At 36.1% G+C, this 72,089-nt stretch overlaps 1 non-coding gene and 1 pseudogene across 1 annotated transcript; one reads left to right on the forward strand and one right to left on the reverse strand.

Annotated features, from left to right (window-relative positions):
• Window positions 1–5,029: 5,029 nt before the first annotated feature.
• LOC114391344 lies at window positions 5,030–5,136 on the reverse strand. The gene has a single exon (XR_003662135.1). It is a non-coding gene; the product is annotated as a small nucleolar RNA R71 (small nucleolar RNA).
• A 2,044-nt stretch (window positions 5,137–7,180) lies between these two features.
• LOC114389790 lies at window positions 7,181–32,907 on the forward strand (annotated as a pseudogene).
• The last annotated feature ends 39,182 nt before the right edge of the window (window positions 32,908–72,089 follow it).

The raw sequence follows: 72,089 nt of genomic DNA on the forward strand, positions 1-72,089 counted from the left end.
AGAATAGAAGGCGGATAATCTCGATCAGTATGTCATCATGCATGTAGTAATATTACCATGTGCAACTTCTATGCTCCCTTGTCCTAAAAGCCGACCCTCTAAAAGGAATCATTCATCTTCGGTTTTTAACAGAATTAATCATGCAAAGTTGGAAAAATTAATTTATTTCAAAGGGATAAATCAGCTCCACTGGTTAGTATGGTAGCCTCTGCTAATAGAATTGCAAATGACATGCAGCCCAATATAACAACCAATGATTTCTCAAGCTGTCTCCATAATATACATCACCATAGAAACTCTGATAAATTAACATTTCAGTAAGATATAATTTTTTTATATAGTGGAACTGCTTGCTTACAATAAAGCCCATTTGGGTAATCCATTTATGAAAATAAGCATGACATATGATCCATTTCTATAACCAAATGGGCAAAAAAATTATTTATTTTTAAAAAACTAAAAGCAAATGTTTCCCTATTTACAAAAATTAAAAACATGCTTAACTTTAAATAGTTTAATATGGTGTTACGAAAAATAATTTAGTGAAAGGTTTAATTTTATTTTTTAGTAAAAGTTAAAATTTTAATATGAATAAAAAAGTTGATAAAAATTATTTATTTTCATCTACTCTTCTACACATCAATCTAAACAATAAGTGGAGAGAACTTTTTCCACTTCTTTTAATCCATCCAAAAATAACACGTATTTTCTAACCTTATTTATCTCTTAATGCTATTGGTTATTGTTTTTACTGCTGCTTTCCTTTACTTGTATTGTTTTCTACTTGTGAACACGCTTCAAACTGTTGGTATAACATTGAAAGGAATTATTAATGCAAGTGTTTTACTAATAGCATTCTCTCCATCATATTGCTAATTTGCTACTCACTTTCGATAGGTGCAGAATTATTAGTCAAAGATTTGTAGAAGTTAGTCGTTGTGATTATCATTAAGCGATCGCAAATTAATCCGAGAGAGAATATACAACAGACCTATATAAAAAAAAATCTACAACATTATAGGGACTGAAACTATAAGGTGAAGGACTAAAAAAAAATAATAGGGACATGAACAGGAAAAAAAATTAAGCGAAGCAAAATGAAAAAAACGCATGTTATGAATTTCTTGTACATATAATATCCTACACATGTCACATAGCACATCCAATATATTTTAAGAATAACCGCATCACCGTATCATATACATATCCAATACACATACCACATATGTGCATCATATAAAACCAATGATAGAGTCAATAATTACTACAAGTTTTCTATTCAGTGTAGTGTGATTTACAAGAGTGAAGTGTGCCTATTTTACTTGTTGAATATTATGGCCATTATGACCAAATAATAAAATCATAAAATTTAATCAACTATTGCCACAAAGGAAAAAGAAAATGATAAAATCATAAAGAAAATATTTCTATATAAACACAAGAAATATTTTATTCTATAGCAAAATGAAGAATAAAAAGATGAAGGAAGGTGCCAAAACTACAATATTTCAGACCATGCAATGCATAACAGATAACTTCATACTTGATCAAAAGCAGGTTGTGGTTTCCCTCTACAGAAATTTGATAGTGTCCAGGTAGCATTTCTTAGCATAGAAAGTTTGGCATGCTCATATAATTGTGCCAATAGAGGAAGCAAAGCTCCATGACCGAGAACAAGATCATGGCATCACTGGGTGAACAGTTGGGGATTTCTAAGGAACAGTTGATGTAATTATCTTTAATATCTAATTAATTGTGTTTTGTGTGTTCAATGCTTTTTTCAATGCTTAATTATTGCATGCTTTTGGTTTGATCACCCATTTGTGTGTACTGTTAGGTGACTTTAGCATTGGGAAATGTACTGTTGCCTTAGAACTTGATAGAAGCAGGACTAAATAACTACATTACCAGGGATGGATTATGGGGTTGCCAACTTTTACTTACTTGCATTTACTATTTTTACCATAGAATTAGTTTATTTCTGTTTTTAACCATCAATTATCAATGTTTGTTCCAACAATACCTTACTTCTGAATAACACTCTGTCTAATAAGCAAGTTCCCTGAGTTCGATACTCGGATCACTCTGTTTTAATTCATCTCCCTTGAATTATTTGTTAAAAAATGGAGAAAAAGGAACCATATGGGAAAGTGAACAAGTATTTATAGCACCGTTGCTGGGGAACTTAATTCATTAGAAGAATTCAATTCAGTTTTACGACATTGCTTTATATTTTTCTCTTTGATTCATTGATTCTTTTTGTTCATATTTTAGTTACTGTACAAATTCATTGCTTTTTTGAACTGGATAATTGTTGTTTATGTTTCTCTTGTATGCAAAGAAGATCTACTGCAAGTGATTTGATCCCCATCGATTTGGAGATTAACGCTTGATGTGCCATCATTTTCTTCTATTTTCAAAACCCTTTTTGCACCATTTTAATTAGTGATTGGTCTGAATTGTCAAATAATTAGGCAGTTTTATTATTTGGGCTCATTTAGCTAATTTGATGTTTTTAATCTAATTTCAAGAATTAATGAAACATTGGGCTTAATCCGGATTTTGGTTGAGGACTTGAAGAGGGCAAATAAAGCAGCGCTTACCTTAGTTAATTTCTAATTAGGAAATTTCGCAATTTTATTTTATGTTGTTCAGTGTTTATTTCGTTTTGGGCCAGAGTATTGCAATAGGGCCCAGTGACTTTGAGTGACTCTTTTTAAATAGCTGCCTTGGGATTCGTGTAGGGCATTCTATTCTGTTATGCTATTCATTATTCAGAGCTTTGTTTTAGGGTTTTGGTTTTTCTGTTTTGACGTTTCTGAGTTCGTAATGCAATTTTACGTTTTCTGCTTCTAATTACAATTTCGTTCTTGCTTCTTCTTCTACTCTCATTTACGTTTCTGTTCCATTTTACATTTCTGTTCGTTTACGTTTCTGTTCATTTACGTTTCCGTTCATTTACGTTTCTGCTTCATGTTTCAATTGCGTTTTCTGTTTGAATCCATGGAAGGCTAGATTTTCTGGTGTTGTTTCCTTTTGAGGACGAAGCCCAACTCTCTTTGAGGTTTCGCTTGTAATGTGGTTTCCTGGCAGTTCTCCCTTCACCAGTATCCCAAATTCGTGAATATTAATCAGTGCACGCTTCGTGTTCGATTAATTGCCTCTGAGCCTAACTTGCGTTCATGCTTAATGGACGAAGGGCTAACTGGTGTATGTGGTGCCTAATCACGTATTGAAAACCCTAAGTTGATTTTCGCTTAGTAAATTGAATTAGGGTTGGATTAAGTGGTTGACTGTTAGGGACGAATTCTCCAACCCAGGATAAGAGAATGGCTTCTGAATCAAAGGAAACAACCCGTTTTTAATATTAGTAGTTTCGTATTTCAGTTTACTTGTTCTGCTCTTTAATCACAAAACAAACAACCCCCCCCCCCCAATCGTTACTGTTACTGCAAGTATATTATGAACATTTGGCTTGTCACTGCTCGTTGGGAAACGACCTAGGATCACTTCCTAGTTACTGCATTTTCATGTTTATTTGATTCGGGTACGGCCTCGATCAAATTTGGCGCCGTTGCCGGGGAGCAGTGTCCAAAGGTTCATAATAGCTAGCTAGTGTTGTGTGTTTAATCCTTTCGTGTTTTATGTTTAATTGTTAGTATTGTGTTAGTATGTGTGTTAGTGTTGTTTAGTGTCCTGGTATTTTGTTTAATGTGTGTTCTGTTTCAGTTTTTCCATTAAGTGTTTCCCCTGTTTCAATCTTGGGTGTTTTGCTGTGAAGATTGTGCTTGAAACAGAGTAGTAGTAGAAATCAGCTTGCGGAAAAACAGAGTAGTAGTAGAAATCAATTAGAGACGGATTTTAGCGACCACCCATGCTGAATTATTTGAGATTTTTTGTTTTAGTAGCTAGGGTTGTTATTTTTGGCTGAATTTTTTTGTGGTAACTTCTTTTAATCCATATTGTGTGGGAAAAATAGCTAGAGCCTTTAGTTTGGTCAGATTTGAAAGTTCCAAAAAACTAGCAAATTTTGTGTTTGTCAAAACTTCAAACGGCCATAACTTTTGCTCCGGTTATCAGAATCGCAATTATTATATATGCATTTGGGGTAGAAAAAAATTTCCTATGCCATGGCAGCCTGTCGTAGGCCGGCTGAGGTCTCCATCGTCCAAAAAAAGCGATTCTGTCAAAAGTTTTTTATTTTTCAAGTTTTATTCACTTATTTTTCTTAACCTACCATTTTTAGCTTTCATAGTTAGACTTTGAATTTTTGTCTGAAATTTTTTGTGCTATCTTCTCATCATTTTATAAGGTTTCTCACAAAATTTCAAGTCATTTGGATATCATTTGAGGGTAGCTGTAGTTCAAACCTACACCTTTATTTACATGACAAGGCAACTAGTTGTGTGCATGCTGAATGTAGTGTATGACTAGAGGCAATCCATCTGACTTACAACCCTTTGATCCTGAGATAGATAGGACATTTCATAGATTAGTTAGGCATCATTTTATACCTTTTGATCATTCTGAGCATTCCATAACTGGTGAATCTGTGCATTCTGATATTGGTGATTTTGAACATCCTGATCTTGAGCATTATAATTTTGAGCATTCTGATTCTGAGCATTCTGATTTTGCACATTCTGAGAACATGGCACAACCTCCACCTCGTGAGAGGACTCTAAGGGAAATGGCTGCACCTGATTTCACCTATGAAAGCTTGTGCATCCAATACCCTGATGAGGATGTCCCATATGTTCTTAAGACTGGACTGATTCATTTGCTTCCAAAGTTTCATGGCCTTGCAGGTGAAGACCCGCACAAACATTTGAAAGAATTTCACATTGTCTGCTCCACCATGAAACCCCCAGATGTCCAAGAGGATCACATATTTCTGAAGGCTTTTCCTCATTCATTAGAGGGAGTGGCAAAGGACTGGTTGTATTACCTTGCTCCAAGGTCCATCACGAGCTGGGATGACCTTAAGAGAGTATTCTTAGAAAAAATTTTCCCTGCTTCCAGGACCACAGCCATTAGGAAGGATATCTCAGGTATTAGACAACTCAGTGGAGAGAGCCTGTATGAGTACTGGGAGAGATTTAAGAAACTATGTGCCAGTTGCCCCCACCATCAGATTTCAGAACAGCTTTTTCTCCAATATTTTTATGAAGGACTCAGTAATATGGAGAGAAGTATGATAGATGCTGCCAGTGGTGGAGCCCTTGGAGACATGACTCCTGCTGAAGCCAGAAATTTAATTGAGAAGATGGCCTCCAACTCCCAGCAGTTTAGCGCCAGAAATGATGCCATAGTCATTAGAGGAGTGCATGAGGTAGCTACAAACCCATCTGCATCATCTGAAACTAAGAAGCTTGAAGGCAAACTGGATGCATTGGTTAACTTGGTAACCCAGCTGGCCTTGAATCAGAAATTTGTACCTGTCGCAAGGGTTTGTGGTTTGTGCTCCTCTGTTGACCACCATACAAACCTTTGCCCTTCCATGCAGCAACCTGGAGCAATTAAGCAGCCTGAAGCTTATGCTGCAAATATTTACAATAGACCTCCTCAACCTCAGCAGCAAAATCAACCACAGCAGAACAATTATGACCTTTCCAGCAACAGATACAACCCTGGATGGAGGAATCACCCTAACCTCAGATGGTCCAGCCCTCAGCAACAACAACAGCAACCTGCTCCTTCCTTCCAAAATGCTGCTGGCCCAAGCAGACCATACATTCCTCCACCAATCCAACAACAGCAACAACCCCAGAAACAACCAACAATTGAGGCCCCTCCACAACCTTCCCTCGAAGAACTTGTGAGGCAAATGACTATGCAGAACATGCAGTTTCAGCAAGAGACCAGATCCTCCATTCAGAGCTTAACCAATCAGATGGGACAATTGGCTACCCAATTGAATCAACAACAGTCCCAGAATTCTGACAAGCTGCCTTCTCAAGCTGTCCAAAATCCCAAAAATGTCAGTGCCATTTCATTGAGGTCGGGAAAGCAATGTCAAGGACCTCAACCCGTAGCACCTTCCTCATCTGCAAATGAACCTGCCAAACTTCACTCAATTCCAGAAAAAGGTGATGACAAAAATTTACCTAACAATTTCTGTGCAGGTGAATCTTCTTCCACAGGTAATTCTAATTTGCAGAAGCAGCACATTCCCCCTCTTCCATTCCCTCCAAGAGCAGTTTCCAACAAAAAAATGGAAGAGGCAGAGAAAGAGATCTTGGAAACATTTAGAAAGGTAGAGGTAAACCTACCTCTGTTGGATGCGATAAAGAAAATTCCAAGATATGCCAAATTCTTGAAGGAGCTGTGCACTAATAAGCGGAAGCTTAAAGGAAGTGAACGGATTAGCATGGGCAGAAATGTCTCCGCATTGATTGGTAAATCTGTTCCTTAAATTCCTGAAAAATGAAAAGATCCAGGTACATTCAGCATACCTTGTATCATAGGGAATAGTAAGTTTGACAATGCCATGCTAGATTTAGGAGCTTCTGTTAGTGTTATGCCTCTGTCTATTTTTAATTCTCTATCTCTAGGTCCCTTGCAGTCAACTGATGTGGTAATTCATTTAGCTAACAGAAGTGTTGCCTATCCTGTTGGTTTCATAGAAGATGTCTTAGTTAGAGTTGGTGAACTGATTTTCCCTGTTGATTTTTATATCTTGAATATGGAAGATGGATTTTCTCAAGGATCAGTTCCCATCATTCTAGGCAGACCCTTTATGAAAACTGCTAGAACTAAGATAGATGTTTATGCAGGCACACTGTCCATGGAGTTTGGTGATATAACTGTTCATTTTAATATTCTGGATGCTATGAAATACCCATCTGAAGATCTTTCTGTATTTCGTGCTGAAATAATTGACCATGTTGTTGATGAATACATGACTGATCTTTATTCTAATCTGCATGCCTCTCACTCTTCATGCATTGAGTCTGAAATTGTACTTGATCATATGTCTGAATTTGATGCTGAGAGTGAATCTGAGAGTGATATTGATTGCATGCCTGGTGGTGGTGTTTTACCTCTTGAGATTGATTTTATAGAGTCAGATAGGACTAACCATGTTTCAGGAAGTACACATACCTCTGACTTTCTTTATGAGGTAAAGGCTGAGAAACCATCTCCTTCTACCACTGTCCAGCCGACCACACCAGAATTGAAGCCTCTGCCATCAAATTTAAAATACGCTTACTTGGATGATAGCAAGAGTTTTCCAGTGATTATATCTGCCTCCCTTGCTGATGAGCAAGAGGAGAAGTTATTGTCAGTTCTCAAGAAGCATAAGAAGGCTATAGGCTGGACCCTGGCGGACATTCCTGGTATTAGCCCATCCACATGTATGCATCGAATAAATTTAGAAGATGGAGCTAAACCAGTAAGACAGCCACAGAGAAGACTCAACCCGGTGATTCTTGATGTAGTGAAGAAGGAGATAACCAAGCTTTTGCAAGCTGGAATCATTTATCCTATCTCCGACAGCCAATGGGTGAGTCCCGTCCAGGTAGTCCCGAAAAAGACTGGCCTCACAGTGATCAGAAATGAGAAGGAGGAGCTGATTCCTACTCGGGTGCAGAACAGTTGGAGAGTCTGCATTGACTATAGGAGGCTGAACCAGGTTACCAAAAAGGACCATTTTCCCCTGCCATTCATTGACCAGATGCTTGAACGCCTGGCAGGTAAATCCCACTACTGTTTCCTTGATGGTTTTTCTGGTTATATGCAAATTACTATTGCTCCTGAGGATCAGGAAAAGACCACATTCACCTGCCCCTTCGGCACTTTTGCTTATAGGAGGATGCCTTTCGGCCTGTGCAATGCCCCTGGTACCTTCCAGCGGTGCATGATTAGTATTTTCAGTGATTTTTTAGAAAATTGCATAGAGGTGTTTATGGATGATTTCACTGTATATGGATCCTCTTTTGATGGTTGTTTGAATAGTTTGGAAAAAGTTTTGAATAGATGCATTGAAACTAACCTTGTTCTAAATTTTGAAAAATGTCATTTTATGGTTGAGCAAGGTATAGTTTTAGGCCACATTATTTCCAATAAGGGTATTGAAGTAGATCCTGCAAAAATTTCTGTTATTTCACAATTGCCTTACCCCTCTTGTGTGCGAGAGGTGCGATCTTTTCTTGGTCATGCAGGATTCTACAGGCGCTTTATAAGGGATTTTAGCAAAGTAGCCCTTCCACTGTCCAACTTGCTGCAAAAGGAGGTGGAGTTTGACTTTAATGACAGATGCAAAGAGGCTTTTGATTGCCTCAAAAGAGCGTTGACTACCACCCCCATCATCCAGGCACCCGATTGGACAGCCCCTTTTGAGCTTATGTGTGATGCATCAAATTATGCATTGGGGGCTGTCCTTGCTCAGAAAATTGATAAATTGCCCAGGGTGATATATTATGCTTCTAGGACTTTAGATGTTGCCCAAGCAAATTATACTACTACTGAGAAAGAGCTTCTAGCTATAGTTTTTGCTCTTGAAAAATTTCGATCTTATTTGCTTGGTACTCGCATTATTGTTTATACTGACCATGCAGCTCTAAAGTACTTGTTGAAGAAGGCTGATTCTAAGCCTAGGTTGATCCGATGGATGCTCTGGCTCCAAGAGTTTGACTTGGAGATCCGTGATAGGAGCGGAGCACAAAATCTAGTTGCTGATCATTTGAGTCGGATCGAACGTGTCTCTGATGCAGATTCACCTATTCGGGATGATTTCCCGGATGATCATTTGTATATATTGTATAGTATTTCTGACTCTCTTTCTACTCCCTGGTTTGCTAACATTGTCAATTATTTAGTTGCCTCTGTTTTTCCTCCCTTAGCATCTAAGGCCCAAAAAGATAAGATTAAAAGTGATGCTAAGCATTTTATTTGGGATGACCCCTACTTGTGGAAATTGTGCAGTGATCAGGTCATTAGACGGTGCATTCCAGATCATGAGACTGACTCAGTCCTGCAGTTCTGTCATTCTTCCGCACCGGGAGATCATCTGGGTGTTCAAAGGACAGCTCGCAAAGTGCTTGATTGTGGTTTTTATTGGCCCACCATCTTTAAAGATGCGTGGAAGATCTGCAGCACTTGTGAGTAGTGTCAGAGAGCAGGAAATACACTTACATGGCGACAACAAATGCCTCAGCAACCAATGCTATTCTGTGAGGTGTTTGATGTCTGGGGTATAGATTTCATGGGTCCTTTTCCTGTCTCTTTTGGTTATGTTTATATTCTCCTTGCAGTTGATTATGTTTCAAAATGGGTGGAAGCCAAGCCCACTAGAACTAATGATGCTAAAGTTGTCGCAGACTTTGTCAGGTCTAATCTGTTTTGCAGGTTTGGAGTACCTAAAGCAATTGTTAGTGATCAAGGAACCCATTTTTGCAACAGGACAATGCATGCCCTGCTTAAAAAGTACGGGGTGGTACACAGGGTATCCACACCATACCACCCCCAGACTAATGGACAGGCAGAAATTTCTAACAGGGAAATCAAGAGAATTCTAGAGAAGATTGTGCAGCTAAGCAGGAAAGATTGGAGTACCAGGCTTGATGATGCTCTCTGGGCACATTGGACTGCCTACAAAGCACCCATAGGAATGTCTCCTTATCGGGTTGTCTTTGGAAAGGCATGTCATCTTCCAGTGGAAATTGAGCACAAAGCATACTGGGCAGTGAAGACTTGCAACTTCTCTATGGATCAAGCTGGCGAGGAAAGGAAGTTGCAACTGAGTGAGTTAGATGAAATCCGCCTAGACGCCTACGAGAATGCCAAGTTCTACAAAGAAAAGACCAAGAAGTTCCATGATAGCATGATAGTTAAAAAAGACTTTGTGGTTGGGCAAAAAGTGTTATTGTATAATTCTAGGCTTGGACTCATGAGTGGTAAGTTGAGGTCTAAGTGGATTGGTCCTTTTGTTGTTACTAATGTTTTTCCTTATGGTACAGTTGAGATCAAAAGCGACTCCACAAACAAGAGCTTCAAGGTCAACGGACATCGACTTAAGCCATTCCTCACGAACCCTTCTTTAGTAGACGTAGTGGTGGAAGAGACTTCCTTACTCCACCCTACTCTTCCTCCACCATGACTTAGGGAGTTTTTCTTTTCCTATCTCCTTCTTTGCTTTTATTACACTTGTCCGATTCTCTTTGATGATTTAATTGTTTTTAATCTTTTAATTGTGCTACATTGAGGACAATGTGTTGTTTAAGTATGGGGGGGGGGGGGAGTGTTCTTTGGTTTTGCTAGTTTTGTTGGTTTTGTTAATTTGTTAGTTGGGTTAATTTGTTAATGTTGTTAGTTTCGTCGGATTTTCAGTTTAATATTTTGGGTCAATTTCGTGTGCACGTACGACTTTGCATGTTTTTCTTTGAATTATAGGATATGTTCAAGAAATGGGTAATTGTTTTGAAAATAAAAGTTCTTGACATTTTGTGACTTGAAATCCTTGATTCTTCTCTACATGTCATGATAGTTTTGAAAGCTCAATTTGGAAGTGATGATTTTACCTTTGTGAGAATTTGAGCCATCCATCATTATAATCATTTGGTGTGTTTTGCCCCATTGATTGCTTGCACAATAGCCTTGGCTTGATTCTTGTTGATGCGTCCTAATTCACATGCATATTTGGAAATAATTAAGGCAATTTTGTTCTTATAAGCTTCTAGCCAAATGGACTTACCTTGAATTAATTCCTTTGATAGCCCTTTTGAGCCTTGTTTCCCTTTCCTTGTTTTGAAGCTCACTACAAGCCTTATGTGAAAAACCATGATATTACCATATCCTTAAGGAATTTTGGAGCTTTGGAATTGTTTTGGGAATAAGTGTGGGGGGGTTTTGTTTCATTGGACAACTTGTTTTGTTGGCTATGCTTCATGATGTATTTTGGGCCATACTTGATGTACATTGTATATTGGTTAAATGTTGGACATGCTGAATGAAATGTTGTTTCTCAAAGGCTAAAAAAAAAAAAAAAAAAAAAAAAATTCGAAAAAAAAAAATCGAAAAAAAAAAGCAATAAAGTTGAGTGAATAAGATCTTAAATGGCACAAGAATGATGAAACTCTTGGTTCTACTCTTCATGTTTAATTTTTATCTTTACTTCTTTTTATATTTTTCTTAATATGCACTTATTCCCCTTTGCTCCTCTATTCCTTTGGGATTTAGCCACTTATTCCATATTTCTCCATACCTTGTCCTTGGCCCCATTACAACCTTAAAAGACCTTTTGATCCTCATGTGCTTGTGTTTATAGGTTGATTGTCAATTTTAGAATCTTGCCAAGTATATGTGGTGTTTGCTTTCATGGCTGCTTTGAGGGTAAATAGTAGCCTAAACACTTGAGAGATAGAGTGTATATCTTGTGAGGCTTTATCACTTTTCATTCTTGAGCTGATTAACTATTTTGCCATGATTGGGTTGCTTGGATGATTTTCATGAATGTCTTGATTTTTTGGATCTCCTTATGTTAGATGTTACCCATTCCTTTCATTCCTTGATGTTCATTGAGAAATATGTGAATGTTTTCGTTTGTCTCCCTTTCATATCCTTGGATTTTGTTCTTTGTTTCATTTTGCCCAGGAGTGCAAAAGGCTAAGTATGGGGGGTTTTGATGTGCCATCATTTTCTTCTATTTTCAAAACCCTTTTTGCACCATTTTAATTAGTGATTGGTCTGAATTGTCAAATAATTAGGCAGTTTTATTATTTGGGCTCATTTAGCTAATTTGATGTTTTTAATCTAATTTCAGGAATTAATGAAACATTGGGCTTAATCCGGATTTTGGTTGAGGACTTGAAGAGGGCAAATAAAGCAGCGCTTACCTTAGTTAATTTCTAATTAGGAAATTTCGCAATTTTATTTTATGTTGTTCAGTGTTTATTTCGTTTTGGGCCAGAGTATTGTAATAGGGCCCAGTGACTTTGAGTGACTCTTTTTAAATAGCTGCCTTGGGATTCGTGCAGGGCATTCTATTCTGTTATGCTATTCATTATTCAGAGCTTTGTTTTAGGGTTTTGGTTTTTCTGTTTTGACGTTTCTGAGTTCGTAATGCAATTTTACGTTTTCTGCTTCTAATTACAATTTCGTTCTTGCTTCTTCTTCTACTCTCATTTACGTTTCTGTTCCATTTTACATTTCTGTTCGTTTACGTTTCTGTTCATTTACGTTTCCGTTCATTTACGTTTCTGCTTCATGTTTCAATTGCGTTTTCTGTTTGAATCCATGGAAGGCTAGATTTTCTGGTGTTGTTTCCTTTTGAGGACGAAGCCCAACTCTCTTTGAGGTTTCGCTTGTAATGTGGTTTCCTGGCAGTTCTCCCTTCACCAGTATCCCAAATTCGTGAATATTAATCAGTGCACGCTTCGTGTTCGATTAATTGCCTCTGAGCCTAACTTGCGTTCATGCTTAATGGACGAAGGGCTAACTGGTGTATGTGGTGCCTAATCACGTATTGAAAACCCTAAGTTGATTTTTGCTTAGTAAATTGAATTAGGGTTGGATTAAGTGGTTGACTGTTAGGGACGAATTCTCCAACCCAGGATAAGAGAATGGCTTCTGAATCAAAGGAAACAACCCGTTTTTAATATTAGTAGTTTCGTATTTCAGTTTACTTGTTCTGCTCTTTAATCACAAAACAAACAAACCCCCCCCCCAATCGTTACTGTTACTGCAAGTATATTATGAACATTTGGCTTGTCACTGCTCGTTGGGAAACGACCTAGGATCACTTCCTAGTTACTGCATTTTCATGTTTATTTGATTCGGGTACGGCCTCGATCAACGCTACTTGCAAGAGGCGCAACGCAGAGAGAATAAGAAAATTTTTGCAGGACTTGGAAGCAGCGGCAACTCCAAAAGAAGAACCTCGATCTTTCGAGGCCTCTTCTAGCTTTCCAATTGCAGGGCAATCACATACTGATTTTGTTGAAGAAGTTATTATGGCTGAAGAGCCAAGAAAAGTGACCCTAGAAGATTACTCAAGTTCCACTGTGCCGCAATTCTTTTCCATTATAGCGCGACCAGAGGTTCAGGCACAAACAATCACATATCCTCTTTCTTTGATACAACTAATTCAAAATAATTTGTTTCATGGTCTACCAAATGAAGACCCATACGCACACCTGGCAACTTACATTGAAATATGCAATACCATTCGGTTGGCTGGTGTGCCAGAAGATGCAATCAGATTGAGTTTGTTTTCATTTTCACTATTTGGAGAAGCTAAGAGGTGGCTTCATTCTTTTAAAGGGAATAGTCTGAAGACCTAGGATGAAGTTCTAGAGAAGTTTTTAAAGAAATATTTCCCTAAGTCGACGAAGACTGCAGAAGGCAAAGTCGCCATCTCTTCCTTCCACCAGTTTCCAGATGAATCATTGAGTGAGGCCCTAGAAAGATTCAGAGGCTTGTTAAGAAAAACTCCTACTCACAATTTTTCAGAACCGATACAGCTCAATATCTTTATAGATGGGTTAAGACCACAGTCTAAGCAACTTCTTGATGCTTCAGCCAGGGGTAAAATCAAGATGAAGACTCCTGAAGAAGCAATGAACCTTATTGAAAACATGGCTGCTAGTGATATTGCTATCTTAAGAGACAGAGCCTACATCCTAACCAAGAAAAGCTTATTGGAGCTTACATCACAGGATGCGTTGTTGGTGCAGAACAAGTTGCTATCTAAGCAACCGGAGGCATTAACTTAGACACTAAGTAAGTTGCCAACTTAGCTTCATTCTGCACAAACTTCACAATCTTCTGTTTTGTAGGTTGCAGGATGTACAATCTGTCGTGGAGCTCATGACTGTGGATGTTGTATCCCTAGTGAAGAACCAATTGTTCATGAAGTCAACTACATAGGGAATCAGCCTAGAAATACTTTTAATGCAGGAGGATTTACCGGATTCGAAAATGGCCAACAATATCAACAACAAAGACAATGGCAGAACCACCCTGGCAATCAATTCAACAGAGACCAGGGTGGACCGCCCAATAGGCCTTAACAACAAGTGCCTAGTCTCTATGAGCGTACCACGAAGCTGGAAGAGACTCTAGCTCAATTTATGCAGGTTTCAATGTCTAACCAGAAGAGCACGGAGTCCACCATTAAGAATCTAGAGGTCTAAGTGGGCCAGCTCGCAAAGCAATTGGCGGATAGGCCGTCAAGCAGCTTTACTGCAAATACTGAGAAGAATCCGAAGGAAGAATGCAAAGCTGTAATGACAAGGAGCAAAATGAAAATTCAGGCTGATGAAGGTAGAGCAGAAGAGAAGGTGGAGGGATATAAACAACAGTTGGCAGTTGAGCCGACACTGGAACAAGTTTTAGACTTTGTTGAACTTGAGGAGATTTTGGAAGATGAAGATGACCAGGAGAGAGAGACCTAAATACAAGATAGTCAAGAAGGAATAAAGATGAAGGAAGAACAAGAAAAAGAAAAAAAAGAAAAAGAAAAAAATCAGAAAAAGGAAAAAGAAAAAGAGAAGGTTGATGAGGAGAAAAAAAAGAGCAAGAGTGAGGCTGTACGAGAGAAGAAGAAAGAGACTACTCCTACTGAAGGCAAAGAAAGTACCATACCCTTTGGTACCTTCCCGGAAAGACAAGGAAAGACACTTGGCCAGATTTCTTGACATCTTCAAGAAACTGGAAATTACTTTGCCTTTAGGAGAAGCTCTCCAACAAATGCCCTTTTATGCCAAATTTTTAAAAGACATGCTGACCAAGAAGAACCGGTACATACATAGTGATACTATTGTAGTGGAAGGTAACTATAGTGTGGTTATTCAACGCATCCTTCCCCCGAAGCATAAAGATCCTGCAAGTGTCACTATACTGTGTTCCATTGGTGAGGTTTCTGTGGGTAAAGCTCTCATAGACTTGGGAGCTAGTATCAATTTAATGCCTCTCTCCATGTGTCGGTGACTTGGAGAGATAGAGATAATGCCCACACGCATGACCCTCCAGTTGGCAGATCGCTCCATTGCTAGACCATATGGAGTGATTAAGGATGTGTTGATTCAGGTCAAGCAACTTGTATTCCCTACAGATTTTGTGGTTATGGATATAGAGGAGGATCCTGACATTCCTACAATCTTGGGACGTCCTTTCATGTCCATGACCAGCTGTATAGTAGATATGGGGAAAGGCAAGTTAGAATTGGGTGTGGAGGATAAGAAAGTCTCATTCAACTTATTTGAAGCAATGAAGCATGCAAATGATAATAAAGCTTGCTTTGATCTGGATAAGGTAGAACTGAAAATAGAATTAGCTGCTACAGCCATGGTACTGCACTCTCCTTTGGAAAAAACATTGATTAATCATGTAGAATGTCTGACTAAAGAGGAGGAACATGAAGTGCAGACTTGTATTAAAGAGTTGGATGGTGTAGGAGAAAATTTTGAGGGACATACTACATTTGAAGAATTGAAGAACGGTGGCCAAATAGAAAAACCAAAAGTAGAATTGAAGACCTTGCCTGCACATTTGAAGTATGTATTCTTGGAAGACAATGACTCCAAACCAGTGATTATTAGCAGCTCGTTGAAGAAAACAGAAGAAGATCAACTAGTGCAGATTTTGAAGAGACACAAAGCTGCAATTGGATGGCGCATATCTGACTTGAAAGGAATTAGTCCATCTTATTGCATGCACAGAATCAATATGGAAGTTGATTATAAACCAGTGAGATAGCCTCAAAGAAAACTGAATCCATTCATAAAAGAGGAGGTGCGTAAGGAGGTGCTTAAGTTGTTGGAAGCAGGTCTTATTTACCCCATCTCGGATAGTGCATGGGTTAGCCCTGTGCAGGTTGTCCCCAAGAAAGGAGGTATGACAATCATTAAAAATGATAAAGATGAGTTAATATCCACAAGGACTATCACCGACTGAAGAATGTGCATTGACTATCGGAAGCTGAATGATGTCACTCGGAAGGACCATTATTCACTTCCTTTCATGGACCAGATGCTTGAAAGACTCCCAGGGCAATCCTATTATTGTTTTCTGGATGGGTATTCTGGCTATAATTGTTGTAGATCCCAAAGATCAAGAGAAGACTGCTTTCACCTACCCTTTTGGTGTATTCGCATATCGGCACATGCCTTTTGGTTTGTGCAATGCCCCAACTACATTTCAGAGGTGTATGATGGAAATTTTTTCTAATATGGTGGAAAATGCATTGAAGTTTTCATGGAGGATTTCTCTGTTTTTGGGCCATCTTTTGATGGGTGCCTATCAAATCTTGAAAGAGTATTACAGAGATGTGAAGAGTCTAATCTAGTTCTCAATTGGGAGAAATGTCATTTCATGGTTCAAGATGGAATAGTGCTAGGGCATAAAATTTCAGTAAGGGGAATAGAAGTGGAGAAGGCAAAGATTGATGTAATTGAGAAACTTCCTCCTCCAATGAATGTCAAGGGAGTGAGAAGTTTCTTAGGACATGCAGGGTTCTACAGGCGATTCATAAAAGATTTCTCAAAAGTCACCAAACCACTTAGCAATCTGTTGAATAAAGTTGTTGATTTTGTGTTCAATGAAGAGTGCATGGAAGCATTTAATGATTTGAAAACCAGATTAGTGTCTACTCCAGTAATTACTGTAGACAAAGGATCAAGCTGAAGGTTTTGATGATGCCAAAGGGTTACATGTTTCTCAAAGTTTTATTCAAGACAAAGAAATCAAAGATATTCAAGATGGATGATCAAGACAGTCTCTAGAGTCTTAGGAAGAGTATATTAAATAGGAAGGGAATTCCAATTGAAGTAGCAAAAGGTTTGGCCAAGAAATTTAAGTTAAAAAGTCTTTTTCAAGAGATTTACTCTCTGGTAATCGATTACCAGAGGATATAATCGATTACCAGTGGCCAAAACTGATTTACAACAGCTATTAAAATTTGAATTCAAAATTTGCACTGTGTAATCGATTACACATATATGGTAATCGATTACCAGCAGTTATTGAACGTTTTAATTCAAATTTTAAAGCTTGTAATCGATTACACATATACTATAATCGATTACCAGAGCAGATTTTCAGAAAATATTCTCAACAGTCACATCTTTTTATTTGGTTCTTGAATGGCTATCAAAGGCCTATATATATGTGACTTGAGACACGAATTTGCTAAGAGTTTTTCAGAACAAAAAGGTCTTATCCTCTTAAAAAGCAAAATCGTTTTATCCTCTTAAAAATTCCTTGGCCAAAACACTTGTGATTCAATAAGGAATTATTTGAGTGCTCAAATTGTTCAATCTATCTCTTTCAAGAGAGATTATTTCTTCTCTTCTTCTTTATTCTGAAAAAGGATTAAGAGACCGAGGGTTTCTTGTTGTAAAGAAATCTGAACACAAAGGAAGGGTTGTCCTTGTGTGGTTCAGATCTTGTAATAGGCTTTTACAAGATAGTGGAACTCTCAAGCGGGTTGCTTGGGGACTGGACGTAGGCACAAGGGTGTGACCGAACCAGTATAAATCTGAGTTTGCAATCTCTCTTCCCTTAAACTCCTTTATTTATTATTGTTTTATATTCATATTCAAATTGCTCTATTTGAATCAATATTTAAGAAGTTCATTTTTAAGGGAATTTATAACTTGAATAGAAAGTGAAATAAAATTTTAATTGGGGAAATAGTTTGTGATATCTTAATTCAACCCCCCCTTCTTAAGATATCTGAGGCCACTTGTCCAACAATTACAGCACCAGATTGGGGACAATAATTTGAGTTGATGTGTGATGTGAGTGACTATGCCGTAGGTGCAATGCTTGGACAAAGGAAGGGAAAATTTTTTCATGCTATATACTACGCCAGCAAGGTTCTAAATAATGCATAGGTGAACTATGCTACCACAGAAAAAGAAATGCTGACAATTGTCTATGCACTTGAAAAGTTCAGATCTTATTTGGTAGGCTCAAAAGATATTGGTAGTTGGTCAATACGACTAACTTTAACGTAAAAAACTGTTGTAAATTGTATACAACTCCCCCCATGTATAGTTGTTTTTGGTAGTATTGTAATTACTTTTTGATAATTTAGGTAATAGGTACTTTGTATCCCACTTTTGTGTATTTAATGATCATTCCACTTCAATTTCAGATAGGCAAGATTGGTGAAGTGCAGATTTCATGAACTCGCTAAGCCACTCATTATCTGGCTAAGTGTGTCATCCACTAAGCGAACCATCTGATGGCTAAGCGCGGGGGCAATTCTGGAAGAAGGATGAGCTGTATAGAGGCGCTGAGCGAGCATCACTCGATAAGCGCACTGTCTTCACCTCCAGGCTGAGCGAGTGTGACTGGTGCTAAGCCGGAAGTCACTAATGCGCTAAGCGAGCTCATCTTTCGCTAAGCCGACCATGGGTGAGCTAAGCCCAATTCAATTCGATCTGAATTGGGCTAAGCAAGAACCTACTCGCTAAGCGCAGTGTGTTTGTTGGCTAAGCGGGGTGTACCTGCGCTAAGCCCAATTTCCTTGCGGACTGAATAGCGCTAAGCCAGCAACCACTCACTAAGTGCATGCCCCTTCTGTATCTAGGATGCATTATATTCGCTAAGCTAGCCTGGAGCCCGACTTAGCGAGAGTTGCAGGATTTCTTATCTGCAGAACTCGCTGAGCACACTGCTTTGCACTAAGCCCAACTCTAAAAAAAATATTTTTGATTTTTAAGTTCGGCTGAGCCCATTGGGCCGTTAAGCGAGATCATCGAGAGAAACCAAACGTCTCTTTCTCGCTCAGCGAGCACAACTCACTCAGTGAGTGCATTGAAATTTGCTTAAGTTCAGTGTAACTGCTCACAGTAGTTACATTGCATCTATTCTCCGAAATTCTGTGTTCTCTCTCTTATATCACATTTCTTGTTTCCGTGTTTTTGAGCTAAAAAATCTGCATCTTTGGACTATATTCGCATAACCTCTTCACATCAAATGGCATCTAGGAAGAGAAAGAGCACGACTTCTAGACCCACAGCTCAGTATGATTCCAGGCGTTTCCAATCTCTGGAAGCTTGGAACAGATATACGGACAACATTCTCGGTCGGAACATCATTCCGGAGAGAAATGTTAAAATTTATCATACTGAGTTCGACGAGTTTAAAGTGGAGTTGGAGAGGCGTAATCTCCATAAACGCCTTTCCAACCTCCAAGATGGAAGCATAGACGTGGCTCTGGTGAAGGAATTTTATGCTAATCTATACAGACCAGAGGAACCAACCCCTAAACAAGTTAGAGTAAGAGGACATCTGATTAAGATCGATGCAGACAACCTGAATGAATTTCTTCAGACTCTAGTGGTGTTAGAGGAGGGGAAATCTTTACCCACCTACTCTAGGTTTTGCAGGTTGAGGATAAATCACCAGGAGATTGAAACCAGTCTTTGTATTCCCCGCAAGGGGTTTATTTTGAATGCTGAGGGCCAACCGTGGAAACTTCTCAAAAAAGGTCTGACGACGCTGGCCCAGACATGGAGTGTCTTCTCTTACTCCAACCTAGCTCCCACATCCCACACCTCAAATTTGAACATGGACAGAGCTAGGTTGGTCTATGGCTTGGTGTCTAACATGAACATGAACACCGTAGCCCTTATCTCAGGTCAAATTTCTTCCATTGCTCAGAGTAACTCCTCTAGGCTCGGATTTCCAGCCTTGATCACTGCCCTCTGCAGAGCTAGAGGAGTTACCTCTAACAGTTTGACCTATGAGAACCTAAGCCCGACCATTAACTTGGCCTACATTAAGAAAAAATGTTGGAATGTGGATGATTTGACAGTTAACTTCAAAGGGGCAAGGAAGGCAAGGGCTCGACCAGCTTATGTTCCTTCTTCTTCTGCTCCACCAGCTCCTTCCACTTCTGCTACTCCTACACCAGCTCCTCCAGGCCCATCTTCCCAGGACTCTCAGCACTTTGAAGCCATGCTTCAGAGTCTTCATCAAGGACAGATTTTGTTAATGCAGAGCTTGCAGGTGGTAGCTCCTCTAGGATCCATTCGTTTAGTGGAACAGTTCATGGAGAAGGTATCCTGACCCGGAATTCTGCCTTCTATTGTGAGAGAAGGTGGGGGTCCCAGTGCTCAGGTACCTCAGCAGGTACACGATGCATCTTCTGAAGCCACCATCCCTGGAGCTTTTGATTTTTCAGGTGGAGGGTTAGAGATGAGACCCGATGAGGCTTCTTCTCCTGAGCCAGTACCAGTACCAGCTGATCCATCATCTCTAGTGGTGGATCCATCTTTTCCCATGCCAAAAGAAGCTCTCCCATCTACACCTCTTATTATCTCTGAAGACCCCACAGTTCCAGTACCTAGATTAGCCACTACTCCTCCTGTTACCCCCGTTCTCCATTTTTCAGATGAAGAGGAGGGACAAACTACTACTCCTCCGGGGACTCCAATGCTACATTTTGATGATGAGGAATAGGATCAGGATGAATGACAGGATCTAATTACATGTCCTTCTATTATTATTATTATTATAATTATCTTGTTTTTAGTACATTTTAATTATTATGTTTGTGTGGTATATTGGTTGTACGGTTTTTAGTACATATGAACTATTATGGTTTTATGGTATGTTAATATGGTTTACAGTATACTTTTTGTTTTGGAAAGATTTTGAAAGTCCTGATGCAGATAGAACAGTTTAACTTGACTCCTTGAAAATGCGGTTTTAGTATAGTTTTGAAATGGTGATTGTGGATTGAATGCATGATTGAAATGAAGCTTGTGTTTTATCATGAGTTTGAGCAAGTGTGTATGCTAGACAAAGAAAGAACAAGAATGTAAGCTTACAATTAGAAATGATAGTCAGTAGACAGATTGATTGAGACAGAAAAGCTTGAACCATAACCCGGTGAGAGTGTGATCTTAGATTGTAAATGAACGACTAGCATTGAGCAATAGCTTTGTATCAGTCTCTGAATTCTAGAATGAAATGCATAAGTTTGAAAGTGATGAAGGCCATTGTTTTTTTTAAACTACTTGACCAAAAAGCTTACCTTGAATTATAATTGTATCCTTTGCACCCTTTGTGAGCTGAATTAAATTTTCAAATTGAACCTTGAGCTTGAATGAATATCTCCATCTACCTTGCTTAGGTGCTAGGAGAGCATATGGTTCAAGGCAATTTGCCCCAAATTTGGGGGAGTTAGTTGGGATGTGAAGTGAAAAGGTAAGACACATCAGCACACACAACAAATAAGTTATGTGTTTAAAATAAAAAAAAGAAGAAAAAGAGTAAAATGCAAATAAAGAGAGTGTGTGCTATTGTAATAAGGCCAAATTCAAGGCAAGTGAGTGAGCTACATAAATTGAAAAGAAATAAATTGGGTGAGTCTAGGATCTATGCTCTCTTAGAATTTAAGCCTTTGATCCTAGAAAAACCAATAATTCTTGTAGCCAAGCCTCACTACAAGCCTATGAAAGTCGTTCTGATTCTATTTGTGCATTTCTGACTTTATGGCATGAGATGAAGTACAAATATTAGAACTCTTGCAGATTGTTATTGCTTAATAGCCTAAACACTCGAGCTTGAGTGAAACAGTAGCCGTGAGACTTTGGTTTAAGCTACTTTGCTTGATATCTGTCTTGTGCCTAACTTTATCTAATTGTATTGCATGCATTATGTTCTTTTCTTTGAATATCTACATGCTTTGTGAAAAACAATTGATGAAAGCATTTTTGTTTCATTTTTTTATCATGTAATCAATATTTTGTGAATCACACACCTTTGTACAAAATCATTGCATGTTTTGTCACTTGGAAACCAATGAGCTATTCTTTATTTTCGGTAGTATTGTAATTACTTTTTGATAATTTAGGTAATAGGTACTTTGTATCCCAGCTTTGTGTATTTAATGATCATTCCACTTCAATTTTAGTTAAAATAGCCAAGATTGGTGAAGTGCAGATTTCATGAACTCGCTAAGCCGCTCATCATCTGGCTAAGCGTGTCATCCGCTAAGCACATCATCTGATGGCTAAGCGTGGGGACAATTCTTGAAGAAGGATGAGCTGTATAGAGGCGCTTAGCGAGCGCAACTCGCTAAGCGCACCATCTTCACCTCCAGGCTGAGCGAGTGTGACTGGCGCTTGTAGAAGCAATTGCCTTTGATGTTTTGATGATGATCATGATGATTTGATGCAAATGATGCAAATGGGCTTTTCAAGTTTAAATTCAACCCAATGATTCAAGATTACAAGCCACAACATCAAGATGATCACTAGTATTTTAGGAAGGGAATTCCTAATTGATATAGCAAAAGGTTTGGCCAAGTAATTTAAGTTAAAAAGTGTTTTTCAAGAGATTTACTCTCTGGTAATTGATTACCAGAGGATGTAATCGATTACCAGTGGCCAAAAATGATTTACAACAGCTACTAAATATTTGAATTCAAATTTTAGACTGTGTAATCGATTACACAATATTGGTAATCGATTACCAGCAGTTAATAAACGTTTTAATTCAAATATTAAAACCTGTAATCGATTACACAAATCCTGTAATCGATTACCAGAGGAGATTTTCAGAAAATAACTTTCAAGAGTCACATCTATTCAAATGGTTTATGAATGGCCATCAAAGGTCTATTTATATGTGACTTGGAAACACGAATTCAGAGAGAGTTTTCATTGCCCAAAAAGTTTTATCCTCTCAAAAGATTAAGAGAGTTTTTCTGAATTGAAATGTCTTATCCTCTCAAAGATTCCTTGGTCAAACACTTGCATATTCAATAAGGAATTGTGATTGATCTTCATTGTACAAACTATCTCTTTCAAGAGAGATTTCTTCTTCTCTTCTTCTTACTTTTGAAAAGGGATTAAGAGACCGAGGGTCTCTTGTTGTAAAAGAATTCTGAACACAAAGGAAGGATTGTCCTTGTGTGTTCAGAACTTGTAAAAGGATTTTACAAGAGAGTGGAAAATCTCAAGTGGGTTGCTTGAGGACTGGACGTAGGCACGGGAAGTGGCCGAACCAGTATAAATCAAGTTTGCATTTCTCTCTTCCCTTAAACTTCTTTTATTTATTACTATTTATCTTTGGCTTGAAAGAAGTTTATTTTTAATTATCTTTTGAGTAATTCATGTTAAGGGTGCATTGTTAATCTAGAAAGAGAGAGTAAAATTTTAATTGGGGAATAGTTCTTGTTATCTTAATTCAACCCCCCCTTCTTAAGATAACTGAGGCCATTTGTCTAACAAGTGGTATCAGAGCAGGTTTCTTGTATAAAGTTTAAAAACTTCAAGAATAGATATGGCCTCATCCAACTTTCCTTTTCTTGAGGGAAATTCTATTAATAGGTCTCTTATGTTCAATGGCGAGGGTTATCACTATTGGAAAACCCGAATGCAAATCCTTATTGAAGCCATAGATTTAAATATATGGGAAGCCATTGAAGTTGGTCCTTTTATTCCTACAAAGATAGTGGGAAATGCAACTATAGAAAAACCAAGAGAAGAATGGAATGATGATGAGAGAAGAAAGGTTCAATACAATTTAAAGGCAAAAAATATAATCACTTCTGCATTAAGCATGGATGAAATTTTTAGAGTCTCAAATTGTAAAAATGCAAAAGAAATGTGGGATACTTTGCAAGTAACCTATGAAGGCACAACTGATGTCAAGAGATCTAGAATAAACACTCTTATACATGAATATGAAATGTTCAGAATGTTTCAATATGAGACCATAGAAGATATGCAGAAGAGATTTACTTGTATAGTTAATCATCTTGCATCTTTGGGAAAAATATTTCCTAATGAAGATCTTATTAACAAAGTGTTGAGATGTTTAAGCAGGCAACGACAACCAAAAGTAACAGCAATTGTAGAATCAAGAAATCTCACTAATATGTCTCTTGCCACTCTCTTTGGAAAACTTCAAGAACATGAAATGGAACTTATGAGACTCCATCAACATGAAGAGAATGATATAAAGAGAAAAGGAATAGCACTCAGAGCCTCATCATCTTTTATTCAAGAAGAAAGTGACAAATAGGACTTGACTGAAACAGAAGATGATGATGATGATTTCAGACTCTTTGTGAAAAGGTTCAATAAATTTCTGAGAGACAAAAGAAATAAAAGGAAATCAAACATCAACACAAAGAAGAAAGAAGAAGACTCCTCCTTAGCCCCAAGATGCTATGAAAGCAATCAACCTGGGCACATGAGATCCGATTATCTTATCTTTGAAAGAAGAATTGAAAAATCCGACAAGAGGAATCTCAAAGAAAAGAAAGAAAAGAAAGCATAGATCACTTGGGTAGAAAATAAAAAAAAAATTCAAGTGATTCAGAAAAATAAAATCATAAATCTGGGTATCATGATGAAAGAATATGAAAATGGAGAAGAGCAATGGCGATACATTGATAGCAATTTCTCCAAACACATGGCATGCATCAAAGTTTATTCATATTTTGGAGACAACAAACAAAGGCCACTTGATCAACAAGCCCAACAAGTAATATCAAATGATACCAACAGGTCACTTGTCTTTGATTGATTACTTTGATGATTTTTGTCTATGATTGTTAACTTTTGATTGAGTTTTTGATGCGTGTTTACTCCTTAAATATTTGATTGTCATTAATGTTTTTGATTGATAGTTATGTTGATTGTATTTGATAATTTTTTTTGATTGATATTTATGTTGATTGTCTTTGATAATTGTTTTTGATTATGTTTTGATGATTGCTTTTGTTTGATTGTGTTTAATTGTAAGTATTTGATTATATTTGATTGGTGTGTATTAATTGTTTGATTAATAATTGTTTGAATGAATTAAATACATATTAGTGACGATGATTGATAGTATTAGATGTATTTAGCATAGACATAGGTAATTCTTTTAAGGAACTAGCCTAGTTTATGCTCTGGTAATTGATTACCAATCAGTGTAATCGATTACACAAGAACAGGCAGCCTGTAATCGATTACAACATCCTGTAATCGATTACCAGAAGGCTTATTACTCCTGTAATCGATTACCAAGCCTTGTAATCGATTACAACTCGTCCTCGTCTATAAATACTCACGAAATCAGAGTTGTTGCGCAGCCAAGGCTCTCTCTCACGCCTCCTCCATACCTAAATCTTCCAACCTTCGTATCTCACTCAATTCTTCACCAAATCACGTCCCGTAAATCCCAATCTTCCTCTTTTTCACTCCTCTTTCACTTTCACCGATTAAAATCCACTAAAACTTCATCAAATGGCAGAGCCATCGAAGAAGAGAAAGAGATCATCCTCCACCGCCGCTGCTGCTGCCCATCGCCGCCACGGACCATCCGAAGCACCCACAACACCTATTCATCCATCTTTGTCATCTCCAAGATCATCCACATTGTTTTCTTCCGATGATCAGCGTTTACGGTACCTCTCTCAATTTTCTTCTAGGATCATCTTAGACCCTAAGTACCTAGACGTAGAGTTCTTTAATGATGAAACGTTTGATTGCTATCAAGTGTTTCAATATTCTGGCCTTGTTGATTTCATGTCATTAAAATTGCCACATTATCTTGAACTTGTAAAGGTCTTCTACTACAATTTAAAAATTCAGGATGACATTATTACCTCTGAGGTGCATGGTATTCCTATGGTCATTGATCAGTCATTGTTTTTTTCTTTAACTCATTTACCCAGTCAAGGTGCACCTTTTGAGGGCACCATTGTTGATGACTGGAAATTTGATTATTCTAGTCATGATGCTCGCCGTATGGTCTGCAATGACCGGGCTGAAATGACTGGTAGATTGCTGGCCGGGTCATTCACATTTGATAATCGCATCATGCACTATATAATTGTTAGAATTTTGCTTCCCCGGTCTTCAAATTTAGCACAAACCTCTGAGGAGGATTTAATTCTGATGTGGGTTTTTCTCACCAGTCGTCAGATCGACTGGGCCCATTTGGTTCGGTACCAAATGCTTAAGGCATTACGGGCCAATGCACCTCTCCCTTACCCTCAATTGATAACTTTGTTTCTGCGTCATTTTCAAATTCCGCTTGATGATGAACCATTTGTTCAAGTCAAGCGTTCCTTTGCAATTGGTGCTGGTGCAGTGACTTCCTTTGGATACCGTAAGGATCGGAATGGACAATGGCTGAAGAAAGACGCACTCCCTCCTCACGATGAGCGTACTCATTCACCTCCTCCTCAGCGAGATGATTCAGCCCTCATGACTGAAGTTCTTTCCGAATTACGGGGTCTTTGTTCTTATATTGGTGAACGTTTCGACTCACTGGATACTCGTTTTTCCAGAATGGATATTCGCCTCACACAGCTTGAAGAGGATGTGGGTTATATTCGTTAGAGTTTCGATCTTCCACCACCACCTCCACCTTCTTAGAATTTAGTTTATCATTCTATGTCTCTTATAAGCCGTGTATTTTGGCTATGATACTTAGATTATTATTCTCAGTACTTTATCTTTTAGTATTTGACTTTTAGACTTTTATGCTTTGATACTATGTCTTTTTGAATTTTGAATTGTTTGGATTCTGGTTTGGTTATGTCTTATTTCTGATTTTGGTTGGTTATGACTTATACTTTGTAATTGATCTGTATCCACTTCATTATTATATATCTGTTTTGATTCCCAAGTTCTTTGGCTTTTTGATGTTGCCAAAGGGGGAGAAAAATGGGGTGTAGAAGCTTAGAAAAAGCTTAGAAATCAAGTGATCATCAATTCCAAAACATAGGGGGAGTAAAACGCAAATTTTATATATATACATTGCTTGCTTGAATCTTGATTTCAGGACTTATATTGTCATCATCAAAAAGGGGGAGATTGTAGAAGCAATTGCCTTTGATGTTTTGATGATGATCATGATGATTTGATGCAAATGATGCAAATGGGCTTTCCAAGTTTAAATTCAAGACAATGATTCAAGATTACAAGCCACAACATCAAGATGATCACTAGTATTTTAGGAAGGGAATTCCTAATTGATATAGCAAAAGGTTTGGCCAAATAATTTAAGTTAAAAAGTGTTTTTCAAGAGATTTACTCTCTGGTAATCGATTACCAGAGGATGTAATCGATTACCAGTGGCCAAAAATGATTTACAACAGCTACTAAATATTTGAATTCAAATTTTAGACTGTGTAATCGATTACACAATATTGGTAATCGATTACCAGCAGTTAATAAACGTTTTTATTCAAATATTAAAACCTGTAATCGATTACACAAATCCTGTAATCGATTACCAAATGAGATTTTCAGAAAATAACTTTCAAGAGTCACATCTATTCAAATGGTTTATGAATGGCCATCAAAGGTCTATTTATATGTGACTTGGAAACACGAATTCAGAGAGAGTTTTCATTGCCCAAAAAGTTTTATCCTCTCAAAAGATTAAGAGAGTTTTTCTGAATTGAAATGTCTTATCCTCTCAAAGATTCCTTGGTCAAACACTTGCATATTCAATAAGGAATTGTGATTGATCTTCATTGTACAAACTATCTCTTTCAAGAGAGATTTCTTCTTCTCTTCTTCTTACTTCTGAAAAGGGATTAAGAGATCGAGGGTCTCTTGTTGTAAAAGAATTCTGAACACAAAGGAAGGATTGTCCTTGTGTGTTCAGAACTTGTAAAAGGATTTTACAAGAAAGTTGAAAATCTCAAGTGGGTTGCTTAAGGACTGGACGTAGGCACGGGAAGTGGCCGAACCAGTATAAATCAAGTTTGCATTTCTCTCTTCCCTTAAACTTCTTTTATTTATTACTATTTATCTTTGGCTTGAAAGAAGTTTATTTTTAATTATCTTTTGAGTAATTCATGTTAAGGGTGCATTGTTAATCTAAAAAGAGAGAGTAAAATTTTAATTGGAGAATAGTTCTTGTTATCTTAATTCAACCCCCCCTTCTTAAGATAACTGAGGCCATTTGTCTAACAGCGCTAAACCAAAAGTCACTAACACGCGCTAAGCGAGCTCATCTTCCGCTAAGCGCACGCCCACCGACAGGATTGCCTATTTAAGCTGAAATCACGATTTTTGAGGGGAGTTGAGTTTTTTTAGAGTTTTTGGCTGTGGATAGACTGAGAGAAAACTGAGCTTGAAGTGGAAGCCATCCTACAGAGTTTTGAATGAGATTTTGAGAGTTTGTGAGGTTTCTAATGGTGGAGGAGACATCCCCACTACTTGTATTGCTTCTATCTTTCATCTTCTCTATTCATTGTTGTAAAGGAAGCTTCCCTACTACGAAGAGCTAAATCCTCAGTTGGTTCTTCCTATGGGGTACTTGATGTAAATAATTTAATATCTATCTAATGATGTTTCATGTGTTCACTGTGTTATCAGTACTTAATTCTAGTGTGCCTTTGCCTTGATCACGTAACTGCATGCTTAGTTAGGGTCACTCAACATTGGGAAATGGTTTGATCCTTAGAACCTGATAGGACATGGCTAGCTTATCGTATTTTCACGAGACATCGGGGTACGGTAACCTAGTTTTTGTTATGTTATGTCTTAATGCGGTCCTAGTTAAGTTTAGTCCAACAAGAGGGATCTGAGGGCGATGCTTGATTAGGATTAGGCTAAACATGCATGAGACATCAGGGTTTAGCAGTCCAGGAGATAACATAGAACACATGAACATTGTGAGGTAGAGAACATCCTTAATAACATCAGTCACCCAATAGGAAGACCAACACGTTGTCTATCTATCTTCACACACCACTACTCACGTGATTTGCTTTTGAATAGCTTAGTTTACATAATTGTCCATACCACACACCAAACTTTCATTCCAAGACACTTATTTACTGAACCACAACTTTACCAAGTAAAACAAGTTCCCTGAGAGTTTGATACTCGGTATTCACTTACTATTTTATACTACTTGCGCAATCCGGTGCACTTATCGGCCGTCGAACAAGTTTTTGGCGTCATTTTCGGGGAACTTCTTTCTATTTGGAAAGTTTAGTTCAGTTCATTAAGTGTCTATTTGTTATTCTTTTATTACATGTGAATACATGTTTTGTTTATATTCGTTTTCTTCTTGAATTGGATAACCGTTGTTTTTGTCAGTGTTTTGTATGCATAGATCTCTTACAGGTCATTTAGTTCTTCTGGACTTGGAAATTGAAGCCACTTTAAGAAGGAACCGAGCCGAAAAGAGAAGGAAATTGTTGCAAGACAGGACAGTAGCTTCCATTTTAGACGAAGAAGTTTGATCTTCTGATTCAACATCATGGAGATTATTATTTCTATTCCACAAATAAATTGTGACTTTTGTCGAAGGGAGCATTACAAGGACAATTTTTATATGTATTCCACGAATAATTCTGGGTGGAGTCAGGAGTTAGATCCTTACAATCAATATGAAAAGGAAAGAGCCCCTGATCTTGAAAGTGCATTTGCAGAATTCATGGCATATCATGCTAGCTCTAAAGCTAATCATAATTCAATACAAAATCAGGAGATTCAATTTCACAAGAGCTATTCTTTAGAAAATTATCAAGGGGAACCAGAGTTACAACTCTACTATCAAAATGAAGCAGAAAGAGGTTCCAATCTGGATACTTTGTTAATGCAATTCAAGGATACAATTGGATCTATTCAATGAACATTTAAAAGTGCAGAAATTCAGGTTGGTAAACTGGTAGAAGAAGTGACTCAAGTCATGGGTAGAAGAGAAGAAGAATGTGTAGAGGTTGAAGCTTAAGAGGGAAGCCTTGTAAATGAGCATGATTTAGAAGAAGAAAATGAGGAGAAAGCGCAACAACGGGAGTAGTGCTCACAAGTACACACTCACCAAGAAAATAATCTCCAAGTTAACACATTTCCTCATCAACCGATTACCAAAGGAGAAAGGCATGAAGACCATGAGGTTCTAATCATTCTGGGACAACCCTGTCTGTCAATTGCTAGTTGTGTATTAGACATGGGTAAAGGTAAATTGGAACTAAGTGTAGAGGATCAGAAGATCTCCTTTGACTTATTTGAAGCAATGAAACACCTAGATGATAGTGAGCCCTGTTTTGAAGAAGAAATGTTGGAGCAGGAGATAGAAGTAACAGCCTCGTCCATGGTATTACAGACTCTTGTGCAGAAAGAATTTGACTATGAGACAAAATGCCTAGTCAGTAAAGATGGAGGGGAAATTTTGGCTTGTATTGAAAAGCTAGATGATCCAGACGATGAGTCTATTGGTCATGTGATGTTTGAAGAAGTGGAAAACAATAGACCAAAAGAAAAGCCCAAAGTAGAATTGAAGACCCTTCTAGCGCATCTAAAGTATGTATTTTTGGAGGACAATGAGACTAAACCTGTAATAATTAGCAGCTCCTTGCAGAAGAAAGAAGAGGATCAACTGGTACAGATTCTGAAAAGTCGCAGAGCCGTTATTGGTTGGCACATCTCTGATTTAAAAGGGATCATTCCATCATATTGTATGCACAAAATTAATATGGAAGCTGATTAAAAGCCCGTGAGACAACCTCAAAGAAGGTTGAATCCAATAATGAAGGAAGAAGTAAGGAAGGAAGAGCTCAAGTTGCTAGAGGAAGGGCTCATCTACCCAATCTCAGACAGTTCATAGGTTAGTCCTGTTCAAGTTGTTCCGAAAAAAGAAGGTATGACGGTGATAAAGAATAATTAAGATGAGCTAATTCCTACAAGAAGGGTGGCGGATGTGTATTGATTACATGAAGCTAAATGAAGCCACCAGGAAAGGCCATTACCTGCTTCCCTTCATGGACCAAATGCTTGAGAGACTTGCAGGGCAATCTTTCTACTGTTTCTTAGATGGATACTCGGGCTACAATCAAATTGCAGTGGATCCTCAGGACCAAGAAAAGACAGCTTTCACATGCCCCTTTGGTGTATTTGCTTATCGCCGCATGCCGTTCGGTTTATGTAATGCCCCTGCTAATTTCCAGAGATGTATGATGGCAATTTTTGCTGACATGGTAGAGAAATGTATTGAAGTCTTTATGGATGATTTCTCTATCTTTGGTGCATCTTTTGAAAATTGCCTAGCAAATCTAGAGAAAGTGTTACAACGGTGTGAAGAATCAAATTTGGTGCTCAACTAGGAAAAATGCCACTTCATGGTTCAAGAAGGCATCATGCTGGGACACAAGATTTCTAGAAGAGGAATTGAGGTGGATAAAGCAAAGATTGATGTTATTGATAAACTTCCCCCTCTAGTTAATGTTAACTTCCCCCTCCAGTTAATGTTAAAGGCATACAAAGTTTTTTGGGTCATGCTGGATTCTATCAGCAATTCATTAAAGACTTTTCCAAAATTGCTAAACCACTGAGTAATCTGATGAACAAGGATGTTGTGTTTGTGTTTAATGATGAATGTTTAGAAGCCTTTAATACCTTAAAATCCAAGTTGGTCTCTGCTCCTGTGATTACAGCACCAGACTGGGGACAAGAGTTTGAATTAATGTGTGATGCAAGTGATTATGCAGAAGGTGTTGTGCTGGGACAGCGAAAGGGCAGAATTTTTCATACCATCTACTATGCTAGCAAAGTGTTGAATGATGCTCAGATCAATTATGCCACCACTGAGAAAGAATTGTTGGCAATCGTTTATGCACATGAGAAATTCTGATCTTATTTGGTGGGGTCAAAGATAGTAATTTACGCTAATCATGCAGCAATTGAATATTTGTTATGCAAAGCTGATTCCAAACCACGACTGATCAGATGGATATTGTTACTCCAAGAATTTGATTTAGTCATCAGGGATAAGAAGGGATATGAAAATGTGGTAGCAGATCACCTATCTAGACTAGTCAATGAAGAAGTCACTTTAAATGAGGCTGAAATAAAAGATGAATTTCCTTATGAATCTTTGTTTTTGATTGTAGAGAGACCATGGTTTGCTGACATGGCCAATTTTAAGGCGGCTGGTATCATTCCCAAAGACCTCACTTGGCAGCAGCGGAATAAATTTTTCCATGACGCTCGATTCTATATATGGGATGACCCACACTTGTTCAAGGTAGGTGCAGATAATCTCCTTAGAAGATGTGTGACAAGTGAGAAGGCCAAGGGTATATTGTGGCACTGTCATAATTCACCATGTAGAGGGCATTATGGTGGAGACAAAACAATGGCTAAGGTCTTACAGTCAGGATTTTTCTGGCCAACACTCTTCAAAGATGCCCATCACCATGCCTTGAAGTGTGATCAATGTCAAAGAATGGGGGGAATTTCCCGAAGGAATGAGATGCCTCTTCAAAACATTATGGAAGTTGAAGTTTTTGATTGCTGGGGTATTGACTTTGTGGGTTCCTTCCCTTCATCTGTAGGTAATGTGTACATTTTGGTGGTTGTTGATTACATGTCTAAATGGGTGGAAGCTGTGGCCACTCCAAGAAATAATGCTAAGACTGTGGTAAAGTTTATAAAGAAGAATATTTTTGCTCGATTTGGGGTGCCTCGGATCTTGATCAGTGACGGTGGTTCACATTTTTGTAATGCTTAGCTTCAAAAGGTGTTGAGTCAATATCATGTGAATCATAAGGTGGCATCCCCCTATCACCCTCAAACTGATGGGCAAGCCAAAGTATCCAACAGAGAATTGAAGAAGATATTAGAGAAAACAGTGGCGTCAACCGTAAAAGATTGGTCAACCAAATTGGAAGATGCAATGTGGGCTTACAGAACTACATACAAGACCCGAATTGGCTTATCTCCTTTTCAACTGGTGTATGGAAAATCATGTCATTTACCAGTTGAAATGGAACACAAAGCATATTGGGCTCTAAAATTTCTGAATTTTGATGAAAAGGCATCCAAGGAGCATAGGAAGATTCAACTGCTGGAGTTGGAAGAACTGCGACTGACAGCTTATGAATCTTCAAAACTCTACAAAGAAAGAGTCAAGGCATATCAGGATAAAAAGCTGTTGAAGAGAGACTTCAAACTAGGTGATCAAGGTCGTACCTGAATCAAATAAACATTAAAAATGCAGTATCTAGGAAGTGATCCTAGGTTGTCTCCCAATGAGAATGGTCAACCAACGTTCATAATAGATAGTGATAAAACAGTAACGAATTGGGGAGGGGGGTTGTTTGTTTTTGTGATTTAAAAAGCAAGTAAATTTTAATTAGAAAATAACTGAATTAAAACATGTTGTTTCCCCTTGATTCACAAGTAAGTCTCTTATCCTAGGTTACGAGGATTTATCTCTAACCAGTTCAACCACTTAATCCAACCCTAAATTAAATTACTAAGCAAAAATTAACCTAAGGCTATCATTATGTGATTAAGCAACACATACACCAATTAATCATGAACGAAACTGATCATTAAGCATGAATGTAAATTAAGCGCAAAGACAATTAATCAAGCACTAAGCATGCATGGATTAATAGCAACAAATATAGAGTAATTGGTGAAGAGGAAAAACTGATCAGTATTCAACAGTAATAACAAAACCTCAAAGCGAGCTGTGCTTGATCCTCAAGAAAAAACAACGCTGGAGACTTAGCCTTCCATTAATCAGCAGAAAACGAAATTGTAGATTGAAGCAGAAACGAAATTGCAAAAAATGAATTTTATTCTACGTGAACAGTGTGCATGAACAATAATAAAAACTGGAATTGCAAAACCCTAAAATTATTCTCCTCTCCCCAAAAAAAACTCCCTAAACTAAAACCCTGGTGCTATTATATAGGTCCTCAACCCCAAAGCTTACAAATCTATTTTAAGTCCAAGTTCATAAACGAAATAAAATAAAATTTGGACAAGATAAGATAAGATTGGATGAAATAAAATCTGGACGAAATAAAATCTAGATGAAATAAAATCTGGATAAGATAAGATTTGATAAAATAAAATTGTATGCTCTCTTCAAGTCCAAGCCCAATTCCGGATTTAAGCCCAATTACTTATAATTCTCCTGAAATTAAATTAAAATCACAAAATTAGTCAAGTAGGCCCAAATGATAAAACTGCATAATTAATTTGACGATTAAGGCTACTCAGTAATTAAAATGGTGACAAAAAGGGTTAAGAAATAGGAGGAAATAATGACACATCAAATCCCCCCCCCCCCCCCCCCACACTTAGCCTTTTGCATTCCTAGGCAAAATCAAAAAGCAAAGCAAGGAACAAATCCAGAGACATTAAAGAGAAACAAACAACCACAAAAATAATTACATATTTCTCAATGAATCTCAAGGAATGAAAGGAATGGGCAACATCCAACACGTAGAGGGTTAAAGAATCAAGACAGTCATGAAAATCATCCAAGCATCTCAAACATGACAAGATAGTCAATCAGCTCAAGAATGAAAAGTGATAAAGCCTCATAAGATATGCACTCTATCTCTCAAGTGTCTAGGCTACTGTTTACTCTCAGAGCACCCATGAAAACAAACACCACATAGACTTGGCAAGACTCTAAAATTGACAACCACACCACAAACACATGCATATGAGGATCAAAAGGTCTTTTAAGGTTGTAATGGGGCCAAGGACAAGGTAGAGGAAAGTATGGGATAAGTAGCTAAAACCCAAAGGAATAGAGGAGCAATGGGGAATAAGTCAAAACTAAGAAAAAGTAGTAAACCCCAAAACCAAAATTAAAAATTAAGCATAAAAAGTAAACCCAAAACAAAGTCAACCAAGTCCTCAAACCAATCCAAGTCTTCAAACCAAGACATCATGTATTCAACTTCATTCTTTTTCTATTTTTTTTCTTCATTTTTTTTAACGTGAAAAATAGCAATTGAAAAATAAAGCAACAATTAGGCAATATATGTATATACATCAAGCATGGCCAAAATACATCATCAAGCATGGCCAACAAAAACATATCATCCAATGAAACATACCCCCCCCCCCCACACTTATTCCCAAAACAATTCCAAAATTCCTTAAGGGTAGGGTGAGATCATGGTTTTTCACTTAAGGCTTGTAATAAGCTTCAAAACAAAGAAAGGAGAACATAGGCTCAAAGGGGCTATCAAAGGAATTGATTCAAGGTAGGCTCATTTGGCTAGAGGCTTATAAGAACAAAATGCCTAAATCATCTCCCAACATGCATGTGAAGCAAGAAGTATCAACAAGAGTCCAGCCAAGGCTATTGTACAAGCAATCAATGGGGCAAAACACACCGAATAAAATAGATGATGATGGCTCAAATTTTCACCAAGGGTAAATCTATCACTTCCAATTCGAACTTTCAAAACTAACTTGACATGCAGAGAAAAACAAGGATTTCAATATACAGAATGCCAAGAAACTCCTATTTCAAAAACAATTACCCATTACCTGTACATAACCTATAATTCAAAGAGAAACATGCAATGTTGTACATAAAACATAAAACCAAAATAACAAAATTAACCTAGAAAACCTAAAAAAATTAAACTAGAAAACCCAACAAAATTAATCTAGAATACCCAACAAAATCAACAAAATTAAAGAACAATCTCCCCCCCCCCCCCCACACACTTAAACAACACATTGTCCTCAATGTAGCACAATCACAAGATCAAGAGCAATCAAAACAATCAATAAAATTGGACAAGTGCAATAAAAGTAAAGAAGGAGACAGAAAAAAAAAAAAAGAAAACTCCCTAAGTCATGGCGGAAGAGAATTATGGTGAAGTAAAGAGGTCTCCTCCACCACTACATCCACTAAGAAGGGATTTGTGAGGAATGGTTTTAGCCGGTGTCCATTGACCTTGAAGCTCTTATCTGTGGATTCACTTTTGATCTCAACTGTACATAAGGAAAAACATTAGTCACCACAAAAGGACCAATCCACTTTGACCTCAACTTACCACTCATGAGTCCGAGCCTAGAGTTATACAATAAAACTTTCTGTCCAACGACAAAGTCCTTCTTAGCTATCAAGCTGTCATGGAACTTCTTGGTCTTCTCCTTGTAGAATTTGGAATTCTCATAGGCTTCTAAACGGATCTCATCTAGCTCACTTAGTTGCAACTTCCTTTCCTCTCCAGCCTGTTCAATAGAGAAGTTGCAGGTCTTTACAGCCCAGTAGGCTTTTTGCTCTATCTCTACAGGAAGATGGCATGCCTTGCCAAAGACAACCCAATAAGGTGACATTCCTATGGGTGCTTTGTAGGCAGTCCTGTGCTCCCAAAGAGCATCATCCAGCTTGGTGCTCAAATCCTTTCTATTCGGCTGCACAATCTTCTCTAAGATCCTTTTTATCTCCCTGTTTGAAATCTCAGCCTGCCCATTAGTTTGGGGTTGGTAAGGTGTGGAAATTCTGTGCAAGACCCCATACTTTTTTAGCAAGGCATACATGGATTTGTTACAAAAATGGGTGCCTTGATCACTAATGATGGCTCTAGGGACTCCAAACTTGCAAAACAGATTAGATCTAACAAAATTCACAACAACCTTAGCATCGTTAGTTCTGGTGGGTTTGGCTTCCACCCATTTTGAAACATAATCAACAGCAAGGAGAATATAAACAAAACCAAAAGAGATAGGGAAAGGCCCCATAAAATCTATACCCCAGACATCAAACACCTCACAGAATAACATGGGTTGTTGAGGCATTTGCTGTCTCCATGAAAGTGAGCCGCCTGCTCTCTGACAAGGCTCACAAACGCTATAGATTCTCCATGCATCCTTGAAGATGGTGGGTCAATAGAAACCGCAGTCAAGCACCTTGCGAGTTGTCCTCTATATGCCAAGATGGCCACCTGCTGCGGAAGAATGACAGAATTGCAGTACCGAGTCAATCTCATGGTCTGGAATGCATCTCCTAATAACCTGGTCACTGCACAACTTCCACAAATAGGGGTCATCCCAAATATAATGCTTAGCATTGCTCTTAATTTTATCATTTTGAGCTTTAGATGCTAAGGGAGGAAAAACAGAAGCAACCAAATAATTCACAATATTAGCAAACAAAGGAGTGGGGAAGGAATCAGAAATACTATGCAGAATGTACAAATGGTCATCCGGAAAATCATCCCAAATGGGTGAGTCCTCAGACACGCGCTCAATCCTACTCAGATGGTCAGCCACGAGGTTCGATGCACCGCTCCGATCACGGATCTCCAAATCAAACTCTTGGAGCCAAAGCATCCACCTGATCAATCTAGGCTTTGATTCAGCCTTCTTCAATAGGTACTTCAGAGTTGCATGGTCAGTATAAACAATAACACGAGTACCAAGTAAATATGAACGTAATTTCTCAAGAGCAAAAACTATCGCTAATAGCTCCTTCTCTGTGGTAGTGTAATTTGCTTGAGCAACATCCAAAGTTCTGGAAGCGTAGTAGATCACCCGAGACAACTTATCAATCTTTTGAGCAAGGATAGCCCCCAATGCGTAATTGGATGCATCGCACATTAGCTCAAATGGGGCTGTCCAATCAGGTGCCTGAATGATAGGGGTGGTAGTCACTACACGCTTGAGGCAATCAAAAGCCTCTTTGCATTGGTCATCAAAATCAAACTCCACCTCCTTTTGCAGCAGATTGGATAGTGGAAGGGCCACTTTGCTAAAATCCTTGATAAAGTGCCTATAAAACCCTGCATGACCAAGAAAAGAACGAACCTCTCGCACGCAAGAAGGGTTAGGCAATTGTGAAATAACAACTATTTTTGCAGGGTCTACCTCTATGCCCCTACTGGAAATGATATGCCCTAAAACTATACCTTGTTCTACCATGAAGTGACATTTTTCAAAATTCAGCACAAGTTAGTTTCAATGCATCTATTAAGAACTCTATCCAAACTATCCAAAAATGCATCAAAAGAGGATCCATAAACAGTAAAATCATCCATAAACACCTCTATGCAATTCTCTAAAAAATCACTGAAAATGCTAAGCATACACCGCTGGAAGGTACCAGGGGCATTGCATAGGCAAAAGGGCATCCTCCTATAGGCAAAAGTGCCAAAGGGACAGGTGAATATGGTCTTTTCTTGATCCTCAGGAGCAATATGAATTTGTAAATAACCAGAAAAACCATCAAGAAAATAGTAATGAGACTTACCTGCCAAGCGCTCAAGCATTTGATCAATGAATGGCAGGGGAAAATGATCTTTTCTGGTTACCTAGTTCAACCTCCTATAATCAATGCAGACTCGACAGTTGTTCTGCACTCTTGTAGGGATAAGCTCATCCCTTTCATTCTTAATTACTGCGAGGCCTGTCTTCTTAGGAACCACTTGGACTGGACTCACCCACTGGCTGTCAGAAATGGGGTAGATGATTCCAACTTGTAAAAGCTTGGTACCTCCTTTTTCACCACATTTAGAATGATGGGGTTGAGTCGTCGTTGCGGTTGCCTCACTGGCTTAGCTCCATCCTCTAAAAGTATCCTATGCATACAGGTAGATGGGCTAATACCAGGAATGTCTGCTAAAGTCCATCCAATGGCTTTCTTGTGCTTATTGAGAACTAGGAACAACTTTTCCTCTTGCTCAGTAGCAAGGGAGGCAGAGATGATCACTGGAAATTTTTCCTTGTCCTCCAAGTAAGCATATTTGAGGGTTGTTGGTAAAGGCTTCAACTCTGGTGTGGATGGTGGCTGAACAGTGGGAGGAACCAAGGTAGGAGAAGAAGAAGGTTCCTCAGCCTGTACCTCATAAAGCAAGTCATAAGTATATGTACTTCCTGCAACATGGTTAGTGCATTCTGACTCTAAAAAATCAACATCAAGAGGTACACCACCCAAAAAATCAAAACCAGACTCAAATTCAGATTCATTCTCAGCATAAAAATCAGATACAGGATCAAATTCAAACTCAGATTCAATGCATAAGGAATGACAAGTATGCAGATCAGATAAAAATGGATGTTTCCTACCATGAAGAACATAATCAAAATCAAACATATAATCATCAACAATCTGATCAATTATCTCAGCACGAAAAATAGAATGATCCTTAGATGGATGTTTCATGGCATCAAGAATGTTAAAATGAACAAAAATATCACCAAATTCCATAGACAATGTGCCAACATAAACATCTATCTTGGTTTGGGCTATTTTCATAAATGGCCTGCCTAAAATAATTGGAACTGAACCATGGGAAAATCCCTCTTCCATATTAAGAACATAAAAATCAATAGGAAAAATAAGTTCACCAACCCGAACCAGCACATCCTCTATGAAACCGGCGGGGTAAGCAACACTTCTATTTGCCAAATGAATCAGCACATCTGTAGATTGCAAAGGTCCAAGAGATAAAGAATTGAAAATGGACAGAGGCATGACACTAACTGATGCTCCTAGATCTAGCATGGCATTCTCAAATTTACTATTCCCAATAATGCAAGGTATACAGAAAGTACCTGGGTCCTTACATTTCTCAGGAATGTGAGGAACAGATTTACCTATCAATGCCGACACATTTCTGCCCATGCTAATTCTTTCATTGCCTTTGAGCTTCCTTTTGTGGGTGCACAGCTCCTTTAGAAACTTGGCATATCTTGGAATCTGCTTGATGGCATCTAGCAGAGGTATGTTCACCTCTACTTTCCTGAAGGTCTCCAAGATCTCCTTTTTCGCTTCTTCCATTTTTTTGTTTGGAATTTCTCTAGGTGGGAATGGAAGAGGGATAGCAGTTTGCGGTAAGTCAGAATTACTAGAAGAAGGTCCACCTGCATTAAAAATTTTGTTAGGAAGCTTTCTCTTTTGTGCAACTATCTCATCCTCTTTTTCAGGTGTAGAATGAAGCTTGACAGGTTCAAGTGCAGGTGCTACTACTGGTGGAGGCACTTGAATTTGGTTGCCAGACCTCAAGGTGATGGCACTCACATTTTTCGGATTCTGCACAGTTTGTGAAGGCAATTTGTCAGAATTTTGGGACTGAGCTTGGTTCAACTGAGTAGCCATTTGCCCCATCTGATTTGTCAAACTCTGAATGGAGGCTCTTGTCTCTTGCTGAAATTACATATTCTGGATGGTCATTTGCCTCACTAACTCTTCTAAGGAAGGTTGAGGAGGAGCCTCAGATGCTTGTTGTCTTTGTTGTGACTGCTACTGTTGCTGCTGCTGTATTGGAGGAGGAACATATGGCTTGCTTGGACCAGCAACATTCTGGAAATGAGGGACAGACTATTGTTGTCGTGGAGGACTTGCCCATCTCAGATTTGGATGATTTCTCCAACCTGGATTTTATCTGCTGCTTGAAAGATCATAATTATTCTGTTGTTGTTGGTTTTGTTGCTGAGGGGGTCTATTATAAATGTTTGCATCATAAGCTTCAGGTTGCTCATTGACTCCAGATTGCTGCAAAGAAGGACAAAGATCTGTATGGTGATCTGCAGAAGAACATAGACCACAGACTCTTACAATAGGTGCAGATTTCTTATTCAAGGCAAGCTGAGTTACTAGGTTGACCAAGACATCAAGTTTTCCCTCAATCTTTTTATTTTCAGCAGATGAAGATGATTCCATGGCCACCTCATGGACTCCTCTAAGGACAATAGCATCATTTCTTGCACTGAATTGTTGGGAGTTGGAAGCCATCTTCTCAATCAAATTCCTAGCCTCAACATGGGTCATATCACCAAGAGCTCCACCACTAGCAGCATCAATCATACTCCTCTCCATGTTGCTAAGTCCCTCATAGAAATATTGAAGAAGGAGTTGCTCAAAAATCTGGTGGTGAGGACAGCTTGCATACAATTTCTTGAATATTTCCCAGTACTCATGCATGCTCTCTCCACTAAGTTGCCTGATGCCTGAAATGTCATTTCTGATGGTAGTGGTCCAAGATGCAGGGAAGAATTTCTCCAAGAACACCCTCTTAAGGTCATCCCAGCTGAAAATGGACCTGGGAGCAAGGTAGTATAGCCAATCTTTTGCCACTCCCTCCAGAGAATAAGGAAAAGCCTTTAGAAAGACATGATCTTCTTGGACATCAAGGGGCTTCATGGTGGAACAAACAATATGGAACTCCTTAAGATGCTTATGAGGATCTTCGCCTGCAAGACCATGAAACTTGGGCAGCAAATGTATTAGTCCAGTCTTGAGAACATATGGAACACCCTCATCAGGATATTGAATGCACAAGCTTTCATAAGTGAAATCAGGTGCAGCCATCTCCCTAAGAGTCCTCTCACGAGGTGGAGGTTGAGCCATGTTCTCAGTATGAAAATTAGTAGTTGAATGCTCAAAATCAGAATATTCAGAATCACCAACAACAGAATACTCAGAATGCTCAAAATGCTCACAATGCACAGAATGATCAGGATGCACACTATGCCTAGCAATCTATGATAGGTTCTATCTATTTCGGGATCAAAGGGTTGTAAATCACCTGGATTGCCCCTAGTCATGCACTATATGCAGCAAATAATGTGTTCTCAAACAAGCACCAGGGGAGGGTTAAAACTACAACTATAGTCAAATGATATCCAAATGAACTGAAATTTTGTGAGCAACACCCTAAAATCATGAAAAGATAGCACAAAAAATTCAAAAAAAAATTCAAAGTCTAACTATGAAAACTACTTAAGCAAAGTTTAGAAAAATAGGACAATAATACTTGAAAAATTAAAAAAAAAACTTAGTAAACAACTAATTTTTCGAGTTTGGAAGACCCCAACCAGCTAAAGCGGGTTGCCACAGTATGGGAAATTTTTTTATACCCCAAATGCATATAAAATAATAGTCATTCTGATACCCGGAGCAAAAGTTATGGTCGTTTTAAGTTTTGCTAAAAACAAGTTCCCCAAATTTTTCTCTCTCTCAAATTCAACCACACCAAGTGCTCCTGGTATTTTTCACAAAAAAATATGGATCAAAAGAAACTACCACACAGAAAATCAGCTGAAAATAACAACTCTAACTATCAAAACAAAAATCACTAATTAAATTACAAAAATAGTCGCTAAATAGGGGACGCGATTGAAATGCAAAACAGAATGCTGCACAAAACAAAACAACTAAACATTATTATGAACCCTTGGCCCACTGCTCCCCGGCAACGGCGCCAAATGTGATCGAGGCTGTACCCAAATCAAATAAACATTAAAAATGCAGTATCTAGGAAGTGATCCTAGGTCGTCTCCCAACGAGCAATGGTCAACCAACGTTCATAATAGATAGTGATAAAACAGTAACGAATTGGGGGCGGGTTGCTTGTTTTTGTAATTTAAACAGCAAGCAAATTTTAATTAGAAAATAACAGAATTAAAACATGTTGTTTCCCCTTGATTCACAAGCAAGTCTCTTATCCTAGGTTACGAGGATTTATCCCTAACCAGTTCAACCACTTAATCCAACCCTAAATTAAATTACTAAGCGAAAATTAACATAAGGCTATCATTATGTGATTAAGCAACACATACACCAATTAATCATGAATGAAACTCATCATTAAGCATGAACGTAAATTAAGCGCAGAGACAATTAATCAAGCACTAAGCATGCATGGATTAATAGCAACAAATACAGAGTAATTGGTGAAGAGGAAAAATTGATCAGTATTCAATAGTAATAACAAAGCCTCAAAGAGAGTTGTGCTTGATCCTCAAGAGAAAACAACGCTGGAGACTTAGCCTTCCATTAATCAGCAGAAAATGAAATTGTAGATTGAAGCAAAAATGAAATTGCAGAAAATGAATTTTATTCTACGTGAACAGTGTGCATGAATAGTAATAAAAATTGGAATTGCAAAACCCTAAAATTATTCTCCTCTCCTAAAAAAAAACTCCCTAAACTAAAACCCTGGTGCTGTTATATAGGTCCTCAGCCCCAAAGCTTACAAATCTATTTTAAGTCCAATCCCATAAATGAAATAAAATAAAATCTGGACAAGATAAGATAAGATTGGATGAAATAAAATCTGGACGAAATAAAATCTAGATGAAACAAAATCTGGATAAGATAAGATTTGATAAAATAAAATTGTCTACTCTCTTCAAGTCTAAGCCCAATTCCGGATTCAAGCCCAATTTCTTATAATTCTCCTAAAATTAAATTAAAAACACAAAATTAGTCAAGTAGGCCCAAATGATAAAACTGCATAATTAATTTAACAATTAAGGCTAATCAGTAATTAAAATGGTGACAAAAAGGGTTAAGAAATAGGAGAAAATAATGACACATCACCAGGACAACATGTACTACTTTTTAATTCAAGATTGAAATTATTTCCTGATAAGATGAAATCCAAATGGTCTCGACCCTTTGTCATCAAGAAAGTTCGACCTTATGGTGCAATAGAGCTATATGACCCACAATCTCAGGACCCTGACAGAATATGGGTGGCAAATGGCCAAAGGTTGAAACTGTACCATGGTGGATAGTTTGAAAAGGCACACAACATCTTAAATTTGATATCACCCATTGAGGTATATGCGTCAAGCTAATGGCTTTAAAAGAGTGCTTCCTGGGAAGCAACCCAATTCTGATTTCTTTCATTTTGTTTTTCATGCATTGCATAAGTTGGAATTTGCTTGATGATCATTGAAAAAGGGGATATAAACTTATACGGAGTCATAGATACTGGTGGTTGTTTTAAATGTTTTGAGGAAATGGACTGAAAATCACTTAAAAACATTTTCATGAAAACAATCCACTCGCTAAGCGCATGCCACCTTGCTGAGCGCATCTTCTCCTTGCGCTAAGCGAGGATAGCCTGCGCTAAGCGCTCAAACCCCTCCATCTCAAGCTGATTTGGTTCTCGCTAAGCCGACCATGGGTGAGCTAAGCCCAATTCAATTTGATCTGAATTGGGCTAAGCAAGAGCCTACTCGCTAAGCGCAACGTGTTTGTTGGCTAAGTGGGGTGTACCTGCGCTAAGCCCAATTTCCTTGCAGACTGAATAGCACTAAGCCATCAACCACTCGCTAAGTGCGTGCCCCTTCTGTATCTAGGATGCATTATATTCGCTAAGCTGGCCTTGAGTCCGGCTTAGCGAGAGTTGCAGGATTTCTTATCTGCAGAACTCGCTGAGTGCACTGCTTTGCGCTAAGCCCAACTCTAAAAACAAATTATTTTTAATTTCAAGTTGGGCTGAGCCCATTGGGCCGCTAAGCGAGATCATCGAGAGAAACCAAACATCTCTTTCTCGCTCAGCAAGCATAACTCGCTCAGCGAGTGCATCGAAATTTGCTTAAGTTCAGTGTAACTGTTCACAGCAGTTACATTGCATCTATTCTCTGAAATTCTGTGTTCTCTCTCTTTATATCAAATTTCATGTTTCCTTGTTTTTGAGCTCAAAAAACTGCATCTTTGGACTATATTCGCATAATCTTTTCACATCAAATGGCATCCAGGAAGAGAAAGAGCACGGCACCCACAGCTCAGTATGATACTAGGCATTTCCAATCTCTGGAAGCTTGGAACAGATATATGGACAACATTCTCGGCCAAAACATCATTCCAGAGAGAAATGTTAAAATTTATCATACTGAGTTCGACGAGTTTAAAGTGGAGTTGGAGAGGCGTAATCTCCATAAACGCCTCACCAACATCCAAGATGGAAGCATAGACGTGGCTCTGGTGAAGGAATTTTATGCTAATCTATATAGCCCAGAGATGATGACAACAAAGATGATAACAAAGATGATAACAAAAAGATCAACAGTCAAGATCACTTCATGATAACAAAGATGATGACATTCAAGAATCAAGATTCAAGATTCCAGAATAATCAAGATCAAGATTCAAGAATCAAAAGAAGACTTAATCAAGATAAGTATTAAAAAGTTTTTCAAAACATTGAGTAGCACAAGAAGTTTTCACAAAATCATTACCAAAGAGTTTTACTCTCTAGTAATCGATTACCAGATTATAGTAATCGATTACCAGTGGTTTTAAAACGTTAAGATTTTCAAAATTCAAAATGAAGAGTCACATCCGTTGATGTGTAATCGATTACACCTTTATGGTAATCGATTACCAGTGAATGATTTCAAAAAATTCATTTCCAAAAGTCACATTTCTTCAAGTGACTTGTTTCTAAAGATTCTTTCAAAAGTCATATCTTTTTAAGTGATTAGTTTTAAAGGAATTGCCAAGAGTTACAAGTTTTGACTTGAGTCATCAAGAAAATATAAATATGTGACCTTGGCATGAAACATGACAACAATCTCATTCATATCCATCATCTCTTTCAATCATTCTATCTTTCAATCTATCTTTCAACATCTTCTTTCATTTCTTTTAGAACTTTTTGGTTTCATCTTCTCTTCATCTTTCTAAAAGTTTTTGTTCAAAAATTTCTCTTCCAAGAAAAGTTCTTTGTTCAAAAACTTGTGCTATTCATCTTTTTCATTCCCTTCTCCCTTTGTAAAAAAGAATTCGCCAAGGACTAACCGCCTGAATTCTTTTTGTGTCTCTCTTCTCCCTTTTCAAGGAGAAGTTCTCTTCCAAGAAAATTTCTTTGTTCAAAAACTTGTGCTATTCATCTTTTCCGTTCCCTTCTCCCTTTGCCAAAAAGAATTCGCCAAGGACTAACCGCCTGAATTCTTTTTGTGTTTCTCTTCTCCCTTTTCCAAAAGAACAAAGGAATAACCGCCTGAATTCTTTTGTGTCTCCCTTCTCCCTTGTCAAAGAATTCAAAATGACACAGTCTGAGAATTCTTTTGATTCTTCCCTTTCCCATAAACAAAAGATTTCAAAGGACTAATCGCCTGAGAATTCTTTTTTTTCCCCCTTCACAAAGTTTCGAAGGACTAACCGCTTGAGAACTTTGTCTTAACACATTGGAGTGTACATCCTTTGTGGTACAAGTAGAAGGTACATCTACTTGGGTTGTTGTGACTGAGAACAAGAGATGGTACATCTCTTGTGGATCAGTTCAAGTGGAGGGTACATCCACTAGGTTGTTCAAAGAGAACAAGGGAGGGTACATCCCTTGTGGATCTTTGCTTGTAAAAGGATTTTTACAAGGTTGAAAAGAAATCCTAAGGACCGCAGGTCTCTTGGGGACTAGATGTAGGCACGGGTTGTTGCCGAGCCAGTATAAAACTCTTGTGTGTTTGTCTTCTTCTTCCCTACTCTTTTAATTTCCGTTGTGCACTTTAATTATTGTTTTTACTTTTGGTAATATTAAGAAGGATAGATTTTTAATTATTAAAGGTTCGTTAATAATTAATTCAACCCCCCCCTTCTTAATTATTCCGAGGCCACTTGATCCAACAAGTGGTATCAGAGCAGGTATCTTGTAGAAAGTTTAACAACTTCAAGATTCATGGCCTCTTTAGATTCTTTGTCTTTCAAAAGTATTTTCAGGAATAGGTTATTCCAAGATCATGATGAAGACCAAGTCAACTTGTGTCTCATGACAAAATCTCTTGAGAACAACAAAGAAGAATCTGTAAGGAAGAAGTGGTACATCGACAGTGGATGTTCCAAGCATATGACGGGAGATGTATCAAAATTTACAACCATTTCTCCCTAGAAAAGTGGACACGTTACATATGGCGACAATAACAAAGGCAAAATTATTGGAGTCGGTAAAATAGGTACGAGTTCCTCTACTCCCATTGAAAATGTGTTACTCGTAGAAGGTTTAAAACATAGTTTATTAAGTGTTAGTCAATTATGTGATAGAGGATATAAAGTATCTTTTGATTCTGAAAAATGTGTTATTAAGCATGAGCATGATAAAGATATTGAACATATAGGTTTCAGAGAAAATAATGTCTACATGACTGATTTAAAACAAAAATCTAAAAATGATAGATGCTTTCTAAGTAAAGATTGTGATCCATGGTTATGGCATAAGAGAATTGCTCATATTAACATGGATCATCTAAATAGATTAATTTCAAAAGATCTAGTTAGTGGTTTACCTAAATTAAAATTTGAAAAAGATAAGTTATGTGATGCATGCCAAAAAGGTAAACAAACAAAAGTATCTTTTAATTCTAAAAATGTTGTTTCCACCACTCAACCATTGCAATTATTACACATGGATTTGTTTGGACCATCTAGGGTCATGAGTTTTGGTGGATCAAGATTGATTCAAGGAGTAGAGAAGGGAATGAAAAAGATGAATAGCACAAAAAGAAGAGAGACACAAAAAGAATTCAGGCGGTTAGTCCTTGGCGAATTCTTTTTTACAAAGGGAGAAGGGAATGAAAAAGATGAATAGCACAAGTTTTTGAACAAAGAACTTTTCTTGGAAGAGAAAGTTTTGAACAAAAACTTTTAGAAAGATGAAGAGAAGATGAAACCAGAAAGTTCTAAAAGAAATGAAAGAAGATGTTCAAAGATAGATTGAAAGATAGAATGATTGAAAGAGATGATGGATATTAATGAATTAATGTTTCATGCCAAGGTCACATATTTATAGTTTCTTGATGACTCAAGTCAAAACTTGTAACTCTTGGCAATTCCTTTGAAACTAATCACTTAAAAAGATATGACTTTTGAAAGAATCTTCAGAAACAAGTCACTTGAAGAAATGTGACTTTTGGAAATGAATTTTTCGAAAACAATCACTAGTAATCGATTACCATAAAGGTGTAATCAATTACACATCAATAGATGTGACTCTTCATTTTGAATTTTGAAAATCTTAACATTTTAAAACACTAGTAATCGATTACTACAATCTGGTAATCGATTACCGGAGAGTAAAACTCTTTGGTAATGATTTTGTAAAAAACTTCTTGTGCTACTCAATGTTTTGAAAAAAAAAATTAATACTTATCTTGATTAAGTCTTCTCTTGATTCTTGAATCTTTGAGTCTTGAATCTTGATCTTGATTACTTGAATCTTGATCTTGATTATTCTTGAATCTTGAATCTTGAATCTTCTTGATGAAACTTTCTCTTGAATCTTCCTCTTGATTCTTGAATTGTTCTTGACTCAATCTTAAAATCATTCTCTTGGGCTTTTTGTCATCATCTTTGTTATCATGAGTTTATGCTTTACTTGAAATTAAGTTAATTACTTATGTGAATTCTTGATTTAATTCCTATTTCTCTCCCCCTTTGGCATCAACAAAAAGCCAAAGTGCGTAACAAGTATAAGACAAACATATACTATTAATCATTCACAAGGCATACATTGAAGAATATAAACCAATCATGAAGCAAGAAACATGAATAGATCAAATATATAAAAACCACATAGTCATATAACATAGCTCATAATTGTTCAATCAAACCATGCAAATAAAGAAATACTAAATTATCCAAATGTCATAATATAGCCAAATACACGGCTAGAAAACAAAGTACTAGTAATATTAAATAATAGAAAACTAAGATGATGGTGGCGGTGGTGGTGGTAGATCAAAACTTGTACGAATATAAGAAACATCTTCTTCGACCTTGGTGATTCTTGACTCCATCTCATTGAAGCGCATGTCCACTTGTAACTCCAAAGTATCAAACCTTTCACCAACAAAGGTTTGAAGACCATCGAACCTATCCAAAATCTTTTGAAGAAGAGAGGAATCTTCTCCACCATGTCCTTCTTCATCAACAGGTCGAGCACCCTTTTTCACCTAAGAGCCAACATGCTCTTTTTGATAACCAAAGGATGCAATGATAGCAGCACCTATTAGAAAGGATCTCTTGATTGGAACATAAGGTTCGAAATCAAGAGGGACGTTAAAGTGTTGAAGGAAGAGGGTGACTAGATGTGGATATGGTAATGGAGCATTTAATCACAATGCCTTATGCATGCGATAACGGACTAAGTGTGCCCAATCAGTTTGTCGGCCTTTATGAAAAGCCCACATAACAATAAGATCTTCTTCAGAAACCTGTGCAAGGTTTGAAGATCTTGGAAGCAAGATGCGAACAATAAGGTAATGAAGGATGTGGCTTTCAAAAGCCAATGAACCGGAAAGAAGCCTTCCGGTCATATTCGCTTGGTTGGTGCAAACCAACCGGCGGGCATCATGCACAGAAAATTCATATTTCCAATCATCAATCAGTGTACCTTCAAATGGTACACCTTCACTGGATAATTGGGCTAACTCATAGAATAGGGATTGATCAATAACCATTTTAATCCCATACACTTCAGAAATTAAAGTGCCTTCTTGGATTTCAAGGTTTGAATAGAAGACTTTGACTAACTCAGAGTAAACATGCAATTTTAAAGACATGAAAGGAATAAGATTGGAGTTTTCAAATGCCTGAATGCATTCAAAACTCTCATTTGAAAAGAAATCCATATCAATGAGTTTTGGATCAACAATAGAACGAGAAGAAAAGAGATTTGTGTACCATATCCGTTGTTCTTTGGATGAAAACAATGAGGCAGAGGGAATAGAGGAAGGAATCGGTGTTTCCTGAGTCTCGGAATGTCGTTGACTCCGACTTGAAGTACCTTTTCGCTTCTTTGATGGGTGGCCTATGAATGGAATTTCCTTCAGGAAACAAAGGATTTGAAGAGACCATGAATCTTGAAGTGGTTAAACTTTCTAAAAGATACCTTCTCTGATACCACTTGTTGGATCAAGTGGCCTCAAAATAATTAAGAAGGGGGGGTTGAATTAATTATTAACGAACCTTTACTAATTAAAAATCTATCCTTCTTAATATTACCAAAAGTAAAAACAATAATTAAAATGCACAGCGAAAATTAAAAGAGTAGGGAAGAAGAAGACAAACACACAAGAGTTTTATACTGGTTCGGCAACAACCCGTGCCTACATCCATTCCCTAAGCGACCTGCGGTCCTTGAGATTTCTTTTCAAACTTGTAAAAATCCTTTTACAAGCAAAGATCCACAAGGGATGTACCCTCCCTTGTTTTCTTTGAACAACCTAGTGGATGTACCCTCCACTAGAACTGATCCACAAGAGATGTACCCTCTCTTGTTCTCAGTCACAACAACCCCAGTAGATGTACCCTCTACTTGTACCACAAAGGATGTACCCTCCAATGTGTTAAGACAAAGTTCTCAGGCGGTTAGTCCTTCGAAACTTTGTGAAGGGGGAAACAAAAGAATTCCCAGGCGGTTAGTCCTTTGAAATCTTTTGTTTATGGGAAAGGGAAGAATCAAAAGAATTCTCAGACTGTGTCATTTTGAATTCTTTGACAAGGGAGAAGGGAGACAACAAAGAATTCAGGCGTTTAGTCCTTGGCGAATTCTTTTTGGCAAAGGGAGAAGGGAACGAAAAAGATGAATAGCACAAGTTTTTGAACAAAGAACTTTTCTTGGAAGAGAAAGTTTTGAACAAAAACTTTTAGAAAGAAGAAGAGAGGATGAAATAAGAAAGTTCTGAAAGAAATGAAAGAAGATGTTGAAAAATAGATTGAAAGATAGAATGATTGAAAGAGATGATGGATATTAATGAATTAATGTTTCATGTCAAGGTCACATATTTATAGTTTCTTGATGACTCAATCAAAACTTGTAACTCTTGGCAATTCCTTTGAAACTAATCACTTAAAAAGATATGACTTTTGAAAGAATCTTCATAAACAAGTCACTTGAAGAAATGTGACTTTTGGAAATGAATTTTTCGAAAACAGTCACTAGTAATCGATTACACATCAATAGATGTGACTCTTCATTTTGAATTTTGAAAATATTAACGTTTTAAAACACTGTTAATCGATACCTACAATCTGGTAATCGATTACCGGAGAGTAGGACTCTTTGGTAATGATTTTGTAAAAAACTTCTTGTGCTACTCAATATTTTGAAAAACTTTTTAATACTTATCTTGATTATGTCTTCTCTTGATTCTTGAATCTTTGAGTCTTGAATCTTGATCTTGATTACTTGAATCTTGATCTTGATTATTCTTGAATCTTCAATCTTGAATCTTCTTGATGAAATTTTCTCTTGAATCTTTCTCTTGATTCTTGAATTGTTCTTGACTCAATCTTGAAGTCATTCTCTTGGGCTTTTTGGCATTATCTTTGTTATCATCAAAACACCTTGAATCAATCTTGATTCATTATCATGAATCAATCTTGATTCAGCATCATGAAGCAATGAAGTTTGCTTCTACACCTAGCAATGGAGTTAGAAATAAAAGCTTATTGGCCATGAAGTTCCTCAACTTTGACTCTACAAAATTCCGAGAGAAGAGGAAGGTACAACTATAGGAACATGAAGAAATGAGCCTCATTTCATATGAATCATCCAAGCTCTATAAAGAAAGAACCAAGAGGTACCATGATAAAAAGATCCTCCACAGAGAATTCAGGCCTGGACAAGAAGTATTGCTCTACAACTCAATATTAAAGTTGTTTCCCAAAAAATTAAAGTCAAGATGGAGTGGTCCCATTACTGTCAAAGACGTTAAGTCTTATGGAGCTATAGAGATAGAGGACCAATCCAAAGACTGCAGCTGGTTGGTTAATTGCCAAAGATTAAATATCTACCTCGGTGGAGAAGTCCCACAGCACACCATAGTCATCAACCTCGAAGATCCTTAGAGCGACACCAAACGTTAAGCTAGTGGCATTAAAGAAGTGCTTACTGGGAGGCAACCCGACTTTCTAACTCTTACTTTTTGCATTACATTCATTTGGGATAGTTTTTAGCTTTAAGTTTGGAGTTCAAAAAGAAAATTATCACTCAATAGCATAGCACTAACTTGCTTTTTTGAGTTTTGTTCATCATGCGCAACCTTATTAACAGCCAACTCATTTGGAGGACCATGTACTCGCTATCCAGGAAGGTGACGAGGTTGCAATGGATAAGAGGAGGTGTTGAGGGCTCTTTAGCCCTAAGTGAAGCCTTCTCTACTCCCTCTCTTTTACTTTTCATTAATTTCACTTTATTAGTTTAGTTTTTTAGTATATGTGTGGTAGTTAAGGAATATGTTTATTATTAGGAAGATAAGGAAACACAAGTGATTAAGAAGCATCACCATTTTCTTGTAAACCCACCATAAAATAAAACAAAATTTTGTGCTTAAATCATTCTTTGTGTGGTTGAGTTTAGATGTTAAAAGTGAAAACCATTGATTTTTCTTGGTTGAGATGTGTAATGAGTTTGGCATAAAAAATTGAAAGCAAATAAAGCAACTTGTAGACCTAGATACAAATATATATTGAGAGACACTCTTATTTCACTCTCAATAGACTTTGACTGAATCTCTTGTAGATTGATTGCAATTGTATGCATTGAAATGATCAAGGCCATGTTTCCATGTTTAGCCAAGAGCCAAAAAGCCTACCCTACATTGTTTATCCCTTACACCTTACTTTAAGCTTAATTGATGTATTCTTTTTTAATTCCCTAACCTTGAAATCTATATGTTTATCTGCTACTACCCTTAACTTAAAGGATAGGAGAGCATAGGTCTAGGAATTGAGAAAAGTTTTATGTTTGGAGTGGCAATGCACCACTCAAAGGGAACAAAATAAAGGGTACCAACAAGCTATCACGTGAACAAAGGTTGAAAATATTATCCTAATTCTCTCTTGTAAGCCAATAATGTCCTTAGTGATCTCTGCATGCCTTTTATGTATTGATTAACTTGAGATGAAAGTCAAAGTCGAACTGTGGTGTTCTAAGATGTGAATTGAGTTAAACACTTACCCAAGCTAAATCATGAGCTTAAGAGAGAAACACTTTATGAGAGGACAAGTTACTATGTGATTAGATTTGTAATGCCACTCTTGTTGCATGTTTTAAACTTTGCAAATAATTTGGTTGAGCTAAAAAGTTGAATATGGGCACCATACTTAGACGACTGCAACACATAATCAAATAAATCATTCAATAAAAATGGGGAATGCAAGAGAAGCGTGTTTGTAACTTATCATTGCGAATCCTTGTTCTTATTTTTAGTCTAGTTTATTTTAAATTTTTACTGGTCAATTTGTTTTTAGTTCACTCTTGCTTGAAGACAAGCAAGGTTATAAGTTTGGAGTGTTGATAAACGTCAAATTTACCGTATTTTCATAAGCAATTTGATACATTTATTTGATACTTTAGTATACTTTAGGTCTAGTTTAGAATCAAATTCTTTATGTTTTTAGTTTTTAATATATTTTAGATAAGAATTATGAGTTTAGAAGTTTTTAATATGATTTTGTGAGTTTTTACAAAGAAATAAGGCAATTTTACAAGGTAGCCTCACTCAAGCAAGGTATAGGTCGCTCAAGCTAGTTCAAACAGAAGAGAAGATGAAATTTTGCAAAAGATATCTTGCTTAAGCAAGAAGCACACCAGACAATACGTTCAATGTGATGCCCTCTACCCCTCACATATATGTACTAATAATAAACGGAATAAGAAATCAGAATTAATTAAAAGTTTTTAAAACACATTTAAATACAAGCCTTTCAAAAGGGTAAAAGGCTCACATTCACTTTTCTAACATCATAAAATAACTTGTCCAATAAATACTAAAATCATCTTGGCTCAAAACAAGGTTGTCCAAGACTTCATACAATTAATATAGAAACCTATACCCCAATATTACATCCTATTAGAGTATTGTGTCCTGACGTTCTTCAGTACAAGGTTTCTTAAAGCAATTCACCTAGTCATCTGCTCCCACAAACACAAAGTTCAAGATCATCACAAGATCCAAACACAAACAACACACAAGGAGTGAGTTATCACATTCCTAACTAATGGAGGGAAACAAGACAACATGTAGGTATAAATATCATATAAACAAAATAAAACTTACTTAAACATAGCTCACATCATTTCACCACTTTGTTGCCCAACATCACATCACAACACAACACGTCTCATTTATTTTCACAACATTCACGTACGCAAGGATCAAAACACAATATCACCAAGTCAATCAATATCGATCAATACACAAGCGTTATGCAACATATACACTAAGACTCAATTCTATATGCAGTGTGGTACCATGTCAGTGAAAAACCTCGTCGGGCGCCTAGGAGTACATGACAAGACAAACCACACACTAGCAAGTCAGGTCACTCTCACTAGGTAAAATCATAGGGAGACCAGTCAGGGTCACGCTGTTTTGCGAGAATGCTCCAACCATATGGGATCAACATAGGCTTAAAAGAGCACTCAAACCGGGTGTATTTAACCCCAAGGCCTACACTCCAAAGAGTTCGTCAGGGCCTCTCCCTCGTGATTCAGGTCCAACCCAGAAAACATTTTAGCACACAGACTCTATCTATGAACTATACAAAACACATGACTCCTCAATTGTTCTCAAAATAGTTTTATCTCATCGCGTTTGTGATTAAACTCGTCGGGTCCCCATAGTGGTTCCCATCACAATACTTGTCGCGCATTAACTCGTCGCCCTTAAAAGGTCTTAGCATTAACTCGTCGCCCTTAAAGGGTCTTAACATTAACTCGTCGCCCTTAAAGGTTCTTATCATTAATGCATCGCCCTTAAAGGGTCTTATAGTTGTGTGATTGTACAATTCATAGCTCATAACTCAATGCACACAACATCTCAATGCACATATATATTACAAGTCAATACATACTCACTTTATCACATACACTCGGTCTCAATCACAATGGTATAATCCTAATTTAACATGTTATCACACCTCATGAATCATATACACTTTACTTATGAACTATGCAATACACATGACTCTTCTATTGTTTTCAAAATAATTTTATCTCGTCACGCATGTGATTAAACTCGTCGGTTCCGCACAATGGATCCCATCACAATACTTGTCGTGCAAAAACTTGTTGCCCTTAAAGGATCTTACAATTGTCTGATTGCACAGTTCATAGCTCAAAACTCAATACACACATCTCAATACACATGTATTTCACCATTCATCACAGGTTCAATTTATCACATACTCACAATTTGAATCACCATATATCAAAATCAATTAATCCAAATCATAGGTATAAAAAATGAAAACACCAAGAAAACTCAATTTTATCAACCAATTTGCATCAGCACATCAATATTGTATTTATAATCATAAAGGAAAAATTATATTTCAATAAACATCCCAAAATAAACCCAAATTTAATCCTCTAAGGATCCCTACGCATGTTCATTCTAACCCCAATTGCGATAAATTCAACCCTTACCTTTAAGTAGGTTCACGTGTGTATTATGACAACGATAATAACATCTCTAGTGATTTCCTGAGATTCCTCAAGTTTTTCCTCTAATTGCTCTAATAGGATTCTCAAACGTTTGAGAGAAGGAGAAGGGATTGAAACCTTCATTCCACTATCTATGTGTGATGATTATTTCTACCTCCACAAACATTATTTTGAAAATCCCAATGGTGAAAAAATGATACATAGAATTTCAAACCTGGTGTCCAAATTTTACGAAGATCCAACGGTTAACGAGACCAGGATCATAATTTTACTGAGACAGTTTAGGGTTGCTACGAGAAAAGAAAAAGCTACGATGCGAAGGATATTTATCTAAGCTCCGAAATCTTTTCATAATTTCCAACGGTGAGAATGCTCGGAATTGAGATCTAAAGATGGTGTTCAAATTTCACAACAATCCAACGATAAATGAGTCTGAGATCGTCATTTTTCTCATACAAGTTTGGTGGTATGCGGGAAAAAGGAGGGTTTTGGGAGGAGAAGGGAAAACAAAATTGAGAGGGAGAGGAGGCGTAGAGAGTATCGTCAGTCTGAAAAATGACCTAAGATGCCTCTATTTATAGCTAGGGTACTCACAACATATTATTTACTCTATTTTTCTTTGTTTATTATTTTATAAACAAATATTCTATTTTCTATCAAATGAATAAATAAAATATCATTTTTATTTTCCTTCAAATCATTATTTTAATACATTTATTTTTCCTTATTTTTTTAATTATAAAATCTCACCATTTTCTAAAACTATATATTTTTTTTACTAAAAAACCTTTTTAATTTATTTACGAAAAAATGGATGTTACATTCAAAAACTAAATTAATTCAAAATAGAGATAACTATGGAGATATAGCTCAAAGAAAAATGAAGAAAATTACTTGAAAGATGATAGTAATAATTAAAATAAATTATATCAGCTGAAGAGATAATTTCCTTGTATAGATTATATTATTTTGTAAATTAAGGAGATTATTTGCCTCTATTAAACACATTTATGATTCTATAAATGAAGAGTCATAGCAACAACAAAAAACACCTTTACACACCATTTTTCACTGAAAAACCCTATTCTCTTCTCTCTTCTTGTATTTCATAAGTGGCTAGTCTCTTTCTTAGCTAGGAGAGGAAAGGATTGAGTCCTATTTGATGTAATTTTCTCACAATAATATATTTTTTGAGTTTATTATTTGCCTTCTATACTTAATGCTTTGTGAGCTTGCGCATCTCATACATGATTCTAGGAATCGACGTGCATTTTGAAGAGTCTCGTTAAAACCCGAATTGAATTGGATACTTAATTGGGATTATCTCTAGGGATAGAACAATCTTGGTTAATCCTGATCACGATTGTCGAATCATTCCAAAATTAATAAAACTAGGATTAATTTTGTAGTATAGGAATAACCTAGGTCGACTTAGAGATACAATCCATTTTGGTTCTGACTTCAATCCACTTATAAATAGCAGAAGATTTTAACAAACAGTTTGCAGACAATAGAAGAAAGTTGTAGAAACAAAAACCAAAAGTGTAGAAATTGATAGAGTTATGAAACAGATTGTGAAACAGATTTAACACTACTAGAAAAATAATTTTTTACGACGTTGATTTACCGTCTTAGAATGGTTGTCATTCTAAGATGACTTTTGCAAAAATGTCTTAGAAGGATGCCATTTGAAGACGGTTTTGCAAAACAATCTTAGAAGATTTTTCGACTGTTTTTAATGTCTCCCTCTAATCTCTCGTGCCTCTTTGTATTCTCACTTCTCTGATGTCCTACTTTATCAGGTCAACGCTTTACACCCATGGTTATGGATCTGCCCTTTTTTGGGTTCTTCTTGTTACCGAAACAGAAACCATTTGTGGTGAACATGGATTTGGACCAGTGGATATCGAAGGTCAAAGATGGCCAGCATCTTCTCGAAGACGAGCTTCAACTTCTCTACGTATATGTACTCTTCTTTCTTTGATTCCTCACTGTTACTCCAAAACCCTCTCTTGCCCAGCCTTTGCTTTGTTTATTTTACCTTTTTTTTTGTTCATTAAATAGGAATCTAATTATGCATTTTGTTCCCATCACCTTTACGATCCAAGCCTTTGTTCTTCTCACGGTTTTGTCTCTTTGCTTCTTAACTTCGTATTGTGTCTTGAGATTTTTTTCTTTCATAGTTTTACCCTTTGTCTTCCGTGATGGCCAAGTACCAAACCCTTCTATATAATAATAACTACACATTTTCGCTTTCTCTTCACAGCGATGCTCAGAAAAACTAGAAATTGTGAAACAAGTAAAAACCACTACGAACAATGACAATGATCAAGGTCATGAAAGCTCGCCAATCCTTGACAGCCATGGAAATTCAACCGTCAAAGTGAGTCTCACTCTCTAATCTCTCTTTCACCGTTTCCTCTTGTTTTTTTTTCTATTTGGACACTAAGAAAATGCGCGTGAAAGCGAGACGAAAAAAATGAGTTAACGTACTATTTTTTATGTTAGATGGAAAGTGTTGTTTTGTTTGATTCTATTTCTTTTACGGAATTGGTTTATGTGAAGCTGTGATTTATTTATTCTGAATGTGGTTTGCTATTGTTTGGATATTGAGAACAAGTGCGGGAAAATGAGAGAAAAATGTTTGCACGTTCTCGATTCTGAATGTGGTTTGTTGCTGTCACGTTATTCTCAACGATGGAACCTTCCACAAAGCTATTGTCCCTAGCGACGCTTCATCTCACCATTTGTGTCTGAATTGGCTTCTTTTTTAGGTTTCCTATGATGTACTTGTATAATTAATTTGAATTGAATTTTAGCCTCTTATATTTTCTTTTGAAAAAATGAATAGTTCAAGGTTTTTGTTTATTTTTCGATATTTGTAATTGCATTGTTTTATAGTCTCTGATGAACTTTCAACTTCCAAAACAAGACAATGATTTTGATTATTATGGGAATAGTAGTCAGGATAAGAGTAGAGATAGCCAAGGTAGGCACTATTTCTATATTTGAGGGTTTATGTTTATATGAGAGACTTAGCTACTTGGATTCTCATGATAGTATGTAGATATAATTATTTGGCTAATGAGTTGTTGTTGGTTTGAGAGCTTGGACTTAGTTTAAGTGTGTTCTGTATCTTTGTGATGCTTCCATGAGTAGGGAATGTGACAGTAATGGAAATGTGCATGAAAAGGAAGTGAATTTGTTCAAGAAGAGGAGGTGGTCTCTATACAGTGACAATGAGGAGAATAATAGTTTTTACGGGGCACACATGACAGGGGAGCGATATCAATCAATGTTGGGAAAGCATATTCAGAAATACAAGAGGAGGTTTAAGGGTACCTTGAGTAGTCTCGCCCAAAATCAGGCTGCTACTCCACTTGTGAAAAGCAACACGGGACTAAAAGCTCCCAAGTCAGGGAATGAGCACATGGGAGGAGGATTACATGTGGCAAAGAGTACATGGGAATGGATGAATGATTCCAGTTCTCAGAAACTTGGAAACTACCATGATGTAGATTTCTTGCCACAATATGGCACTGATAGGTTTGCCTTTTCTACTCTATTGCCTTTTATGGTGTTTGCATTTTTGAATCATGAATCATGGTGTAAATGGAAAATTACCTTGTAGTTGTGAACTCCTTTCAGGATTATGTATGAACATGCATCATTGGATATTGGGGATGGAATCATTTACAAGATTCCTCCAATCTATGATAAGTTGGCTGGAGCTTTGAATCTCCCAAGCTTCTCGTAGATCCATGTTGAGGATTTTTACTTAAAGAAGCAGTCAAAAGAAGTCATCTTTTTTATGTGATTATGGTGACCTTTAGTGTAACATGATGGTTGTATACTCTCCCTATACTTTTTGAAGTCAAGTTTCACGCATGATAGTTGATAATAGGTTATACCTACTAGTGTATGTCACAGTCCTCTGTGAGTATTTCATTGAAGCATGTTTATCTTATGAATAATAGTTTTGAAATCTCTTTTCATTGAGATTATTGAAATGATGTCACAGTTTTTTAAAAGGAGTGGTAATGATTGGTCCAGGTGGTATTGTGCACCTTTTTCAAACCATGGTATTTAATTTTGGGTCTAAGCTGCTCATTTTAGGTGTTTTTGTCTTTTTGAGATAGAGAAAAAAAGAATTGATATTCTTTTAATAGATATCCATGAGTTAAGCAATATTGTATTCATTTGAATTAAGCTTTTTGTGTCGATGTGTTGTAGCTCCACCATGCCAGTGGGATCCATTATTCGGACACCTGAATTATTTAAAAGAAACAAAATAGTTATACACTGATAGTATAAAATAATTAAGCTTTTGGTTGTTAATTTGAAGGCTTTTTGGTCTCAATGATTTATTTCATTTGAAGCAATGCCTTTTGCAACGACAAAAGAAAGGGTTCTTGGTGTATGAGCGTGTAGTCAAGCATATATGTAGCTTGTTAAATGCTTACCCCTACCATTTTCCTAATTGCTATTTTGGAAATTTTGTTGTCTTGATTGTCTGTGATTCTAAGTTGTGGATGTGTACAAGATTTTTTGTTGTTATGTATATGACTTGAGCTCTGTATCTTTCCAATTATTTTTTTTAGTATGTGAAAAATAATTGTTTTAATGAATTTCCCTCATCTGCCAGAGGATCCAAAGGCTTAAGAAGAAATTTTACTTCCACTTTCAAGATTATGTTGATTTGATTATCTGGAAGGTAGGGGCTTTGACACTTTTTTTATGCATCCTAGATGATTGTCACAGCTTTATCATCGGAAGAACATTTCACTAATGGTTTTAACCTTCTTTATGTTTTTCTCCTATGCATAAAATAATAAGGAATGCAACAAGTTACTTCTATTCAACTCATGGGCAGGTAGATGGAGGGGTGAGTTCTCTGTGTGTGTCATTTTCTTTTAACTATTTTTATTCTCATTGTAACATTCACAACCCCTAAGTGAAAAATTAAAATTACTTACAAGAACCTGAGGAGTAGACTATAGCCCAAATATAAAATACAAAATGGTAGAGCATTGTTGTTTCCTTTAGCTTGAGTATGTGCCAGTCCTCCTTGAAGTAGAGTCCTAGCTTCTTTGTAGGAGACTCTTCACTATACAGAGAGCCTTGGTTGAAACCAGGGTCATCTTCTTGAAACATCTAGTGTCGAGGATTAATGCTAAACCTTGAAGTTGATAACTAAAATGGTAATTTTCTTTTAACTCCCCCCTCAGTGCTTAAACCTATTGCTGAAATTTATTTTAGTTATCAGATTGGGGCTACAAGGATTGAAATTCTTGATCACTAGGTCATGGAGATCTCATCCAGTCTTACCATGTTAAGTACTAACTCCTAAAGTCTCACGGTTGTTAAGTACTAACTTTTAAAGTCTTACAATTGTTAAGTGGGCCCATGGATATTTTTTATTTCTTGCAATTTGGTCCAACGAGTAAAAATGGGGCAGGGCTCATGTTTAGGTCTTTATCTGATTAGACTTCCAGAAAATTTCAACCTAGAGACTTTAGTGTAATCATTATGTTCTCTATTGAAGTAATATGGCAAATGTGTTAATATTTCATGCTTTCAAGCCTCAGGTGTCCCGAAATGTTGATCACCATCCAACTTTTGTTGTTGTATATAACATGGATACAACTGAAAATTTTATCAGGTAAATGTTTTTCATCATGTTTTATTTTCTTGGGTTTTCTATTTTAGTAGTGTCTTTATGTTTTTCCTGACTCATTTTTACATCTTATTAGAATTCAGCAAACGAGCTTTATTTGTTGTTTGAACAGTTCTGTGACCACTTCCATGCAACATCAAGGAATTCAATGTATATAAATTTCATATTTTCTCATTCAAATAATATCCACAAACTGGAATAGCTACGGAGCATAAAAGATAAGGCAAGTAGCTATGCACAGGTGCGTTGTTGGTTGTATCCTTCTAATCACATGCCCCTTCTATCCCCCCCTTCCTATATAAAAGAAAAAACAAAAGACAATGTACATGATTTGTTGTCTTGATTGGAAAAAGCTTGTCAGAGCAATTGAGAGAGAAAAGAAAAAGAAAATGGAGATAAAAGTAGAGTTAGGAGGTATGTTGAGGGGGTAGCAGAACAGGCTGACAAAAGCACCTTAGTTGCTTCTGGTTTTAAGAGCTACATTTAAACTTACTCCAGAATAAGGTCAGTGGTACCCCCTGATCCTTCCACTTTATTTGCATAAGAATTGACACTTTCACATACATAATTTAAAAGACAATTTAATAAATCTAAAAAATATAATTTATTTATTGATTTTGAGAACGTGATCTTTGAATCATTAGATTTGAAAAAAAAATGTAGAAACTAAGAGTGTAAGGACCTTTTAGCATATCAAGCGTGTACTCAAAAGGGTGAGGATTTATATTATATTTATTTCTTTTCTGTATAATAAGAAAACAACTTCCTCCTTTAGACCATTTTGAAATTGTGTTGGTCTGTTAGACATAAAAAATATGGATTCATTCCCTAGTAAGCATTCATAGGAAGAAAATGTAGATGTGGCATGTGATTATGGGGACATGTTCTTTAATAATAACCTACTAATGTTGCATCATACTTATCTTAACCCTGGCCTGATGCTGCAGAGTCTTTGGATTTATGTTATGCTACCTATATTTGAACTTATTTAACTTTCTTTCTCTTATTAGGATTTGCAATTCACGATGTTGTATAATAGGGGAACAAGTCCATAATTTTAGTTTACACCTTAATTGGTATTTCTTTATATCAGATCAATTGTCTTATGTTAAGATGTTTTTTAGTGCTATTTTGTTCCATTCAAACAATTAATTGTGCAATATTAGAAATTAGTCCAAATATTTGCACAACATTTATATGAATCAGATGAGTCTTTGCATAACATTTGAATTAAGTATGTAAAACTTTGCACTTACTATCTTTAGTACCTTTTTGTAATCGAATAGTACTAGCTAATAGTCTTCTCCTTGAATGCTTGCAAGTGATAATTTTAATATGATACACACGGGAATTCATTTGACTAATATTCACCATAAATAATTTTAACATAAACGGAAATATTAATTATATTTCTCAATATGTGTACAAATAATAAAAAATAAAGAGCGGAAAGTGTTCAAATGAGACGTTGTTCATCATATTTTTATTTTTGAGACATGGAAGAGCAAAAAGTGGAGGCTTCCTCATCCACATTAGATTAGTTACTATCACCTTCTATCATTCATTATCGCTTGACAATAAAACTATGCTATAAAAGTTTGTTATCATTATTATTTTTGTAGGTATTGTAAGCAATAACTGCAAAGGGATGTCAAGAGGCATACAATTATAATTACTTAGAGACACTTGGAGATTCTTTTCTAAAATACATTGTTAGTCAACAGCTTTTCAAGACACATCAAAATTATCGAGAGGGCGCTCTTTCGGATGAGAAGGACAAAATCATTTCCAATGTTGCCTTGTTTAAGTATGGTTGTAGCCAATAACTTCCCATAGTATTCTTGTTTAAGTATTTTCAGCTTTGAGTTTACCCTTTCCATAGTAATAGTCTAGTAAAATCAAAGCATTTTTATCAACATATAAAGTTATTTTTTTAATTATATTTTTGCAACTAGCATTCATTGGCTCAACAGATACTGGAAAAATTGTACTTGAACTAGCTGCAAGAAGCAATCTTAAGCCAATGACATTGGAACTTGGAAGGAAATCACCTTTCATAGTATGTGAGGATGTTGATGTTCACAAGGCTATTGAACTTGTGCACTTTGCTCTGTTCTTTAATCAAGATTATTCAATCACTTCATTGTACCTCAATATGCATGTGTTAAGAAGAAGCTTATGCCTAATGTTGGATGCTTTATAGGGGCAATGTTGTTGTGTCGGGTCGCGTACCTTTGTACATGAGCGTGTCTATGATGAGTTCTTGGAGAAATCAAAGAAATGGGCTTTGAGATGTGTTGTTGGTGATCCATTTAAGGAAGGTGTTGAACAAGGTCAAGTAATTTTCTTTTAAAAGTAATCATTGTGTTATTGCATGTACTTGACAAGCTTTTCTTTTCTTTTTGTTTCCTACTTACAATCATGAATTCATGGGAAAAGTTAAAGTTTGATAGAATACCACATTCTCTCGAAATTGAAGGAAATTTGTGTATTACACTGGCCCCACATGTAAGAACTAAATGATATTAATCTCTCATGATTTGCATATAATAAGAAGCTATCACTTCACCAAAACAAAGTAAATGTTGTGAAGTTCTTGGGATCTATTTTCTCAAACCTTCTATTAGTTCTTGGAAGTTCACTCCTTTGTGGTGGCTTAGCCAACCTTAGGAAGGAACAAATATATAACATAGTATATAAGGCTTTTTACCTTCTTGTTTCCATAGTTTCAAAATTGGTTAAATAAACGAGTAGGTCCCTAGACTATATGGGAATTTTTAATTAGGTCCTAAACTAAAAAAGATTGTAATTGAGTCCTTGATCTTGTAAATTTGTTATAATTAAGTCCTTAATGGTGTCCAGTGGTGTATATCTTAATTGAATTCTATGTTATTTTTTTGTTAAATCAAATTTAGTATCAACATTTTTGTAATTGATATCTTAATCTTCTCAGGGAATTTCCTTTATCATCAACAACATCGCTAATTATGGAGGTAACCCTAATAGGTGGCATGCTGCTATGATACAAGATTCCTTTTCATCATATATTTAGACATTCAATTATGAGATTTAACTTTTCATTTGTTTTCTTACTATGTAATAGGATTTACCTAATGAGGCAATCTGCTGGTGCTCATATTTCTTCTTATGCTTTACTATAGCAAGCAGTCAAGCAAAGAGTATATCTCTGCTTCTTTATATCAATTTGTCTTAATAATTTTATCCTAATATTATTATTATTTCACAATATATGAAATTGAAACAACATGTGGCTAGGAATAGAAATTTGAGATTGATTGCAAGAAATGTATATGAATTTTTTTTATAAAAAAATACATTCTAAGACAGTTCTTTGAAAAACCGTCATGGAATGTCTACATTTTAAGTTAGTTTTTTGAGAAAACTGTCTTAGAATCCTCAAAATATTTTAATTTTTTTAAAAAATAATATATTCTAAGACGGTTATCTGAAAAGTCATCTTAGAATGTTTACATTCCACATTCTAAAATGGTTATCTCATAAAACCATCTAAGAATCCTCAATATATTTTAATTTTTTTTAAAGAAATACATTCTAAGACGATCCTCTAAAAAAACGGCTTAGAAAATCTACCCTTCTAAGAGGGTTTTTAACTAAAAACAATCTTGGAAGGTATCATTCTAAGATGATTTTTGGCTAAGAACAGTCTTAGAAGGATAACTTTTTCTAAGACGGTTTTTTATGAAACCTTCATAGAAAATGAAGACTTTATACGATGTTGCCTATGACAACAGTTAATAACCGATGTCAAATGTGTCTTTTAACCGATGCATAAAGTGTTTTGTCCAGTAGTGTAAGAGCATCAATCAAATCCACCAAATCTAAGCAATTCAAATTATCATAGTTTGCTATATATGATGATCATATTATGAAAGTCTAATGTCATTAGAGGTAATTCAATAGAATTAATCCCAAAGTTCATTAAGATCACAAATAAGATTGAAATATCATCCCATCAATCTATGATTAGATTTGAGTTAGGAAATTAATCAATAACCTAATTTGTTTCCAATCTCAAACACATTCATAATCATAAAATTCGAAAATAGAATTAGAGAAGAAGATGAACATTCACACAAAATTTGAAATACTTAACCAAAACTCAAATTCCCCATTGCTTGGATTGAATTCTTGGATTGATTAGTTGTTTAGCCATACTTAGTCATCACCAGTGAAAGAACAGCAAAAATTGAGTAAGAGAAGAGAAGAACAGGGTTGAAGAGATGAAGAACAGTTGAGAGAAAAAAAAAAGTTTGATCTCAAAACTTGTACTAAAAGTTTCTAAATTTTATTTTTATAAGAAAATAATTCTAACTAACTAACTAACTGCACTAAGTAGACTAATATATATTGTTACTAATTTCTCTAATTAAGCTAATTACACAATGCAAAGTGTTGGATCAAGTGGCCTCAGAATAATTAAGAAGGGGGGGTGAATTAATTATTCCTAAACCTTTTCTAATTAAAAATTTACTCTTTTAAGGCTTTTACTATGTTGTTAAGTAAATGAAGAACAGAAAAGAAACTTAACCACACGTAAAAGCGGAAATTAAAATGCACAGCGGAAATTAAAAGAGTAGGGAAGAAGGAGACAAACACACAAGATTTTTTATACTGGTTCGGCAACAACCCGTGCCTACATCCAGTCCCCAAGCGACCTGCGGTCCTTGAGATTTCTTTTCCAACCTTGTAAAAATCCTTTTACAAGCAAAGATCTACAAGGGATGTACCCTCCCTTGTTCTCTTTGAACAACCTAGTGGATGTACCCTCCACTAGAACTGATCCACAAGAGATGTACCCTCTCTTGTTCTCAGTCAAACCCAAGTAGATGTATCCTCTACTTGTACCACAAAGGATGTACCCTCCAATGTGTTAAGACAAATTTCTCAGGCGGTTAAGCCTTTGAAACTTTGTGAATGGGGATACAAAAGAATTCTCAGGCGGTTAGTCCTTTGAAATCTTTTGTATATGGGAAAGGGAAGAATCAAAAGAATTCTCAGACTGTGTCGTTTTGAATTCTTTGACAAGAGAGAAGGGAGACACAAAAGAATTCAGGCGGTTAGTCCTTTGTTCTTTTGGAAAAGAGAGAAGAGAGACACAAAAAGAATTCTGGCGGTTAGTCCTTGGCGAATTCTTTTTGGCAAAGGGAGAAGGGAATGAAAGAAATGAATAGCACAAGTTTTCAAGGTTTGGAAAACCAGAAAACTTTGGAAAGCTTTTGACAAAGAAAGAAGAAGAAGGAGTTCAAAGAGATTCAGAAATAAATTGGCAAAAGTTTTTTTCTAAAGAATGAATTGGAAAAGATAGATCTTGAAATGCAAAACAAAGCCTTGCTTTTATAGACTCTTCATGTCTGGTCAAGAGAACCATTAGAAGAGTTATAACCTTTAGAAAAACTTTAAAACCAATTTGAAAAAGTCAAAAACTATTTGAAGAGTTACATCTTTTGATTTGTTCAGAAACTATCACTGGTAATCAATTACCAAATCAGTGTAATCGATTACACAAAGCTTTTTTGTGAAAGGATGTAACTCTTCACAATTTAATTTGAATTCCAACGGTCAAAACCACTGGTAATCGATTACCAAATCATTGTAATCGATTACAACATTTTGAAATCAATTGGAACGTTGTAAATACAGTTGAAAGCTTTTTGAAAACCATTTTGCTACTGGTAATCGATTACAATAATCTGGTAATCGATTACCAGAGAGTAAAAACTCTTTGGTAAAAGGTTTTGAGAAAAATTCATGTGCTACTCAATTTTTGAAAAAACTTTTTAATACTTATCTTGATTAAGTCTTCTCTTGATTCTTGAATCTTGAGTCTTGAATCTTGATCTTAATTCTTGGAAGTTTGAATCTTGAAACTTGATTCTTGATTCTTGAAATCAAATTTCCTCTTGAACCTTGAAGTGTTCTTGATTCAATCTTGAACTCATTCTTTGATTCTTGAGATCATCATCTTTGGTATCATGAATTGTTCTTGATCTTTGAGCTTTTTGTCATCACCTTTGTCATCATCAAAACTTCTTCGAATCAATCTAATTCATCATGAAGTTTGCTTCTACACAAAGGCCCAATTTCGCAACCCAAAATTAAAGTGCAGAGGCTCTAATGTTCAAGCCTAAAATGACCCTCAAAATGACATAATTGGCCCAAGCTTATTTCTAGAAAATTGTATATATTTTCCTTAGCTTTCTAGGGACTACTCATACACTCCATTTGGGGTTTTGTAGTGTCTTATAGGTCCTGCATAAGGCAGATAGGTCAAGTAAGCATAAAATTCGAAAATAAGAAACAATTATTAATTAAGCTCAATTATTTGTCTAAGACCAAAACTAAGTTAAGGTGAGAAAATAAGAGTCAAAGAGAGGTCAAATAAGCTAAGAAGAATAGGAAAAATACTAAACTAAAAAATGTTCAATCAAAGCCTCGCTAATTCCCCAACGATAATGTTGATTGCTTATGTTGGTTTGCCAAGGGATTGGGAATCAATGAGGTTTATTACTTAAGGGATTAGGGATAGAATACTTTAGGGAATTGGAGATGAATGATATAGCGACATAGAAGTGTGAGGAATTATAACAAATAGGGGGATTCCGAGTAGAATCTTAGCATCTCAACGTTGTTGTTTTCGTTTACAATTATTATTGCGTCGACAAGTAACTTCTTACCTTTTCTTTTAATTTCTATTATTAATTTTTTAGCACATTAATCTCTCTAGAAAAATATATCATTTATTTTCTGTTTTGATTAGTTTTAGTTTTAGGTAATTTAAAATATAAACACACAAAAATATCTTTGTCCGAAAGGTTTTATTTTGAATATTCATCCTTACACTATTCCCTTCAGAGACTACTTGAGCTTCGATTCAATACTACTATTGGGATTCGGTTACATTTGGCTGACCTAAATTCTAATGTAGTTAAAACACTAACACTTCACCAGCAACTGGTGCTTCTTGGGCTCAATTTCGTATGAGGGTGCAATGCACGGTGCCAAGTATGGTTATCAAACTCTCAAGTTAACTCGCTAACTCTTACAAGTTTACGAGCTCACTTGTCCTCTGCGAATTGACTCTTTGAGTAAACTCTTTTTTTAGTAGACTCTAGGTAAACTCTATAAACTCTAAGTAAACACGGTAAACTCTTGAGTTTACCACCGAGTCATCTAGTTAACAAGTTAAAAAAATTAGACCAAAATGTAAGTCATTTTTTATTGTTTTCTATCTGTTTAGCATTCAACATACCTTTATTTAGCGCGTTATTCTCAAATAAAAAATTCTTACCTTTAATAATATCAAACCCTTGTTATCTAATAACATCAAACTCTCGATGAGAATGATCTATCACTACTATAACCTCTACAAGTTATTGTCTAGTGGTGATGTATTATTATTAGACTTGGTTATTTAAATATTCTTAACTTCATGATTTATTGTTTTACTTTATTATATTGTTGAAATGTTTAATTAGTATGTTATTTATAGATATTTTGTTATTATTTTTATATGAAGTAGACTCTTACAAGTCTACGAGTTGAGTTTACGAGCTGAGTCTCTAAAATTCTCATGAGTATGTGTAAACTCTCGAGTTTGATAACCTTGATACCAAGAAAGCATATTGCTTCATCTCTTCTGTGTGCTTCCTAAAGTTGCTCCAACGAACATTTATTTATGAGAATATGAGTTTAAATTAAGGATGCAACATATATAATCAAATATTATTAATTTTGTTATCTTTAATTAAAAAAATTAAATACGTGTCACTTAAAGATCGGTCCCATAAATAAAGTCATTTAGAACTATCTTAAACTTTCTTCTCGATTCGGAATTTTTTCACAGTACACTACTAAAAAAAACTAAGTACCAAAGTAGTGTGATTTTAAAACTATTTATATTATATGGGTAGGGAAACGGATCCAAAAGTCAATCAAAGGAGGGCTGCAAAAATTAATTATAAATATTAAAAAATAAATTATAATAGATTAACAATTTAATTGTATCATACTTTTGTTTAAGTCATATGCACGTTCTTTCGTATCATAAAATTCATTAATAATATAATATGTATCAAATATTTTAGCAATCCTTCTTTCAATATATGTAATTAAATAATTTGCTAGAAATTCATTTTTCATCATATTTTTTTAGCCTATTTTTTGATAATTTTTATAGCTAAAAATGACCTCTTAGTTGTGACAGCTTAAAAAATACTTAAAAATTATAAACTAAATGCCATATATATTTTGAATGTATGTAAAAAAAATAATATGTTCTAATTTCTAAACATTAAAAAATTTATCTACAAGACCATATAACAACAACAAATCCGGAATTTTGAATATAAAACAATTGTAAAATAATGCCTAAACTATAATAAAGAGATTCATTAATATGATTATCTTAAATCTATTTTTTTATAATCTTAATAAAATAAATTATGGGCACAAGAATTAGGAAAAAAGTTAATATTACCTTGATTTTCTCCAAACAATGATTATAGATAGGCGCTCACAATGCAGAATATTGAACAAATTCAGCCAAAATCTAAGAATGAAAGATGAAAACTTGACAAGTGCAATATGAAATCTGTAAATATAAAAAAAAAAAAAAAAAAGTCCCAAACTTTTGTAGCTTGCCTAAATTAAGAAATTGCAGCAAAGTAATTGCATAGCAAAGTTAGTGGCGTAAGAAATTGGCAAAGCAAGGGTGTGTAAAAAAATGGAGGTGTGGCAATTGGAAAAGCAAGGTTACGTTGTAATAGCAAGTAATTGGGAGAGAAAATGTGTAGCTGCCTAAACGTTTTATTTTATCTTCTCCAGAAAAAAATTGCAAGATTATATAATATTTTAAAAGAGAATATATTTTAAAAAATAATAATATCTTCTTTAAGTAAATATAATATCAAATCATTTTGGTGATTCCCATATGTCCCTTTTAAGAAAGAAGTGCAATATCTTTTCTAGATATATATTATTGTAATTTTAATTAATATTAAATATAATATAATTATATTATATATATTTGTTAGATTTAGGGTGGGGGGCATGCCTCCGCGTAACTCCACCACCTTGAATGAGGTTTTGTATTCACATAATAGGACTATAGGAGTGTCATGTTTTGTTTTTTTACATTAGTGGTAAAAAAGTAAGATGAAAATAACAAGAGTCATCACTCAAGACGATATCTCAGGTCAGAGGACAAAAAGTGATCCCAAAATTTCATTCAAGATGATGCTCTTTGTTATCCTATCTGACAAAAACAACGGATGACATGTAAATAGTTTTAAAATCATTCTATTGTAATACATAGTTTTTTTATTACTTTGTTTTGTGAAAAAGTCTCAATTCTTTAGCTTCTAGAGTAAGCACCCTCTTTCAAATTTTGGGATTTTTCATTCTACAACCTCTTCCCATCACATATAGCTTAGTTCATTCCCTAGTGAAGCACAATTCTAAAAGGGATATTGCTATTGGTCCATCAAAATTGCTCTTGACCCTTACGAGCCAGTGTAAAGATCAAAAATACCTTTTGCAATAATTAATACCATCCTTCTCAACTCTACCACTCTTTTCTCCATTCCTTTCTTCATTCCTTTTACTATTTCCACTTCCCCTTTCTTCATTCATTTCTTCATTTCGTCTTTCCCTCTCTTCACTTCTCAACTCTTCCTTGTGCAACTATTTTTTTGTAAACATAATGGAATCATCATTCCATTTTTTTTGGGTTTTTGGTAATACAACGGAATCGTGATTATGTTATGTTACAATTTTTGTTGCACAATAAAATCATGATTCTGTTGTGTAACAATTTATGTAACACAATGCAAATTTGCCTTACCAGAAACGCATGCAAATTTTTAACTCAATACAATTTCATTCAGTTAAAGGATCTCAATATGTAGTGGATATTTCTATGGATTGAAATAATTTTAAACATTGAATGTGTATCCAATTAATTTTATGGATGTGTATCTTAATATGTAGTAGACATTTCTACAATATTTCATTAAATACAAAATTTATTTTCATATGTCAAACCATTAAAAAAACAAAAAAAAAATCCATAACAAAAGTGTAATTCTATTATATACTATGCAACAAAATCATAATTTGACCTCCACTTGTATAACAAAATCGTGATTTTCTTGTGCATATTTTTCACACAACGGATTTGTAATTTCGTTGTACTAGGGGGTGCAAAAAAAAGTATGCAACTTGCATATTTTTTTTCACCTCCTTGTGAAATTAGGATTTTGTTATGCATTTTTGGTGAAGAATGTTTTTGAAATTTTTAAACGATGGTAGGGGCCAATATCAACCCCTTCCGAAACTCCTAATTCCTTCCTGTCCAACGTTCTCATACAGATCAAATTACTCAAGTGAAAGCCCAATTACTTTCAATGTGGTACATCCCCCAATACATAGATAAAGCTAAAAAATATTGATAGGAACTTTGCTGGAGGCGTTGTTTCATGTCCGAGATAATTTTTAATTCATTTTAGGTGAAAAGGCGATAAATTGCATACTGAGGACAATGAGATGCAATTAGAGGCTGCTACATCCTTGAGACTTTCAAATATAGCTTGCATTGCGAGACTTTCAAATGATGAGAAAATGACAAAGTAGATTACCACACTGATGACAAAATTAATTAATAGTCAACTTGAGAATTCCACGTGAAGGAAAATCAGAAATATCCTAGTTTAGAAAATGTGATGGTATTTTCTAGTGCAACTTCCCATCATAGGATACATGTCTCTCAATCGAATACTGAATATGGAGACCAGCCGAATCCCAAAAGTACAAGCTTTTAACTACTTTAGTTTTACATTCGGTCACAAGTACGTAGCAAAATGTCCTGTTTTTAAAATTTTATTTATGTATAGTAGCAAAGTATTCTTTCACCTTAAGTCTCGATCATATCGAAAATTTTGAAATGTTAAACACGGTCAAAGCCGAAATGGTTTTCTTCTTTTGTGAATCGTGGTCAACGTTTTGCTTATTATATATGGAATTCGTAGTTTTCAAACCATTGACACTTTTTTTAGAAACTCAACGGAACTTACCTTGTTCAATGGAAGCACCTAATCCCGAGTTTAATTTCATGCAATGAGGAGGCCAATAAAAATAATAAAAACATAAAGTGCTGAGCAAGTGGTTTCGGTCCCAATTCAAATAAATATGTACGAAAAAATTATACCATTAGAAGGAGTGATGCATTGAGTTAATTAATATATTAATTAATTACTGAATGTTAAATATTAGCGTACGTGTTAAGAAAACAATTAAATTAACTTTTTTTTACATGTCATAAGTATGAAATATTTAATCATCAAATTTGTGGATGATTAATCTTCATCAAATAACTTAACTGATCACTTCTAGTAGATTTTCTCATTTGATTTTTTTTTCATTCATAAACCTTAAACTTGACACATTATTTAAGGGATCCAAACTTACTTATACTGGAATCAAAATAATGTTTGA

Source organism: Glycine soja, chromosome 16 (genome assembly GCF_004193775.1).
Source record: "Glycine soja cultivar W05 chromosome 16, ASM419377v2, whole genome shotgun sequence".
In the NCBI taxonomy this organism is placed as follows: domain Eukaryota; kingdom Viridiplantae; phylum Streptophyta; class Magnoliopsida; order Fabales; family Fabaceae; genus Glycine; species Glycine soja.